Source organism: Muscardinus avellanarius, assembly GCF_963383645.1.
Source record: "Muscardinus avellanarius genome assembly, chromosome: 14".
NCBI lineage: Eukaryota > Metazoa > Chordata > Mammalia > Rodentia > Gliridae > Muscardinus > Muscardinus avellanarius.
In genome coordinates, this window is record NC_137800.1 from 91,011,557 (window position 1) to 91,079,813 (window position 68,257).

Sequence of the window (68,257 nt, forward strand, 5' to 3'; positions counted from 1 at the left end):
GCCCACCCCGGCTGACCACTGCCCCAGGAGCCCAGGGCTCCCTCCCTCCGCTGAGCTTCCTCCTTGACTGCAGTGGGGCCATATTGATGCCCCCCCACCCCCGTGGCCCCAGCTTTGCAGCAGTGGGTGGCCGCGGTGTGAGGCGGGGTCAGGTGTGCACTCGCTTTCCGCCCCTGTGACAAATGCCAGGGGCAACCAACTTAGAGGTGGCTTCCTTTGACGCGGTTTGGGGCTTCGGTCCGTGAGGGCTTGGCCCGTTGCTCGGGTCTGTGGCAGCGTCTCCATGGCCGTTGTGAAAAGGACAGGCCTGCTGGCCGGGCCGGGCGCAGCCGCACACGCTTTTGATCCCGGCACTGGGGAGGCTGAGACAGGAGGAATGCAGGCCCATAGCCAGCCTCTGCTACTTAATGAGATCCTGTTTCAAAATAAAAAACAGTAGGGCTGTGGGTACAGCTCAGAGGTAGCATGTCCCTGGGTTCAATCCTAGCACCACCACAAAATAAGTAAAAGCTGCTCACCTCGAGGCTAGGGGCAGCGAGAGAGAGGTTCGCAGGGACCTCGCGCACGTCTCGCGACCTAAAGGCCTCCCGCCAGGCCCCCTCAGTTCTGCCTCCCCCTCCCCCCACAGCAGCAGCAGGAAGCTGGGGCTCCGGGCACTTTGGTTCTGGCTGTAGCCCTGTGTGCGAGCGCATGGCTGGTCAGGGAGATAGACACTGCCGGGCGGGGAATTTACCCCAAGGACTGTTACGAAAGAATTGAAGATCAAGAGGGGAAACTGAGGACCTCGGGAGAGGAGTGCCCACAGTAGCCTGCCTCACCTCCGGGGCTGGCTGGGGAAATGGCCTCGTCCAGGGAGCGCCAGCTCCAGAGCCTCCTGATGTCGCTGGCCGAACAGACCACAGAAGCGCAGATCCAGAGCGCCAGGGCTACAGTTGCGCGCACAGCACACCCAGGCTGCCAGGCACCCGCGGCCACCACTGCAGCTGCCGGGACCTCCCCCCACCCCGCAAGAAGTCTGATGTGATGGCACATGCCTGCAGACTGGGGAGGCTGAGACATGGGGGCCGCAGATCCAAGACCAACCTCAGCAACTTAGCAAGACCTGTTTCAAAATAAAACTGAGAGCCCAGTGTGGTAGTGCATGCCTGTAATCTCACTACTCGGGAGGCTGAGACCAGAGAATCACTGGTTCAAGGACAGCCTCAGCAAGTAGTGAGACTCTCATAAACCCAGTGAGACCCTGTTTTAGAATTAAAAAATAAAGCTGGGCGTGGTAGCATACGCTTGTAATCCCAGCATTTGGGATGCTGAGACAGGAGGATTGTGGTTCATGGACAGGCTCAACTACTTAGACCTGTTTCAAAATAAAAAATTTTTAAAAAGAGGGCTTAGGAGTGTCACTCAGAGGTAGAATGCCTCTGGGTTCTGTCCTCAATTCTGAAAAAAAAAAAAAAAAATTTTGTGTGTAGTACTGGGATTGAACCCAGAAGCATTCTACCTGTAATCTACACTCCCAACCCTTTAAAGAATTTTTGTTGTTTTGAAACAAGGGCTCACTGTGTTGCTGACAGAGTGCCCGGGGAGTCCTCCACGTGCTCACATGAAGAGCAGAGTTCACTGAGCAGAGAACAAGCCTCCCCAGGCCAGGCCTCCAAGGCCCCTAGCCCTACGGCACATCAGGGCGTCTCCCTCAGAGCCTGCCCATTTCAGCTGGGCCCCCGGGAGGGTGGGGGCGCACGGTGGAGGGGCTCCGTGGGCCCTTCCCATCCTCATCCTCCCTCTGCAGGGCCTCCCTCCCTTCCCTCTGAGGCCCAGCCTGGCCAGAGGTGCAGGGAGGTGAGGATTCGCAAGCAGCCCGATGGAGATTCTCCCTGGCAGGAGCAGCATTTGGCAGCCTCAGAGAAAGAGGGTCCAGGGGCCTCGCGGGCCCAGAAAGGCCAGGGCCTCTGCCCTGGGCCACTTCTTGGCAGCCAGGAAGGGGGAAATTGAGATCTAATATTGTATGACCTTGGGCTCTGCCTAGGTCAGCTGCATCCTTGGGAGGGGGTGTGTGTGTGTGTCGCTGTCCGTGGTGCTGAAGGCCAGGCTCCACGGGAGAAATGCGTGCTGGAGGGCTCCCTGGAGCGCTTTGCTCCTGGGGCCCATGGGTCTTGCTCTGGGTGCTGGAGATAGAACCCATGGAATCTCTTCCTCTGAGCAACACCCCCAGCCTTTATTTTATTTACTTTTTTTTGAAGATTTAAAGAAGTTTATTAGAAAGATAGAAATACAGAAAATAGAAATACAGCTCCATACCAGACTGGCATGGAGGGGTGACTTGAAATGAATACACCCTACTTTTTTGCAGTACTGAGGATGAAACCCAGGGGCACTCTACCTCTGAGCTCCACCTCCTGCCCTATTTTTTCATTCTTTATTTTGAAACAGGGTCTCACTAAGTTGCAGAGGGCCTCACTAAGTAGCTGAGCCTGTCCGCGAACCGCGATCCTCCCGTCTCAGCCTCCGGAATGCTGGGATTACAAGCGTGCACCACCACGCCCGGCAAGCACAGGGATTATGAGCGTGCGCTACCATGACCAGCTAGTCTTTATGTTTTTGAAACAGGGTCTCACTGAGTTGCAGAGGGCCTACTAAGTAGCTGAGGCTGTCCGCAAACTGCGATCCTCTGGTCTCAGCCTCTCGAATGCTGGGATTACGAGCGTGCCCACCACGCCTGACTAGGGGCCTACACCTCTTCCTGCTAAGTTTTTCCACTGAAAAGTTTTTGTTTTAGCCGGGTGTGGTGGCGTATGCTCGTAATTCCAGCATTTGGGAGGCTGAGACCAGAGGATCGCAGTTCGCGGACAGCCTCAGCTATTTAGTGAGGCCCTCTGCAACTCAGTGAGACCCGGTTTCAAAATAAAGGGAAAAAATAGGGCAGGGGGTGTAGCTCAGAGGTCGAATGCCCCTGGGTTCCAGCTCCAGACCCCCACAAAATACGTTTTTGTTCTAATCATAAGATGGTAATCACTGATATCTATTTTACGACCCTGTATGGCACACGTGTGCATTATTACACAAGACTTCTCAAGAGTTCTGAGAGACAGGTGAGCTCTGGGTGTCTCATTTTGCATTACTCGGGAGACTGAGACATCCCCAGTACTGCTAAAAAAAAAAAAAAAAAAAAAAAGGTTGGAGGTGTAGCTCAGAGGTAGACTGCCCCTGTACCAAACCTGGATCACAGGTTCGTGGCCAACCTCAGCTACTTAGTGAGGCCCTGCACAAATTAGTGAGACCCTGTTTCCAAATAAAGAATAAAAAATAGGGTTGGGGATGTAGCTCAGAGGTAGAATGCCCCAGGGTTCAATCCCAGTACTGTAATAATAATAATAATAACAACAACAACAACAATGGCTAGGGGTGTAGCCCCTGGAGTTTAGCCCCCAATAATCCCCCCCAAAAAATTCCTGAAGTTTTACACCTCACCCACAGCCCGGGAGGCTAAATTGTTCTTTTTTTTTTTTTTTTTCTGTACTGGGGATGGAACCCAGGGGCATTCTACCTCCGAGCTACACCCCCAGCCCTATTTTTTATTCTTTGTTTTGAAACAGGGTCTCACTGAGTTGCAAAGGGCCTCACTAAGTAGCTGAGGCTGGCCGCGAACCGTGATCCTCCGGTCTCGGCCTCCCGAATGCTGGGATTACGAGCGTGCCCACCACGCCCGGCTCTGGGAAGCTAAACTGGACACCCAGAGCCCCAGCAGCCCCGCGCAGGAGCGAGGGGCGGGGCCGGCCACGAGCCCCTCCTCCTCGGCCCCGCCCCGCAAGGTGGATAAAAACGCCGGCCGCCAGCCGGGTTCTCACCAGGGGCTGCAGCGGAATGGACCCTGCTGGGGCGGTGCAGGGTGCGCGTGGCGGGGCCAGCCCCGGTGCCCAGCGGCCATGCAGGTAGGGTCTGGGTCTCAGGGGCGCTGGGAAGGCAGGAAAGAATCCTTTGATTTCAGTCTGGCCATTGGAAGCCCAGTCTTTAAGAATTCAGGAGACATGCCTGTAACCCCAGTACTAGGGAAGCTGAGATGGAGGATGGCAGGTTCGCGGCCAACCTCAGCAACTTGACAACATCCTCAGTAACTTAGCAAGATCTGTTTCAAAATAAAAATAAAAAGGTCTGGAGGTGTAGCTGAGAGGTAGAATACCCCTGGGTCTAACCCCTAGTACCACCATTTTAAAAATAAATTGAGGGTATATCTGGGGAGAAGGGGATTCTTTATCTCTTGCCCCAACCTCAAAAGGGTCTACAGCCCAGAGAGGAGACAGGTCACACCAAGAGACTGCCCAGCTGATTCAAGGCCAGTCCAGGGTCTGACCACTGAGGGCAGTAATTAATTCCCCATCTGCCTTTCTATCTGTCTATCTATCTTTCTTTCTTTTTATTTTTTAATTAATTTTTTTTTTTGGTACTGGGGGTGGAACCCAGAGGCTTTCTACCTCCGGCTATACTCCCAGACCTTTTTTATATTTTATTTGGAAACAGGGTCTCACTAAGTTGCTGAAAGCCTCACTAAGTAGCTGAGGCTGGCTTTGAACCTGTGTGATCCTCCTGTCTCAGCCTCCCAAGCGCGGGGATTACAAGTGTGTGCCACCACGCCCAGATTTATTTATTTATTTATTTATTTATTTATTTCTTCTTTCTTTTTCTTTCTTTTATTTTCTTTTATTTTCTTTTTTGGGGATTGAACCCAGAGGCATTCTGCCTCCAAGTTATACCCCCAGCCCAATTTAATTTCTTATTTGGAAACAGGGTCTCACTAAGTAGCTGAGGCTGGCTTTGAACCTGCAGTCTTCCTGTCTCAGCCTCCTGGAATTACAAGCGTGCACCACCGTGGCCAGCCTTTTTTCCCCTCTTCTACCTGACAAAGGTTTCTCGACCCAGACACAGGGTGGGATCTGACCTCCCGGCCATCTCTGGAGCCCCAGCAGGTAGCACGGAGCATGGCGCCAGGTGTTCCTACCTGTCTGGGAGGCAACGCTTCAGGTGGGGCGCCACACCGTTGGAGAGTCACGCCTTTGGCACCAGCTCGCAGTCGAGGCATGCTGGCTGGCAAGGCCTCCCATCGGCCATCCGTGCCCAAGAGCGGGCTCATTTGTCAGCAGCTGGAAGCGATCATCTCTCCCAGATCGGAAGCCGGGGTGGGGAGGGATAACTGTGGAGCCTGGGGTCTCGGTGTGGGCAGGGAAGAAGGGTGGTGGGGCAATACAGGGCGGGGCGGAGAGGAGCAAAGGATGTTTACTAAACACGTTGTCCACTCCTTCCTGAGCAAGTCAGCAAGGTGGCAGCCCGCACTAATTACAACTCAGGGGAGCCAGGTGTGGCGCACACTTGTAATCCCAGCATTCGGGAGGCTGAGACCGGAGGATCGCGGTTTGCCTCTGCTACTACTTAGGCCCTCTGCAACTCAGTGAGACCGTTTCAAAATAAAGAATAAAAAATAGGGCTGGAGCCGGGCGTGGTGGCGCACGCTTGTAATCCTCGCGCTTGGGAGGCGGAGACAGGAGGATCGCTCAGGTTCAAAGCCAGCTGTGCTGGCGTAAGAGACCCTGTTTCCAAACAAAAAAGTATAAAAATAGGTCTGGGAGTGTAGCCCGGAGGTAGAAGGACTTCCAGGAACTCCAGTACCACCAAAAAATAAAAATAAAAAATAGGGCTGGGGGTGGAGCTCGGAGGTAGACTGCTCCTGGGCTCCATCCCCAGTACCGCCAAAAAAAAAAAAAAAAAGGTTGGAGGTATAGCTCAGAGGTAGACTGCCCCTGTACCAACTGGTTCAATCCCCAGTACCAAACCCCCAAAAACAAAAACTCAGGGCTCATTTGGCAGCCCACTTGCCATCCCCGGGGCCATCGCTGCCTCAGTCCCACGGTCCAGTCCTGACCAGGCGCACTCTCCCCGCCCCGTCCTCTACGCCAGCCCCTCCTTGCGCCCCGTCCCCGTCCTCTGCCACCTCCCAGGCCTGGGTCACCAGTGACCTCAGCTAGTCTGTCCCTGCCTTCGGCTTCAGCACTTAGCCTGAGCCATCCCCAACCCAGAAGACCCCACCCTGCGAGCCGGCCTTGGCTAATGAGGAATTACTCCCCTGAGGAAGGGCACCTGGGCACAGTCCCAGCGCAGGCTGCAGGCCGGTCGCCAACTCTGAGCACTGCAGAAGTGTTTTATTGTTTGTTTGATTTGTTTTTTGTAGTACTGGGGATGGAACCCAGGAGCAGTCTACCTCCGAGCTGCACCCCCAGCCCTATTTTTTTATTCTTTATTTTGAAACAGGGTCTCACTGAGTTGCAAAGGGCCTCACTAAGTAGCTGAGGCTGGCGCATGCTTGTAATCCCAGCGTTCGGGAGGCTGAGACCGGAAGGTCACAATTCGTGGACAGCCTCAGCTACTTACAGAGGCCCTCTGCAACTCAGTGAGACCCTGTTTCAAAATAAAGAATAAAGCCAGGCGTGGTGGCGCACGCTTGTAATCCGGCACTTGGGAGGCGGAGACGGGAGGGTCGCGCAGGTTCGAAGCCAGCCGCACTGGCTTAAGAGACCCTGTTTCCAAATTAAAATATAAAAAATACGTCTGGGACTGTAGCTCAGAGGTAGAAGGGCTTCCAGGAACCCCAGTACCACGCACACACAAAAAAAGAATAAAAATTAGGGCAGGGGGTATAGCTCAGAGGTTGAATGCCCCTGGACTCCATCCCCAGACCCGCAAAAAAAATTGTGTGGCCCCACTCCTGGCTAGAACCCAGGGACATCCTATCTCTGAGCTATACCACAGCCTTATTATTTATTTATTTATTTATTTATTTATTTATTTGTTTATTTATTTATAGCACTGGGGATGGAACCCAGGGGGCAGTCTACCTCTGAGCTACATCCCCAGCTCTTGTTTTGAGGGTCAAGTGATCTAATTTGTTAAAGCAATATAATGTGCCTTACAGTGATATTAAGAGATGTTTATCCTGGGCGAGGTGGTGCATGCCTGTAATCCCAGGACTTGGGAGGCTGAGACAGGAGTGCAGGTTCAAGGACAGCCCCAGCAAGTAGTGAAACTCTCATCAACCTAGTGAGACCCTGTTTCAAAAAAAAAGGGCTATGGGTATAGCTCAGAGACAGGATGCCCCAGGGTTGAATCTTCAGTACCACATACACCCACATGCACACACAAAGATGTTTAGTCAGATATTGTGACATGTAAACCCAGTACTTGGGAGACTGAGGGAGCATCACAGGTTCTTGGCTAGCCTCAGCAGTGTACAGAGACCCACAGCAACTTAGCAAGACCCTGCTTCAAAATTACTTTTAGGGCCAGGCGTGGTGGTGCACACTTGTAATCCCAGCATTTGGGAGGCCGAGACAGGGGGATCGCGGTTCATGGCCAGCCTCAGCTACTTAGTGAGGCCCTCCGCAACCAGTGAGACCCCGTTTCCAAATAAAGAATAAAAAATAGCCTTTTGGAAACTTCACTCCAGGGCCTATGGCTGGGGGTGGAGCTGCAGTGCTTTGGACAGACAGGAAGCCCGGGTCTGCAGGTATTTCCAGAAGGGCTTTTGCTTCCGCGGAGACCCATGCAGGTAAGCGCGGGAGCAGGGGACAGGGACACCCCCTGCCCCTCCACTGAGCTCGGGTTCTAGGCTGAGCTCACACCCGCTGGCTCGGAGGCCCCTCCATGTTTCCTCACCCTTCCCTGCAGCTACCAGCACCCGGGGACCCTCAGCCTCCCGGAATGGGGCCACCGCCACTCAGAACCACACGTCGCCCCTTGGGGACCGGGGCTGGGACAGACCAGCCCGAGCTACCAGCCCGCCAGCCTGCCCTGGCCGGTGCTGGGTGTGGCCGGGGCCCCTCCTGGCCTGGTGGGGCTGGCCAGCCTGACCCAGGGACTTGGCAGCAGTTGCTGGGAGTCCCTGTGCCTATCAGGTGAGTCTCCAGGGCCTTGAAGCTGGGCACAGGGGGTGGGGACCAGGGTTCCTGCTCTGCCTCTGAGCGGTGATTTCATTTTCTACCAACCCTCATCCTGCGTCCAGATTCTCTGCTGTAGAGAACATTTCTCTGGCTCCATTGCTGTTATTTATTTATTTATGGTGCTGGAGAGCAAACCCGGGGGCATTCTACCTGCAAGCTACCTCCCCTCCACCAGCCATTTTGATTTTTGTATTTCAGAACAGGATCTTGATAAGTTGCTGAGGGTCCTCCTACGTTGCCAAGGCTGGCCTTGAACCTGAGACCCTCCTGTCTCGGCATCCTTGGGCCTCAATCCCCAGTACAGGGTGGAGAGTGTAATTAGTGAGATGTAGAGCCAGATGTGACACAAACGCTCGTAATCCCAGCGTTCAGGAGGCTGAGACAGGAGGATCGCGGTTCACCGGCAGCCTCAGCTACTACTTAGGCCCTTTGCCACTCAATGAGACCCTGTTTCCAAATAAAGATAAAAAATAGGGCTGGGGTGTGTAGCTCAGACGTAAAATGCCCCTGGGTTCCATCCCCAGTTCTGAAAAAAAAAAGGAAAGAGGAAGAAAGGTAGAGTGTGTGTGCTGTCAGAACCCCATGTGTACCCACACATGTGCACCAACGCGCCTGCCAGGGAGACAGCCCCTTTCATGTGCTCTAAAGCACATGCAGGCAGCGGCACCCACTGGACAGCACAGCTCCAAATGCTTCTATGAGGGCCATGGTGGAGTACATGCACTTGGGAGGCCGAGACAGGAGGACTGCAGATGTCTGAGTGGTCCGGTGTCCCCCACAGCTGCTGGCAGACACCCCCACGGTTCCCGGGGGCCGCAGCCCCAGCCTGGGCCTGCACAGGAGCTCACAGCCCGGCACCTGGACCCTGAGGTACCGCGGGGACAGGGTGGCCGCGGTGGTGCTGGGCCCGGCGGGAAGCCTGACCGGCCGCTGGTGCAGGGGCGGCCGCAGGACAGCCGGGACGTGGTGTGCGGCATCTGCATGGACCGGGTGTGGGACAAGCCCGGGGCCCAGCGCGTCTTCGGCATCCTGCCCAACTGTGCGCATGAGCACTGCCTGGGCTGCCTGCGCGCCTGGAGGAGCAGCCGGCCGGCCTTCCAGCCCCAAGTCATCAAGCAAGTGCGGGGGCCAGGGAGGGGCGGCCTCCGAGCGCACGGCCGGCTCACCTCCTCCTCTGCACAGGGCCTGCCCCCAGTGCCGCGTCTATTCCAGCTACATCATCCCGCACAAGTTCTGGGTGGGCGAGGGGGCCGCCAAGGAGCAGCTCATCCGGAGCTTCCGAGCCCGGACCAGGTGAGCCGGGCCTGCGGGCCCCAGGCCCCGGAGCAGTCAGCGCAGGAGCCCGCGGGTGGGGGGCTGCGAGTGCAGTAGCAGCTGGCTGTGTGTGTGTGTGTGTGTGTGTGTGTGTTTTGCTGGGGCTGGAACCCGGGGCATTCGACCTCCGAGCTACACCCCAGCCCTAGTTTTTATTCTTTATTTTGAAGCCGGGTCTCACTGAGTCGCAGAGGGCCTCACTAAGTAGCTGAGGCTGTCCTCGAACCGCGGTCCTCCGGTCTCAGCCTCCCAGACGCAGGGATAGCCACCACGTCTGTCTAGCTTCCACATCCTAAGGGCACCCCACGACCAGGACATAGCTTAGGGGCGGAGCTTTTGCCTAGCACCGTGAGATGCTGAGTTTAATTCCCAGCACTGCAGAGAGTTCAGTTCCCAGCAGAGAGAGAGAAAAGAAGGGGGGGGAGAGAGAATGAAAAAATGAAAATGTAAATGAATGGCCGGGCGTGGTGGCGCACACTTGTCATCCCAGCATTCGGGAGGCTGAGATGGGAGGATCGCGGTTTGCAGACAGCCTCAGCTACTTAGTGAGGCCCTCTGCAACTCAGTGAGACCCTGTTTCAAAATAAAGAAGAAAAAATTGGGCAGGGGGTGTAGCTCGGAGGTCGAGTGCCCCTGGGTTCCAGCCCCAGACCCGCAAAAAAATAAAAAAATGTAAATGAATGAACGACAAAGGAAAGAAGGAAGAAAAAGAAGTTTCCTAAGGCCACTGCTGGGGGGACTAAGCATTCCAGGAAGGCACCACCCAAGACACTGCGCTGCCATCTGCTGGAAGATAGTGGAATAGACAACGTACTACCTGGATCTCCGCGGGCCTTTGTGGACGGTGCTTCTGTGCTGCCCACAACCTGCCCAACCTTCTGTGCCAGCCTCAAGTGACTCTCGTCCCCAAAAACAGCTTGAAGGTGACAGTCCTCCTCTGCTTCTGCCCCTCAGCCAGACCCGCTGCCGGTTCTTCCTACAGAGGAATGGCCGCTGCCCCTTCCAAGCCGACTGCATCTACCTGCACCAGCTCCCTGCCGCGGCCCGGGCCTCCGGTCCCCCCTGGTCTGGGGGTGTGCAGCTGGCCTCTGGGAGTGAGATGGTACACAAGGCCCTGGGCTGGGGAGGCTCCCGGTCATGGCTGTGGCCAGTGTGTGTGATAAGCGTGAGCCTGTGTGTGCCGGCCCTGACGTGCAGTGCAGGGGTCACAGCTCTGCGTGTGCAGCCTGCCCGGACTCTCCGGCGAGCCCCGAGCCCCGTGCCCGGGGTGCAGCCGATGGGGTGCTCCAAGGTTTCTCTCTCTCGCCAGGTGCTGAGCCCAGCCTCTTTCCTCGCGGCCACCGACTGTGCACTCGCGCTGGCCCGCTGGGGTTCGCAGCTCCTGCTGGATCCCGGCAGCTCTTCCCTGCGCCCCCTGTAGGCAGGACCAGCCTGAGGCGGGGTGGCCTGGCTGCTGGCTGCAGCTTCTTCCCTCTGGGGGTTTTATGGTGGGCAAAAGTGCCAAGCCCCACAGCAGCAGGGACACAGCTGGGGGCCTGGGGCCTGGCCACAGAGGCTCCCAGGATGAGAAGGAAGGGGTCTCGCCTGTGGCCCAGGGCCTTGGCTTTTAACGTTTTTTGTAGCGGGATTTTTTTTAAAGGAAACCAATAAAATGCACCTGAGTGTCCCTGTGGTGTCTGAAGAGTGGTCCGTCCATAGCCAGCCCCCCAGGGAGAGGTGGCTTCTGCGCCCTGTCTGTTGTTCTGTCCCCAGATGCCTGGCTTCCGGAAGACCTCTCCAGATTCCAAGGGCAAATGGCATCTTTTATTTTTATTTTTTGTATTAGGAATTAACCCCAGGGGCATTCTGCCTCCAAGCTACACCCCAGCCCTATTTTTTATTCTTTTTTTGTCTTTGTAGTACTGCATATAGAACCCAGGGGCATTCTACCTCTGAGTTACCCTCACCCCCAGCCTGATTTTTTATTTATTTTGAAACAGGGTCTCAGCTGGTGTGGTGGCGCACGCTTGTAATCCCAGCATTTGGGAGCCTGAGACCGGAGGATCGCAGTTCACAGACAGCCTCAGCTATTCAGTGAGGCCCTCCACAACTTAGTGAGACCCTGTTTCAAAATAAAGAATAAAAAAAAATAGGGCAGGCCGAGCATGGTGGCAATTGCTTGTAATCCCCGCGCTTGGGAGGCGGAGACAGGAGGATCATGCAGGTTTGAAGCTAGCCTCACTGGCTTAAGAGACCCTGTTTCCGAATAAAAAATATAAAAAATGGGTCTGGGAGTGTAGCCCGGAGGTAGAAGGGTTTGAGGAACCCCCGTGCCACCAAAAAAAAAAAAAAAAAAATAGGGCAGGGGGTATAGCTCAGAGGTCAAATGCCCCTGGGTTCCATCCCCAGACCCGCAAAAAAAACACCAAAAAAAAAAAAAAAAAAACAAAAACAGGGTCTTACTGAGTTCCAAAGGCTCTAAGTAGTGAGACTGTTCTCGAACCACAATCCTCCTGTCTCAGCCTCCCAAATGCTGGGATTATAAGCGTGTGCCAGCACACCTGGCCTATTTTTTCTTTACTTTAAAACAGGGTCTCACGATGTTTCAGGGGGCCCCAGTAAGTAGCTGAGACTGTCTTTGAACTTGCCATCCTCCTGTCTCAGCCTCCCAAGTGCTGGGAGTACAGTTGTATGTCAAACTTTGTTTTGTTTTGAAACAGGCTCTCACTAGGTTGCTGAGTCTCACTACACAGCTGAGGCTGTCCTCAAACCTGCAATCCTCCTGTCTCAGTCTCTCAAGTATTGGGATGACAAGGGTATGCCACTGTGCCCAGCTTGCAAATAGCGTCTTTTTGTGTTTTGTTTTTGTACTGGGGATGTAAAGCAGTGACATTCTACCCCCAGCTGCCACCACACCCGGCTATATTTTATTCTTTATTTTGAAACAGGGTCTCACTGAGTTGCAAAGGCAAATAGCTTTTAACACCATGAAAATAGCAATGACATCTGGAGGCTGGAAAGGGTCTCGGGGATCCCTCAGGGACCTCAGATCATACTTAGCACGCGTCCCCTTCTGCCGCCCGGTCTGCAACCTGGCCCAACCCACAAGCGCGCCCCAGGGGCACGCCCCAGCGGTGGCCCCGCCCCGGCCTCGGCGGGTCGTCCTGGTCCCGCCCCTTCCGGCCGCCTGGCCACCTCCTTCCATCGGTCCAACCTGACCCCGCCCAGAAACCAACGGGTGGTCCTGGCCCCGCCCCGCCGGCGCGTCCCAGCCTGGGTGGGGTCATCTGTGGCCCCGCCTCTTCCGCCCTCTGTCCCTCTAACCTGGCCCCGCCCATAAGCGAGCGGTTGGCTCGGGCCCCCTGAGGACACGCCCCATCCCCGCCCCGCCCATCGCCTACCCGTCGCGGCGCCCCGCCCCTTCCGGCGGCCCGCCCATCGCCTACCCGTCGCGGCGCCCCGCCCCTCCCGGCGGCCCCGCCCATCGCCTACCCGTCGCGGCGTCCCGCCCCTTCCGGCGGCCCCGCCCCGCCCCTTCCGGCCGCGCGGGAACTCCGCGGCCCTCCGGCGGCATGGGCGCCCCGGGCGCGCCCGAGCCCTGGGCCGCGCTGGCGGCGCCCGCCCGCCTCCTGCTGCGCACGCTGCAGGCCGGGCCCCAGGGCGCGCGGCGGGGACTCGGGGCGCTGCGGGCGCTCGGCCGCCGCGGCGCGGGGCCCTGGGACTGGGGCCGCTTCCTCGAGGCGCTGTGCCGGGAGGAGCCCGCCGCGCGGGGGCCCGGGGGCCGCCTGGAGCTGTAAGTCGGGCTCGCGAGGCGGGGGGGGCAGAGGCCCCGCCCGTGGGGGCGCCGCGGTGGACACCACTGCGGCCACGCTGGACACCCGGCCTAAGACGCCTCTGCCGGGCGTAAACAAGTCATCAGATGGAGCCCGAGCCAGGCGGTGGCGCCGGCTGGGAAGGTGTCTCGGTACTTGGGAGGCTGAGACGGGAGCATCGCGGGTTCCGGACCAGCCTCAGCTCAAAGCCCTTCACAGCCCTGACCCTGGAAGAGTGTCCCTGGGCTCAGGTCGCAGCCCCCCACACGCACACACAAGGAAACTCGTGCCGGTGCCTCCAGTAGAGGTACACTTAAGTATGAGATGCACACTCGGATTAAACTATGTGCCTAAAGTACACAGAAGTAGGTTCATGTGCTACTGGGGATTGAACCCAGGCGCTTTCGACCCCTGAGCTACACCCTAGCCAATTTTTTTTTTTTTTTTTTTTTGTACCAGGGATAGAACCCAGGGGCATCCTACCTCTGAGCGCCACTCCCAGCCCTGTTTTTTATGCTTTATTTTGAAACGGAGCCTCACTAAGTTAGAGAGCTTCACAAGTTGTTGAGTCTGGCTGCAAACCTAGGATCCTCCCGTCTTAGCCTCCCAAGTATTAGGATTACAAGCGTGCGCCACCACGCCCGGCTTCGTTTATTTTATTTGGGAGACAGAGTCTCACTAAATTGACCAGGCTGGCCTCACACTTCCAATCTTCCTGCCACAGTTTCTGGAGTCGCCGGGATTACAGGCAGAAACATTTAAAGTGGATGTGAACCAAGCACAGTGGCACACGCCTGTAATCCTCACACTTAGGAGGCTGAGACAGGAGGCTCAGAGGCTCAAGATCAGCTGCAGCAGCTGAGATCCTCTGCAACTTAGCAAGACCCTGTTTTAAAAAATAAAACAGCTGGGGGTGTAGCTCAAGGTAGAGAGCCCTGGGTTCTATCCCCAGTAACAAAACAACAAACGGGATAAGGGGTAGACTAGACATCTAATTTGGGTGGCTTTATGTGCAGTTTTTCAAAGTATACTTTAAAGAAAGATCACTTTTTCCTTGAGAATAGTAACTATGAATTTATATTCTAGTGTTCTTAATAACTTCTTGGATGACTTTGAACTTTGTGTGTGTGTGCATGTGTGTGTGCACGTGGCACTGGGAGTTGAACCCAGAAGCATTCTACCTCTGAGCTACACCCTCAGCCCTATTTTGTTTGGAAACAGGACCTTGCTAAATTGCTGAGCCTGGATTTGAACCTGTGATCCTCCTATCTCAGTCTCTCAATTACTGAGATTACAGGCATGGGCCTCCATGCTTACCTTTTTTCTTTTTTGCAGGTCTGGGGATGGAACCCAGGGGCATTTGACCTCCAAGTTACACCCTCTGCCCAATTTTTTATTCTTTATTTTGAAACAGGGTCTCACTCAGTTACGGAGGGCCTCACTAAGTAGCTGAGGCTGTCGGCAAACCGCAATCCGGTCTCAGCCTCCCAAATGCTGGGATTACAAGTGTGCACCACCACGCCCGGCTTTTTTGTTTTTTTGAAACAGTCTCACTAAATTGCCGAGAGCCTCACTATGTTACTGAGGCTGCGCTTGAACCTGCAATCCTCTTGTCTCAGCCTCTGGATTACAAGTATGCACCACCATGCCTGGCTTATTTTTTATTTTGAAACAGGGTCTTGGTAAGGTTTTTGGGGACTCACTGAGCTGCTGAGGGTGGCCTTAAACCTGCAATCCTCCTGTCTCAGCCTCCCAAGTACCAGGCTGACATGCGTGCGCCATTGCACCTGGCTGCAATGTGAATGTTTTCAGCTGAAACAGGAGATGTCCTAGCGGTCACGGAGCAGGCTGGATGTTGGTGGTGACCTTGGGCGAGCCTTGGGCTGTCCTCTCTACCACACTGACTCTTATGGGTGCTGCTTACCGCTGCCCGTGCCCCCTGCGCCCCGTCCCAGGAAGCCCGCCCTGACCACCCTTCCGCAAACCCTCTGACGGCCTGCTCTCCTGCCACCCAGGAAGCCTCTGCTGCTGCGATTGCCTCCTGTGTGCCGGAGGAACCTGATGTCCCTGCTGATGGCTGTCCAGCCCTCGCTGCCTCAAAGCGGGCTCCTCCAGGTGCTGAGGGTCACCCGGCAGGACCCAGTGTCCGCACCGGACGCCTGGCTCCGCTCCCTGGGGGAACTGCTGCGGAGGGACCTGGGGACCGGAGCCTCTGCTGCCGAGGAAGCCTCCCCACTGTCCGCAGACTGCCTGGCCCAGCTCCGAGGCCTGTGTAGGGGGCTCGGCCAGGGGGGGCGGAGATTGAAACTGTCCCAGGCTCCGGGCCCGGCAGAGGAAGAGGAAGAAGAGGACAGGAGCTCCCAGGGCCTGGGGAAACGCAGAAAGGAGCCAGAGGAAGGGCCTGCCAGTCCTGGGGTGGAGAGGGCCCCCAAAAGGTTCCGGGGGCCTGAAAGGGAAGAAGAGGAAAAAGATAATGAGGACAGATCCCTGGAGCCCCTGGCCGAGGCGGGAAGTGCATCACCCACTAAGATCCAGCCCGAGGTGGGAGCGGAGGCCCAGAGCCCGGAGGAGGCCGAGGGCCTGGCCGGGAGCGCAGAGTTGCCCAGAGCCCTGCAGGTACCGTGGCCTTGCTGAGCTGCTGCCCCACCTGGACAGTTCACGGGGGAGGGTGCGGCCTCCCCAGGCCTCCATAGTTCCTGGAGATGGGAGCCCGTCCTGTGAGCCATCACGTGGGGCTGTTAAAGGGGCCGGGTGAGGGAGGGGCGCTGGAGCCATCCTGCAGCCCCCCGACCTGGGAGGCGAATCGCGCCCACATCAGGCCTGCACCCCGGCCGAGCCTCTACAGAGAAGACAAGCCTGAGGTTGCGCTCTACAGACCTGCCTAGTTTTCTTCGGAACTTTGCGAGACACAGGCTTCTTGTGCTTGGCGCTCTGTGTTTTGTAGAGGAGTACTAGGGGGTGAATCCAGGCCATACTGCCTCTGAGCTACACCTCAGCCCTTTTTTTTTACAGTGGTATTGGGGGGTGAACCCAGGGGCTTCTACCTCTGAGCTCCCCCCCCATCCTATATTTTTTATTCTTTATTTTGAAACAGTTGCAAAGGGCCTCACTAAGTAGTAGCTGAGGCTGGTGAGAACCATGATCTTCCTGTCTCAGCCTCCCAAATGCTGGGATTACAAGCCCTGCTCATCCCAGCCCTCTTTATTTTTATAATTTTGAAACAAAGTCCCTAAATTGCTGAGACTGGCCTCCCACCTGCAGTCCTCCTGTCTCAGCCTCCCAAGCACTGGGATCACGGTGTGCGCCAGCGTGCCCAGCTGTGTGCTTGGCTCTCCAGTCGCCCCCACCCCCCGCCGCCCCCGGCTCCCAGGGGCCAGGGCGACCCAGGAGGCTGCGCTGCGGGGGCCGCGACGCGTAGTGACAGGACTCTCCTCTGCAGGACCAGGCGCCCAGGCTGCAGCAGCTGCTGACGGCCCTCGAGAAGGTGATCCTGCCCTGCTCCCTCGGCCCTGACCTCAGCCTGGCCAGGGAGGTCCACACAGGGAGGCCGGGCTGGAGGGAGGCCGGGCTGGGGAAGGCCTGCGGACAGTGGCTGCGGGCTCCATCTCGGGCCAGGCGCAGCCATGCCCTCTAACTGGGCAGGTCTGTCTCCTCTGGTCGCACCAGTTGAAGGCATGGTCCCCAGGGCTTGTCCCCAGGGCTCTGCCAACCTAACGCTGTGGGATCTGCCTCGTCAGGGTCCGGAGGGGTCGGGTGCGCCTCCAGCCGAGCTGCAGCTTCTCCACGAATGCAGCCCCGCCCAGGTGAGGCTGGGGCTGGCCCTCGCCCCGCTTCCTGCCCTGGGCCTCGGTTCCTAACTCGGGCACTTCTCCGGCCTCCCTGCGCTGCCCCTCCCGCTCCCGCCTGCTGGTGATCCCGGGGTACAGGCTGCGATGGGTGTCCTCGCTCCCTGGCAGGTGGGGCTGCTCTGTGCCCAGCTGCAGCTGCCCCGGCTCCCGGACGCCGGCCTCCTGCAGCTCTGCACCTGGCTGCTGGCCCTCTCGCCAGACCTCAGCTTCGGCTCTGCGTCCGTGCTGGCCCGGAGCCTCTTCCTCCAGCGGGTAGGTGCCCTGGGGTGCCGGGGCGATGAGCAGTGGCAGGCTGGGCTCGGGTCCCCAGGCCGGCACCAGCGGCATCCCCACCCTTAGGCCACAGAGGCTGGTGAAGGCCCTCAGGGGCGCGGGAGCTGGGGTCCTTCCACTCTCTGGGTATCTGTGAGCCCGTGAGGCCCAGAGCAAATGACTGTTTTTTGGTGCTGGGGATTGGACCCAGGGGCATTTTACCACCAAACTATACCCCCAGTCCTTTTTATTTTTTATTTTGAAACAGGGTCTTGCTAAGTTGTTGAGGGTTTCACTGAGTTGCCCCCAAGTCCTGGGATTATAGATGTGTACCACTGCACCCCTCTTGTGGCCCCCCCAGTAATATATATTTCAGAAATATGCATCTGGCAAACATTTCCTGGCGGGAAGAGAAGCCAGCTCACGCTTTCTCCCTGTCCACTGCAGATTCTCTCCCTGACCTCCTCAGCCTCCCGGCTGCTCAGAACAGCCCTGGCTGCGTTCTGTGCTAAGTACACCCAGGCCGTCTGCAGAGCCCTCCTCGCGCCCCTGCTCCAGGCCCCAGGCACAGGTAGTACTGGAGCCAGCAGCGGCCTGGCCTGGCAGGAGCTGGGGTCCGGGAGCACGCTCCTCCTGCATCCCGCCCCGTCTCCCCCTGCCTCACCCGCCCTTCGTTCCCTGCCCAGGTCCAGCTCAATCCGAGTTACTGTGCAGCCTCGTGAAGGACGAGTCTTTGGAGCCAGACATGCAGGTCCTGGTGCTGGGGTGAGTGGCGGGCCGCCTTCCCCCACGGCTGCGCTGCTCCTGGCTCTCGGGGAGCCAGCTGGGTACCAGGCCCTGTGCTCAAGACAGATGGTGGCACGGCCAGCCAATCTCTCCGGCCCCCTCCCGTGGGCACGAGCACGCTGCCGTCCACGCCCCTTCCGGAGCACCCGCCAGGCCCAGCAAGGCTGTCTGCCCTGCTCTGCCTCTGGCTCCGGCTGGGCGCCTTGGGGGCGCAGACTGAGGCGGGGCCTGCTCTGGGGGTTCAGCAGCAGCGTGGGTGACCATGCCGCCAGAGCACTGACTCTGGAGCCAGACACACTGGTTCTCAGCCTTCACTTTGTTTTCCTAGTATTAGGGATTGAACCCAGGGCGCTCTACCACTGATCTGTACCTCCATCCCTTTTTTTAAATTTATTTTTAGCTCTGAGACTGAGCCGAACGTGGTAATGTTCGGATTACAGTTGGGATTAACATGGGTTACAAGTGTGTAATCCCAGTACTTGGGAGGCTGAGACTAGAGGATCACAGGTTCAAGGCCAGCCTCAGCAATTTGGTGAGGCCTTTAGCAACTTAGTGAGATTCTACTTCAAAATAAAAAATATAGCCGGGCGTGGTGGCGCACGCTTGTAATCCCCGCGCTTGGGAGGCAGAGACAGGAGGATCGCGCAGGTTCGAAGCCAGCCGCGCGCGCTGGCTTAGGAGACCCTGTTTCCAAATATAAAAATGTAAAAAGAGGTCTGGGAGTGTAGCCCGGAGGTAGAAGGGCTTCCAGGAACCCCAGTACCACCCAAAAAAAATAAATAAAATAAAAAATATAATAGCATTCAGGAGGCTGAGACCGGAGGGTCGCGGTTTGCGGACAACCTCAGCTACTTAGTGAGGCCCTTTGCAACTCAGTGAGACCTGGTTTTAAAATAAAAAATAAAATAATAGGGCTGGGGGTGTAGCTCAGTGGTAGAATGGCCCTGGGTTCCATCCCTAGTACTGCAAAATATATATATATATATATACATACACATACACACACACATATATATTTCAGCCTCTGGGTTCAATGCCCAGTATCCCCCCCTCTAAAAAAAAAGTTTATAGTCTTGCTAAATTGCTGAGGCTGGCCTCGAACTTGCAATCCCCTGGCCTCGGCTGCCCAGTAGCTGGGCTGACAGGCTCATAGCACTGGGTTCAGCCTTGCCTTCTATTGAGATATGTGAAGTCTCATTCTGCCCATTGCATCAAGCCTCAGCTGCCATCCATGCAAGTAAAGGTGATATTCACTTGAGAGCTTTCTTTTTTTTTTATGCAATACTGGGGATGGAACCCAGGGGCATTCTACCTCCAACCTACACCTCCAGCCTTATTTATTATTCTTTAATTTGAAATAGGGCCTCACTAAGTTGCAGAGGGCCTCGCTAAGTAGCTGAGGCTGGCTTTGAACCTGCGACCCTCTGGTCTCAGCCTCCCATGATTATAAGTGTGCGCTACCACGCCCAGCTTTGAGAGCATTTTTTTAAAGCCCTAGCCAGAGGCCTTAGTGGCTCTGAACCCAGTGGCATCCTACCTCAGAGCTACACCCCCAACCCTACTTTATTTTATTATTATTTTGTACTGGGGGTCTTGGCCAGACCTTGGCTTCCCAGGCCTCACCCACGGTGGGGTGCAACAGCAGAGACCCAGGCGTGCCGGGAGACCAGGAGGCCGGGCCTCTCTCACGGGCCCCTCTCTGCAGGCAGATCTTGGAGCTGTCCTGGAGTGAGGACACCTTGCTGGTGCTGCAGGCGCTCCTGGAGCGGCAGGTGAGCAGCAAGCGCCGGGCGCTGCGGAGGCCGCCAGGCTCCTGAGCCCCGAATCCTCCAGTGGGGGCTGCCGCTTGCAAGGCCCGGCAGGGAGCTGCCCGCGGTCCGTCCAGCCCCGCTCCTTTCTAACCATGGGGCCCTGGGGCGGGATTTCCTGAGTGTGTGTAAATCCAGCTGAGTTTTGGAATAGGCAATAGATTCATATGTTCACAATTTTGAAAGCTCTAAAGGATATAGGAAGGAGTATTCCCCGTACATATCTCTTCCAGCCCCTAGAGTCCGCTGTCCAGGACGCGCCTCTGCTACCAGTTCTGGGGAACGTCTGCGAGCGCCGAGCTGTTCATGTATCTCACAGACACACGCACAGTGATCCCAAAAGTTGAAGCTGACTTCTTACTTTTTTCTTTTTTGTGGTGCTAGAGATGGAACGCAGGGAGGCTCTGCCTCTGAGCCACAACCCCAGCCTTTTTTTTTTTTTTTTTTTTTTGGCGGGTCTGGGGATGGAACCCCGGAGGCTTCACCTCCTGCCCTATTCTTTTTTTTTTTTTTTTTTTTTTTTTTTTGGTGGTACTGGGGTTCCTGGAAGCCCCTTCTACCTCCGGGCTACACTCCCAGACCTATTTTTACATTTTTATTTGGAAACAGGGTCTCCTAAGCCAGCGCGCGCGGCTGGCTTCGAACCTGCGCGATCCTCCTGTCTGCCTCCCAAGCGCGGGGATTACAAGCGTGCGCCACCACGCCCGGCATTTTTTATTCTTTATTTTGAAACCGGGTCTCACTAAGTAGCTGAGGCTGTCAGCAAACCGCGATCCTCCTGTCTCAGCCTCCCGAATGCTGGGATGACAAGCGTGCGCCTCCATGCCCGGGTCCCCAGCCCTTTTTATCTTTATTTCAGACAGGGTTTTGCTAGGTTGCTGAGTCTCACCAAATTGTTGAGGCTGGTCTTGAACCTGTGACCCTCCTGTCTCCCCTTCCCAAGTACTGGGAAGGGACCACCGTGCACCAACATGCCCAGCTGGGAAAAGTTGGTAACACGTGAGCCTTTGGGGGACACTCCTGACTCGGGCTCTAGGGCTTGGTCAAGCCACCTGCCTGCCGGTCACCAGCAGGAGATGGCGGGGCAAGGAGTGGAGTCCAGGCCGCGTCATTCTCGTGACGTGGCTGTCCCCCACTGTGCAGGTGGAGCTGGCCCCTGAGCAGTTCAGCAGCTTGATGGAGAGGCTCTGCCAGGAGGCCCTGGCGGCGCCCCGCTCCGTGGCCCACGCCAAGCTCCTGCTGACGGTGATGACCAAGTACCAGGCCAGCGTGAGTGTGGCTGGGGCGGGGGCTGCCGTGAGGGGCTCCAGTCCTCAGGATGGAACTCGTGCCTGCGGGGAGACAGGAGTCAAGCTCAGGGCTGGGACGGGACTGTGTAGGGGTCTCTTCCGCCGGCCGGCACCGCTCTGGGCCCGGGGCTGTGTGGGCACTGTGAAATCAGTAGTGACCACCGTGCGTCCCTCCCCGAGCTGACCTTGTCCTCCAGCCCCTGCTAGTGACGGGGAAAGACATGGTACGCAGGTAACCAAGCGGCGCCGCGAGAGGGCCAGCGAAGCCTGGTCGGCGGCTGCGGTGGGCGGGACTGCCCACGCCCTGGAGGTGAGCCGCACCACGAGCTGGCGTTGCAGGTGAAGGGGCCGTGTGAGCGGGGGGTCTCAGGACCTCCACGCCTAGGCTGGGGCCGTGGCGTGAGGACATGGCGGTGAGGCATGAGCCCACTTACCCCTGTGGAGACCGCTCGGCGTGGGGTGCTAGCTGGCCAGCGCTGTCGGACCTGTGACAGACGCTGAAGAGGAAGGCGTGAGGGGCTCATAGAGCGCTCCGACTCCCAGGGCTCCTGCTGTGCCTGGATGGGGCTCGGCCCTGCCCACAGCTGAGGCTGCTGGCATTTCGAGTCCACGTGCTGCCCCACTGCCAGTGGCTTTCCTTTTGGCGCTGGGAGACCCAGGGGCCTTTCAACCTGGGCTATACTGGATACACTACTTCATGCTCTACTTTACTTTCTTTTGGGGAACAGGGTCTTGCTACATTGCTGAGAGCCTTGCTAAGTTTAGGAGACTGGCTTCGAATCTGCAACTCTCCTGTCTCAGCCTTCCAAGTACTGGGATTACAGGCACCACCACACCCCACCTGGCTTTTTTTTTTTTTTTCTTCTCTTTTGCAACGGGGCCCTGTTATATTGCCCAGGCTGGTCTCAAACTCCTGGGCTGGCCGGGCATGATGGCACATGATAGTAATCCCAGCATTTGGGAGGCCAAGACGGGAGGATTGCGGTTTGTGGACAGCCTCAGCTACTTATGAGGCCCTTTGCAACTCAGTGAGACCTTTTTTCCAAATAAAGAATAAAAAATAGGAGCTGGGCGTGGTGGCTCACACTTGTAATCCCAGCATTTGGGAGGCTGAGACGGGAGGATCGTGGTTTGTGGACAGCGTTAGCTACTTAGTGAGGCCCTCTGCAACTTAGTGAGACCCTGTTTCAAAATAAAGAATAAAAATTAGCTGGACATGGTGGTGCATGCTTGTAATCCCAGTATTCAGGAGGCTGAGACCCAAGGATCTCAGTTCGCAGACAGCCTCAGCTACTTAGTGAGGCCCTCTGCAACTCAGTGAGACTTGGTTTCAAAATAAAGAATAAAAAATAGGGCAGGGGGTGTAGCTCAGAGGTAGAATGCCCCTGGGTTCCATCCCCAGACCCACACACAAAAAAAAAGATCTGGGGGGTTCAGCTCAGAGGCAGAAAGCTCCCTGGGTTCAGTCCCCAGTGGGGGGAAAATAAAGTCCACAGAAAAGAGAATGGAGCAAGCGAGGCTTCGAGGCCCTCCCCACCTGGGAGCTGGGCTCTCGTGCTCCCCAGCACCTGTTCCTGAGCGTTCCAGGGCTGTGCGCCCGGACGTCTAGGGCTCTGGGTTGGGATAGTGAAGCCCCTGCGCCGCCTCCTGGAACCCTGGGCTCCTCACCGCCTGGCCGCTTCTGCCTCCGCCCTTTTCCCCAGGTCTCTGAGGCCCAGAGGCTGGACCTGGCTGCAGCCCTGCAGTCCAACTCCACCTTCCTGAAGAAGTCCCTGCAGGCCGCCCTGCACCGCTTGGCCTGCTGAGTGCCACTTGAGGACCGCCCCGGAGCTGCGAACCAGCTTCCCCGGACACTTCTGGCCTGGCCCCTTCTGCCTGGGCCCCCACCTCAGGGGAGAGGGCAGTGTGCTCGGCCCAGGGACACAGGGGCCATGGCGGCTGCCTGGACCACCCACCTGGACTCTCCGCTATCACTTCTTGGCCGCAGGGACCTTGGAGGCCCACGAGGATGGGTCCATAGACTCGTGGTGTGGTACTCTGGAGACCTGTGTGTGCTCAGCAGTCTCCTGTGCTCAGATGCACACTATGACCTCTGTGTTTTTCTTTTTGACCTGAATAATTTATCAGAAGTGTTTAATAAAAAACAGGTTTACCAGACGTGGTGGCTCAGGCCTGTGATTCCAGTACTTGGGAGGCTGAGACAGGAGGATCGCAGGTTCGAGGACAGCTTCATTAACTTAGGCCCTCAGAAACCTAGTGAGGCCCTGTTTTGAAACAAAAAAGGGCTGGGGTGTGGCTTGGGCATAGAATGCCTCTGGGTTCAATCCCTAGCACCATACGCATGCATACACAAAAGCAGGAGGTTCAATGGTGTCAGACAGACAGACAAGGAATTGAACCCAGGGACATTCGGCCTCTGAGTTTATTTATTTATTTAATTTATTTATGTGTTGCTGGGGGGTGAACCTGGGGGCATTCTATCGCTGAGATATACCCCCAGTTCTGTTTTATTTTACTTTGATCCAGGGCCTCACTAAGTTGCTGAGGCTTCTCTCAAGTCTGGCTGGAGACCCAGGCCATAAATAAGAACCGGAGCAGGGCGGGAAGGCACACGCCAGTAATCCCAGTGCTTGGGAAGCTGAGCTAGGTAGGAGTGATCGCAGGTTCCCGGTCAGCCCCAGCAACTTAGCGAGACCCTATTTCTTTTTTTCTTTTTTTTTTTTTTTTTTTTTTTTTTTTGGTGGTACTAGGGGTGGAACCCAGAGGCTTTCTACCTCCGGGCTATACTCCCAGACCTATTTTATATTTTATTTGGAAACGGTCTCATTAAGTTGCCGAGAGCCTCATTAAGTAGCTGAGGCTGGCTTCGAACCTGCGCGATCCTCCTGTCTCGGCCTCCCAGGCGCGGGGATTACAAGCGTGCGCCACCATGCCCCGCTTGAGACCCTATTTCAAAACTAAAAAATATAATAGGGCTGGGGTGTGGCTCAGAGGTAGAATGCCCCCGGGTTCAATCTCCAGTACTACAAACAAAAAAAAGCAGGCGGCAGATGGGCGAGCAGGGCCCCTCGGGCGGGGCGGGTGGCCACTGCGCAGACTCCAGGCGGCCCCTAGCGCCCTCTAGCGGCGGCGCCCCCGCCGGGCTCGCGAGGAGCAAGGCACTTCTCGCGAGAGCAGGCCCGCTATTTGAGCGCATGCGCCAGCGCCGCCGCCTTCTCTTCCGGTTCCCGCGGCGCCAGGAGCCATGAGGTAGGTGTGCGCCGGGGAGGCATCCGCGTCCATCCGCGCGCCCCGGAGCCGCGCCGCGCGCCCGCCGCCGGCCTCGCCCTGCCCTCGCCCTGTCCCCTCGCCGAGGCTCGGCCTGCGGCCGTCTGCCCGCCGCCATGCTGCCCCGTCGTCCCGCGGGTCGGGCGGCGCCGGGGCCGGCCGGGCTGAGCGCGCTCGCTTCTCTCCCGCAGCAGCAAAGTGTCCCGCGACACCCTGTACGAGGCGGTGCGGGAGGTCCTGCACGGGAACCAGCGCAAGCGCCGCAAGTAAGGGGGCGCCGCAAGTGAGGGGCGCCGCGGCAGGCGGGCGGGCGGGCGGGGGGCGCGAGTAAGGGGCGCCCGGCGGGCGGGGGGCGCGCAGGGCGCTCACGCGGCTCTTCCCCGAGGTTCCTGGAGACCGTGGAGCTGCAGATCAGCCTCAAGAACTACGACCCCCAGAAGGACAAGCGCTTCTCGGGCACCGTCAGGTTGGCAGCGCCCCGCCCAGCCCTCCGTGCCCCGGCCGCCGGCCCCGCGGCTGGATGACCCCCACCCTGGGTCTCAAAACAACAGGGGAGGCGGGAGGCCTCGGCCGAGCCGCCGGCTAGTCTGAGAAGCCAGGCTAGCTGCTGGTGAGTGGACGCCCAGGGTAAGGCTCGAGCCGCCCCGGCCCCTTCGCCCGCCCCGGCCCAACGGCGCCCGGGGCTTGACTTGAAGGTTGTTGAACGCGGAAAGTAGCCTAATGGGCAGCTCAGCTGGCTTAACAGGTATTTATTAGAAAGCCGTAGGAAAGGGAAGGGAAAGCTGCATGCTGGCGTGCAGGCCGAAGAGCCGGAGTGGAACTCTGACCCCCACCCCGTGCCTTTTAACCGGTTTAGTTTCGGTATCTGGGCCTCACCAAGGCAGTGGGCAGGTGGTGCCCCTTGTCCCCTGGCCCGCCTCTGTTGTATTGGGCGGTATTGGCTGCTCACCACCTAGGACGCTTCCGAGGCGCGCATGGAGTTTACCTCATACAGCCAAGCTCCAAAGGCGAGCGGGGAAACATGCGCCTGCGTTTTTAGGGCTGAAGGCTTTGACTCCAAGGCTTCTAGCATAGGTTAGTCATCAGGAGAGGCAGAGAGGGGGGCTCTGCGTTGTAAGGGCGGCCCCTTCCCGCCCAAGCGCCTGCGCAGCACCCAGGCCCTGACTACTTACGTTTTGTAAATTAATACCAAAGCAATTTTCCAATGCGCACAACCCGCCTGTCCTCCGAAACAGGCTTAAGTCCACCCCGCGCCCCAAATTTTCCGTGTGCGTCCTGGGGGACCAGCAGCACTGCGACGAGGCCAAGGCCGTGGACATCCCGCACATGGACATCGAGGCCCTCAAGAAGCTCAACAAGAACAAGAAGCTGGTCAAGAAGCTGGGTGCGCTCGGCGGGGCTGCCGTGCCGGCCGGGCTTCCCCGTGCCTGTGGGGTCGGGCTTGAGGACGAGGGGCCTGGGGGTCCGTGAGGTCGCAGTGGAGAGCGTGCCGGGCCCCGCTGCCGGCCGCTGTGAGCGGGGGCTGTGCACTTAAATCTCCAAGTTCCCGTTCTTAGGCAGTGGCTTTGGACCTGTGGCCGGGGAAGGGAGGTGGGCTTGAACCAAGGCCGTCTTGTGTGGATCGCGTATTGCCTTCGATACGCCCTATAGATTAGGGCTGGGGTTGGCGCTCCGTGGAGTGCCCTTGGGTTCGCTTCCCAGCATGGGGAGGTCCTTGGGTGACCGGCAGCCAGGCGGCGGTGCTAACGCCCGGCCGCCTCCTCTCCAGCCAAGAAGTATGATGCGTTTCTGGCCTCCGAGTCTCTGATCAAGCAGATTCCGCGGATCCTGGGCCCCGGGTTGAACAAGGCTGGCAAGTTTCCTTCCCTGCTGACACACAACGAGAACATGGTGGCCAAGGTGGACGAGGTGAAGTCCACCATCAAGTTCCAGATGAAGAAGGTGAGGCTGCGGGTGCGGACGGGCACTGGCGGGGTCCCTTCTGCTCGGCTGGGCCGGGAGCGCTGAGCTGCCCGCCTCCCCCAGGTGCTGTGTCTGGCCGTGGCCGTGGGCCACGTGAAGATGACGGACGACGAGCTCGTGTACAACATCCACCTGGCCGTCAACTTCCTGGTGTCCCTGCTCAAGAAGAACTGGCAGAACGTCCGGGCTCTGTACATCAAGAGCACCATGGGCAAGCCCCAGCGCCTCTACTAGGCCGCATCTGAATAAATCCCAGTGCTGCCACCCTGTGTGATGAGTCTTCCTGGGTTTGGCCCGCCTCCACACATTGGTCTTAATGTGAGACTGGGCGTGAGGTGCCCGGCAGGCCCTCCCCGCACTGCGGCCTCTAAGTGGACTGTGTGGCTATGCTCGGAGACACCTGGGCTGCTCTGACCTTGGAGAATTTGAACCAGGGGACTCTATCTCAGCCTTAAATTGAGGGAGCTAAGTGGCTAAGGCTAGCCACAAACCTGTGGTCTCTGGTCTCAGCCTCTTGGTTTCTGCTGGGATTGCAAGTGAGTTGCACTCCCCCATCCTGCTCTTGCCGGGCCGTCGTGTGTGGGTAGCAGATGGGATTGAACCTGGGGTGTTGTGCATCTGAGCTGGACATCCAGCTCTATTTTTCTTATTGGGAAAGGTCTAGCCAAGTTGCCACTCAAGTTCCTGAGGCTGTCCATGAACTTGTGATCTAAGTCTCCCGACGGCTCGGTACACCCTGCCTCCACTGCCCGCCCTTTGCAGAGCTGGGGTGGAACCAGGGGCATTCTACCTCCTACTTAGGGTAGGGTCTCACCCAGCTTGCTGCTGGTTTTGCGAGTGCTAGAATGTTGGATCGTGGTTCCTCCATATCTTGTCTCTTGATAGCTCTGTTTTCTCAGCCTCCCAAGTACTGGGATTACAGGGGTGCATCACCACACCCTGCAGTGTCTCCCTAAGTTGCGGAGGGCCCGGGTAGCTGAGGCTGTCTGCAACCGATACACTTGAGTTTCAGCCTCCCAACTGCAAGGATTTCAAGTGTGCCGTCGCGCCGAGCTTTGTCTTCAGCGACAGCCCGATGTAAAGCATTCAGATGAGTGCATTGTGGTTGGCCTTGCTGTGTGGTTATTGGAGGCAGCCACTGCCCAGGCTTGTTGAGGGTGCCCCCTTGAGTGGGGGGGCCGGCTGGGGCTAGGTAGGAGGGGGAGGGCAGGACTGGGGTGGCCTCCCTTGAGCACCCTTCCTCTGTAAATGCCCCAGGGTCTTGTGGGGGCAGTGCTTCCTGAAGGCTGTTGGCACCACTCCACTGATGGTGAAAGAGCTGAGGCATCTGGGCCTGGGCACCCGTGTGCACCCGAGGCCTGCGTGCTGTGGCTTCTCCATGACTGGGCTTCTGCCTCCAGGACGCCCTCGGGGCCCCGGGGCCTTCCTGTCAGCCTGGCTTCCCCTGATGACGTGGTCCCAGGAGTGCTGGTGTTGCCAGGGACCCGCCGACCCCAGAGGAGGGCTCCCCTCCCCCATGCTGTGATGGATTTTAGCAAACCCCAGGGTCTAAGTTGCTGAGGCTGGCCTTGAACCTGGGGTCCGGCCCCGGCCTCCCAAGTGCCAAGGTTCAGCGCCAAGGGAGTGCTGAAGCTCAGTCTGTTTTCCATCTACAAGTCGAGGGCGGCTGGGATGAGCTAGACGGCTGTATTCTACCTGAAATTGCCAGGTTTAGCAAGTAACACAGGGTGTCCAAATCTGAATTCTAGCACACTGCTGGCTTCAAACGTGCGCCACCATGCCCAGCTTAGTGAGGCGCTTTTTTTTTTTTTTTTGGTGGTACTGGGGGTGGAACCCAGAGGCTTTCTACTTCCGGGCTATACTCCCAAACCTTTTTAAAAATATTTTATATGGACACGGTCTCACTAGGTTGCTAAGAGCCTCACTAAGTAGCTGAGGCTGGCTTTGAACCCGTGTGATCCTCCTGTCTCAGTGCGGGGATTACAAGCATGCGCCACCACGCCCGGCTTAGTGAGGCACTTTGAAACTCAGTGAGACCCTGTTTCTAAAATAAAAGGGTTAAAAAAAAAATAGGTCTGGGGGTGGAGCCTGGAGGTAGAATGCCCCTGGGTTCCATCCCCAGTACCAAAAAAAAAAAACTGGGAACTGTCTGGCTAAATCACTGCAAGCTGACTTTGAACCTGCGATTTTCCTCTTAAGACTCCCAGCTATTAGGCTTATGGGCTGGTGCCTGGTGAGAATCCCGTGTTGTGTGTGGGTTTGGGTTGGGTGGGTGGTACCGGGAGTGGAATCCAGCATTCTACCTCCGAACTACACTCTAAGCCTATTTTTTATTCTTTATTTTTTTTGCAGGTCTGGGATGGAACCCAGGGGCATTTGACCTTTGAGCTACATCCCCAGCCTATTTTTTATTCTTTATTTTGAAACCGGGTCTCACTGAGTTGTAGAGGGCCTCACTAAGTAGCTGAGGCTGGCCATGAACCGCGATCCTCTGGTCTCAGCCTCCCAAATGCTGGGATGACAAGCGTGCCCACCACACCCGGCTCTTTTGTTCTTTATTTTTTGTGGTACTGAGGGTGGAACCCAGGAGTTTTTCTACCCTCAGGCTATACTCCCAGACCTATTTTTATACTTTATTTGGAAACAGGGTCTCACTAAGTTTTTGAGAGCCTCACTCAGTAGCTGAGGCTGGCTTCCAGCCTGTGCGACCCTCCTGTCTCAGCCTCTCAAGCGCGGGGGTTACAAGCGTGCCCACCACGCCCGGCTTCGTTACTCCTACCCTATAGTCCCCCCCCCAGTGTGCCCTGCTCGGGCAAATGCCCGGGGCTCCTGTGGCTGGCGAGTCAGTCCTACGATTCACTCAGGGAGAAGGGGCCGGGCCAGCCCGGGGCCTAGCTAGCAGCCCTGGTCTCTGCACACAGGCTTCCTGGGCAGCCCATCAGTGCAGGCTACAGGGCACAGAAGGGCTCGCTGCGTGAGGGGTGGGACGTGTTGGGAGGTGCCAGGGCGTGGGGGCTTCTTTCATACCTGTTTCGAGCGTGGGTAGGCCTGGGATCCCCGCCAGGTGACAGTGAGGCCAGGCCCTGGCAGGAGTGCCCACCTGAAGCTGCCTACTAGCCCAGAGGTCTTCACACGGCTGGTCAGGAATGACCCACAGACAAGTAACTTTTAATTATCTTTTTCAAGCAGGAGGAAGGAGCCAGGCTTTGAGGCCCTTACCCCTGCCCAGAGCCACATTAACAATACAACCTATCACAGCTGGATTTAAAAAGTACACAAAAATATATATAATATATATTAAACACATTATAAAACCTAGGTGGGGTTTGGAGGTGGCCTGAGCAATATACAAACTGTGAGGACCTTCAGGGAGCTCGGGCAAGGTGGGGGCACAGTACTTCATATGAAACTCATAAATACCCAGAGGTGGGGGGACGGGCTGGCCGGGGCCTGGCGAGGGGCAGGAGGGGAAGGGGTAACCTTCAGGCTCAGAACAGGGAGGCTGGAAGCCAACTCACCCCATCGCTGGCTACCAGAGGCTGGGCCTCGGCCCTGGCGCCCTGGCTGGCCTGTGGGCTCCAGGTGCCCGGGGCTGCCCCACTGCCCCTCGGCCTGCCCAGGAGTCGCTCCCTGCGGGGGGACCTGGGAGCAGGGGCTCTGCTCTGCCCACCCCTGTACTTTGTAGGGTCTGAGGACAGCACATGCCACGCAGCGTCAGACCTGGCCGCGGAGGTGTGTGCCAGGAAACGGGCTCTCCTCAGCCAGCCTCGAGGCCTCCCTCCCTGGCCTCTGCGGGTGGCCTCCCCGGGTCTCCTACCCTCACACGTACCAGAGCCCGCGGGTGTCTTCTGTCCCCACCTCTGGGGTCACTCGGGCGGGCGGGCGGGCGGGCAGAGCCGGGATCTGATGGGGTCAGTGCCCCAGGCAGGCTGCCCCACCACCGAGCCCCCCTCCCACAGTGAAAGCACAGAACAGTGGCGGGGAGCGTGTGTGCTGGGGGGCAGGGGGCCTCCCGGGCCTGGGGCTCCCAGGGCGCACGGCAGTCCTTGAGGAGGGTGCGGCGGACGCCCTAGTCTTTGACCAGCTTGTACACGTGGTGCTGGGCCCCGTGCTCGCTGGTGGAGACCTCGAAGACGAAGGCAATGACGAGCAGGGTCTCCTGGGAGTCCCTGCAGGTGACCACCTGGGGCAGGTAGGAAGGCTCAGGCCGGCCCCGGCCCCGCCCCTTCCAGCCCCGGCCCCGCCCCTGCTAGCCCCGGCCCCGCCTTCCCCTCCTTCCCCTCGCTCTGGCCCCGCCCCTCCCTGGCCCCGCCCCGCCCCCACTCGCTCTGGCCCCGCCCTCGGCCCGGCCCCGCCCTCACCCCGCCCGGCCCGCACCTGCAGGATGGTGAAGTTCTCCAGCACGCTGTTCATCATGTACTTCTCGGGCAGGTGCCTCAGCTTGTGGATGAAGTTGACCATGTACTCGCACATGGGCGAGCGGTGGATGCGGTACACGAAGCGCCCGCCCTCCGGCCGCGCGTGCTCGGTCTGCGGGCGACAGCGCTCAGCGCGGCCGCCCCCGCCCCCCCCCCCCCCCCCGCCGCCCCGGCCGCCGCCCGCGCTCACCTCCACCTTCTCCACCACCTGCTTGCCGAAGGAGCACACCTTGGTGGACACGGTGATGGTCATGCTGTCGGCCGAGCTGTACCGCGCGCTGACGCCGTGGAAGGCGCCCGGGCCCTCCTGCGCGCCCCCGCCGAGGTCGGCCTGCGGCGGGCGGGGTTAGTGCGGGGCGCGCGCCGCCCCCCCGCCCCCCGGCCGGGGCTCACCCAGAACTTGACGAGGAAGAAGGCGCCGGGGGGGCCCTGCTCGTACAGCTCCTTGAGGCCGCCCTTCTTCTCCGGGAACTTGTCGTAGATCTGGCGCACGTCCACGGCCTCCAGCGGCGGCGCGGCGCCCGGCGGGCCCAGGTGCACGAACAGGTGCTGGCTGCGCTGTGCGGGCGGTCAGCGGGCCGGCCGCCCGACCAGGACGCCCCCCGCCCACCCGCACGACCAGGACGACCCCCCCCCCCGCCCCGCAGAGCCCCGCCCCGCCCGACCAGGACGCCCCCCGCCCCGCCCGACCAGGACGCCCCCCGCCCCGCACGACCAGGACGCCCCCCGCCCACCCGCACGACCAGGACGACCCCCCCCCGCCCCGCAGAGCCCCGCCCCGCCCGACCAGGACGCCCCCCGCCCCGCACGACCAGGACGCCCCCCGCCCCGCACGACCAGGACGCCCCCCCGCCCCGCCCCGCACGACCAGGACGCCCCCCGCCCACCCGCACGAGCCCCGCGCCCTACCGAGTCGGGCTCGCGCTGCACCTCCACGAAGGCCGAGTACTCCAGCAGCCGCAGCCGGGGGGACGCGATGGCGCGGTCCTGCCACGCGGGCACGGCGGCCGCGGGCAGCGGGGCCGGGGGCTCGTAGCCTGCGGGGGTCGCGCGTGAGCGGGGCCGGGCACACGTGGCGCCCAGGGGAAGGGCGGCCCGGCCTGGCACACGTGGCGCCCACGGGGTGGGGGGAGCGGCCCGGAGCCGCGCCTGGAGGGGTCAGCGCCTGGCCATTCCCTTTGGGAGGCGCGCAGAGGCCCGTGGCCGTGGTGGTCTGCAGTGGGCCGCGCGCGCCCAGTGTCCTGCAGCCCCGCTCCCGCCCGGCCGCGCACGCGGCCACTTACCGCTCGGCGCCGGCGGCAGGGGCGGCTGGACGGGGTAGGCCGGCTGCGTGAAGGGCTTGATGCTGCGGGCGCGGGCGGGTTAGAGGCCGGGCACCTTCGAGCCCTCCCCTGGGGCGGCAGGACGCCGGGGCGGCGCACCCTTCCCGGCCATGCACACACACGCACACACACACGCACCCGCGCACCACGGTAGGAGCCCAGGGACATTCTACCTCCGAGCTCCGCCCTCGGCCCTATTTTCTTATTCATTATTATTATTATTATTATTATTATTATTATTATTATTTTATTATTATTTTGGAGGTACTAGGGGTGGAACCAGGGGCTTTTCTACCTCCGGGCTATACTCCCAGCCCTATTTTATACTTTATTTGGAAACAGGGTCTCACTAAGTTGCTGAGAGCCTCACTAAGTAGCTGAGGCTGGCTTCGAACCTGCGCGATGCTCCTGTCTCAGCCTCCCAAGCGCGGGGATGACAAGCGTGCGCCGCCACGCCCGGCTCTCTTATTCCTTATTTTGAAACAAGGTCTCACTGAGTGGCCAGGGCCTCTAAGGAGCTGAGGATGTCGCGAACCCAGCGCGCACACCAGCCCGGCTTAGCCGTTTATAAACCGGTACTGGGGCCAGAGCCCAGGGTGTTCCTCCACTGAGTTGCCTCCATCCTGCTCCTCCCGCCTCCCAGGTCACTGGGCTCTCAGGGGCGCGCCACTGCCCTCTGGTGGGGAGCCCGGCTTTGCTCTGCGGTGGCTGAGGGTGGCGGGGCCGGGGGCTGGCAGGGGACAGGGCGAGAGACCCGCGGTACTCACTCCTGAGAGGGTCCGGGCTGCTGTCCCAGGAGAGGGGGGCCACTCCAGAACTGCAGAGGGGCAAAACGGGGGCCTCAGCACCCGCCGTCCCGGGCCCCGCCCCACCAGCCCCAGGCCCCGCCCCCAGCCCTAGCCATCCCAGGCCCCGCCCCACCAGCCCCAGGCCCCGCCCCCAGCCCTAGCCATCCCAGGCCCCGCCCCACCAGCCCTAGGCCCCGCCCCAGCCCTAGCCATCCCAGGCCCCGCCCCCCGCCTGCCCCAGGCCCAGTACCCTGGACGAGGAGGAGAAGACGGCCTGTGGCAGCGGGGAGGGCGGGCTGAACTTGCTCTGCAGGACGCTGGCCGACACGATCTGGGCTGAGGACATGGACGCCATGCTCTGCAGGGCTTTATCCTTGGACACCTGGTCCTGGGGTGGAGGGGCCGGTGAGACCCGGATGCAGGCCAGGCTGGGCCCAGCCCGCCTCTGTCCTGGCCTCAGGACCTCTACAACCTGGCCTGGCCTCCTGAGTGGACATGGCCTCCCTAACCACGATACTGCCTTACCCTCCACCCAGGACGGCCCTCACCCAAGGCCTTGCGCACGGGGCCGCAGAGCCTGTGAGCCCTCCTGAGCCATCTCCAGGTTACTTAGGGTACTTAGTGTGGTCCAAGTTCTACCTAAATAAATAGATGTGTGTGTGTGTGTGTGTCTGTGTGTGTGTGTGTGCGCGCGCGTGCACGCACAACCTCGTGCATGTGGTGGTGAGGCTTGAACCCAGGAACATTCTAGCTCTGAGCTACACCCTTAGCTCTATTTTATTTTTATTTCATTTATTTATTTATCTTTATTCATTTTTTTTGGTGGTACTGGGGGTGGAACCCAGAGGCTTTCTACTTCCGGGCTATACTCCCAGACCCATTTTATATTTTATTTGGAAACAGGGTCTCACTAAGTTGCTGAGAGCCTCACTAAGTAGCTGAGGCTGGCTTCGAACCTGCGCCATCCTCCTGTCTCAGCCTCCCAAGCGCGGGGATGACAAGCGTGCGCCACCACGCCTGGCTATTTTTTATTTTATTTTTGCGGTGCTGGGGATGGAGCCAGGGGCATTCTACCTCCAAGCTACATACCCAGCCCTATTTTTTATTCTTTATTTTGAAACAGGGTCTCACTGAGTTGCAGAGGGCCTAAGTAGCTGAGGCTGCTGGCGAACCATGATCCTCCAGTCTCAGCCTCCCGAATACTGGGATTACATGTGTGCGTCACCATGCCCGGCTCTATTTTTTTTTTTTTTTTTTTTTAATTTTGGAACAGGATCTTGCTACGTTGATGAGGCTGGCCTTAAACCTGTGATCCTCCTGTCTCAGCTTCCCAAGTACTGGGATGACAGGCGTGTGCCACCACACCTGGGCCCCTCAGCCCTATTTTATTTTGTTTGGTCTCACTAAGTTGCTGAGGGCCTCCTGATTGCTGGGGCCAGCCTTGAATCTATGGCCCTCCTGCTTCCGCCTCCCAAGTACTAGAGTACTAGGTACACACAAGCACGCAACCCCACCCCTGGCTCATAATTTGACAACTCCATCTTAAGTGCTCTCCCGACCCTCGCTGACGAGGGTTGTGCTACTTACCAGGTTCATGGCCTGTGGAGGAGAGGGAGGTCGGATTAGAGGGAATCGTAGGGAGGCCTGCGAGGGGCCTCTTTCCCCACCCCGCCCCGCGCCCATCTGCCACCAGCTTGGAGCCCAGGGAGCTCAGAGGCGTGTGGTCCTCCCGGTCAGCGTGTCAGCTGGGGGCCCCGGGAGGGAGGGGATGAGGGGGACAGCCCGGGCCCTCCTGGGTCCCCTGGAACCGTGTCACAGCACAGGGGCAGTGCTGGGGGGAGAAGAGCAACGCCAAATGGGACCCCGAGAAGGGTCCACACGAGGGCCCCCGCCACATCCAGGTCCAAGCAGTCAGCCAGCAGCAGACAGAAGGAGAAAGGACAGAGGGGCGACCCCGCAGCTCCTGTCCCCCTGCGGCGCTGTGCCCTGGGGCCACTCGGGTTTCCAGGACCCCATCCCAGCCGCCTCCTGGGCCCGCAACGGGCGGGAGCCCCATACCTTCAACTTGGACTGAATCTCCCGAGATTTCCGCCTGGCTAGAACCTGCAAGTGGCTAGAAACCTGCAGAGAGAGAGAGGGAGAGAGAGAGAAAAAGAGGAAAAGAAGAGAAAGGACAGAAAGAGCCGAGGACAGACTCAGCCAGACAGGAGGCGCAGTGCACAGCCAGGGGGCAGGGCCGGAGGCCGCCGCGCGCCCACCTACCTTGATGCCAGCCTGGTACTCCCGCACCTTCTTCCGAGCTAGAACCTGTATGTGGCTGGACACCTAGGGGCCCGCGCCCCGCCAGAGAGGAAAACGCACGGTGAAGACGCTGGCCAGCCTGGCCATGGGCAGGGGCGCCCAGCCCTTGTCTCTGGGGATAAATGCCGATGGAAGGACCACGTCGCCCCTGCGGGCGCCCCTCTCGGGACCTGCCCTTTCGGCTCCCTTCCCAGCCTGGGATTAAGAGCACACTGTGGCCGGGCGTGGAGGCACACTTGTCATCTAACACTCAGGAGGCTGAGACAGGAGGGTCACAGTTCACGGCCAGCCTCAGCTACTTAGTGAGGCCCTCTGCAACTCAGTGAGACCCTGTTTCAAAATAAAGACTAAAAAAATCGGGTTGGGGGTGTAGCTCGGAGGTAGAATGTCCCTGGGTTCCATCCCCAGTACCACAAAAATATTAATTAATTAATTAATTAAATTCTGTCTAACTTACAGATGAGGAACACAGCACAGAGAAGTTAAGGCGCATGTCCAAGGTCACACAGCTGGCCACCACCAAGCTGTCCTCGCAGGACTCACTGGGACCCCAGGCATGGGGGCCGCCAACCAGAGCCAGCTCCGTGACAGCTGAAAGTCACCCAGGGTTTAATTTAATATATCACTGTTTTGTCAAAAGATATGGCGGCATGGTATCTGCTATTGACTGCTGTATGTATCTTGGGAAAAAAAAAAAAACTAAACTAAAACTGCATTTCTTTGCAAAAAAAAAAAAAAAAAAAAAAAAACTTTCGAAAGACAAGTGCCTTCCTCACAACCGCAGGATGTTCGGGGGAAACCCAAAGTTCTAGCGAAGGGTAATGTGGGAAAGGACCGCGGCCAGGGCTTGTGGATCCGGGCTGGGCTGTGAGCCTCACAGGCGGCCCGGAGCAGAGGATGGAACCCGGGCATCGACCTCGGAGCCACCCCAGCCGATTTTGTATTCTTTGAGACAGGGTCTCGCTGAGCTGCAAAGGGCCTAAGTAGCTGAGACTGTCCGAAAACCACAATCCTCCTGTCTCAGACTCCCAAATGCTAGGATTACACGCGTGCGCCACCACGCCCGGCTCTGTTTTATTTTTTATTTGGGAACAGGGTCTCACTAACTTGCAGAGAACCTCACTAAGTTGCTGAACCTGGCCTACGATCCTCCTTCTCAGCCTCCCAGGTACGGTGACCACAGCCGTGAGCCAGCAGGCCCGGCTCCAGCCCGTGTCTGAAGGCTGGCTCTGAGCTGGGACCCGGGTCTTAACCATCAGGCATGCTTATGTGCCTGTCTGGTGCCGGGACCATAGAAGAACGTCCCGCCGTGAGATAAGCTGGCCCGGGGAGTGGCCAGGACTCCTTGAATCAATGAGGGATGGCCTCCCCTCCCGCGCACAGAAGACACGGAGCCTTCCCCTGAGCCCGACGGGGCAGGCAGGCTCGTTGTGTGCACACCCAGGAAACTCAGGAGGTGGGGGCATGGTCCAAACTCCTCCGCATTGGGAGGGTGGGGAGGCTGAGGGGGAGGCTAGCCTCTACTCCTCTAGTCTGGCCTCACTCCACCCCAACCCACTCCCCCAGGGGTCCTGACACCTCATGCCCTCCCTGTTCCCACCCCCTGCTCCTGCGGCTCCACCTGGGCCTCCCAAGTCCGCTGTCTCGGGGACTGCCTGTTGCTGCCTGGACTCCCATGGCCCCGGCCGCCCTCCACACCACGCTGGCCTGTCCAGGGGTCTGAATCCCAGATCTACCCCTGACCAGCCTGGTGACACCGAAGGAGGTACCTAACTTCCTCGTGCCTCAGTTTCCTCAACTGAAAACCGGGGTGCCCACCTGGTAAGGTGGCTGAGAGCCCTAGATGAGCTGATCTCAAGCAATGGGTTTGTGGGCACAGGCAGGCATCGGTCACTCAGCAACAGGGCGGGCTCTGAGCCCTGCACCATGTGAGTACCACCGGGCCTCCGCTCCGGGGCTGTGTTACTATTTGGAGGTCCAAGCTGCTCAGCCTGGGAGGGTCCCTGCCCTCGGCCTGGCCCTCGCCCGCTTCCCACTGCCTCCAGGAAGCCCCCACCCCTCCTCTCTGCCTAGCCGCGTGGCCATCAGCGCCCTGCACGCCCCATCTCTCTAGGCCATGGGTTCTGTGCTGGACATCTGTCCCCTTGACTGTGATCTGCCTCTCAGGGGCGTGGCGTGACTGTGGCCCAGGACCATAGGCCATGGGCGGGCGGGCGGGCGGCCGGAACGGTGGAGCCATCTCCCCAGGAGAGGGGCGTGGGGCCTGAGGTCACCGCGGGCAGGGGCCGCCGGGCCAGACACGAGCTCTCCCTACCTGCTTCCTGGTCCGCGTCTTCCCCGTCCGCAGTTTAATGTACCGGGCTATCAACTCATTACGACCTAGGTTGGGGTGAGAGAGGAAACTGAGGGGCCGCGGGCGGCGGGGGTGTGTGTGGGGGAGCCTCCCTGCAGGACAGGGGAAGGTGGCCCGGGCAGGGCTGCGAGGGAGGAGGACGCCCCGCAGGTGTCCCTGCAAGACAGATGACAGGCGGGGTGCTTGGGGCCTGCGCTCCCAGCCTGCCCAAAGGCGGAGCGTGTGGGTCTGTGGAGGGTTTCACGGGTGACAGTGCTCCAGTCCCGGGAGGGCACTTGGCACGTGTCCCCGTGAGTGTCCCCTCTCACTCTGTCCTGGTCGGGGGGCCACCCGGAGGAGTCCCTTCCCCTTGGGCAGGGAGGAGCTGACAGCCTAGGAGAGCATGTCCCCCAGCTGTCCCTGCGCCTGCCCTGTCCCTGTCTCTGCTCCCTGAGAGCACCCGCCAGCCCCGAGCGCCTTGTGCAGGCTCTGCTCAGTGAGGGGACCCAGCCCTGGGGGCACCCGGTCACGTGGTGGGAGCGTGGGCACCCTGGGGTGTTCACCTCTACCCTGGAATCCAAGCCTGTCGGACCCCTCGGCCTCCCCAGAAGAGCACATTCTCCACATTCCTGTCTCATGACGGAGCCAGCCTCGGCCCCCCCCCAGCCCCACTGCCTGAGCTTCTAAAAATACCCCGCGGGGCTGCCCCAGCCACGGAGGTGCCAGTGTGGGCAGCCCCTACCCGGGGAAGGCGCCCGGGACACCAGCCGTCCCCAGGAGAGAGACCCAAGTGCCGGGGAGGGGTGACACATCGTCCCAGGAGGGGGGCTGGGTCCTGGATGCTGGGGGCGGCGGGGCCTGCTCACTTGGCCACAGGCTGCTGGGTCGCGCTGGGGGCAGCTGGCCGGGAACCAGGCCCAGAGGGCCAGGTATCCCAGACACGCAGAGCCCGGAGAGCTCTCGCTGGACAAGAGGGGCCGCGCCCTCCCGGAGGTAGACAAGATGGCAGAAGGGACCAGAAAAACAGCAGAGCCGGGGGAGGGGCCGACCAGGAGCAGACAGGCCCCAGTCCCTGGCTGGGCCAGCACAGGCCCAGGGGGCACCAGCCTCCCCTGTACTGCGGCCTCTCCCGCAGGCAGGCCTCTTCCCACATCCTCGGGGCAGGACCCTCTCCTGGCCTGGCCAGGAGCAGACCGGACTGACCCAGTTTCTGGGCCCACTGAGTCACCGTGGGCTCCAGGCCCGCCAGCCCAGCCGGGGAGAGGGGGAGGCGGGCAGGCCAGGAGAGGTGTGGGCTGGGCAGGGGCCGGCAGTCTGCAGAGGCCTGCAGGCCTGGACTCGCGCCTGGGGCCTCCAGCACCTCCCCGACTGGTCGGGCGGGCCTGGCGAGGGCCGGGCGGGGCTGTGCACTCACCGTACATCTTGCCCTCGTCCGACAGGATGATTTTGCGGCGGCCACAGGGCGGGTAGATGGCCAGGGCCTCCTGGAAGCTCTGCTCGATGTCCGGGCTCCACACGCCCTCCGCATCGTTGTCCAGCCCCTTGTCCAGGCCCTTGTGCCCATCCTCCCGGGCCTCCCCGGGGCTGCTGCTGGAGTTCCAGCTGTTGGACGCTATGGTGCTGGTTACTCTGGGCTCTGGGCCTGAGCCCACCACGCAGCCTGAGCCTGGGGACAGAGGCAGAGGGTCAGCGCCCGGGCGCCCCAACATGGCAGGCCCCCGCCCGGAGCCACTTGCCCGGGCTCCTGCCCTGGCCCAGCCCGGCCCCACCCAGGGGCAGGGATTTGCGGGCACTCCTGGGCAGGAGGGATGGAGGCAAGCAGAGCTGTGTGTCCTTGGGTCAGCCATGGTACCCCTCTGAGCCAGGGAGGGTAAAAATGTAAAGAAGGTCGCCAGGTGTGGTGGCACAGGCCTGTCAGTACAGTCTTTGGGAGGCTGAGATAGAAGGATCACAGACTTGAGGCTAGCCTACCATCTTAGGGAGATACTCTTTCTTTCTTTCTTCCTTTCTTCCTTTCTTTTTTGGATTGAATGCAGGGGCATCCTGCCTCTGAGCTACACCTTCAGCCCTGGGTTTTTTTTTTTTTTTTTTTTTTTCAGTATTGGGGATGGAGCCAGGGGCATTCTACCTCTGAGCTATTCCCCAACTTTATTTTTTATTCTTTATTTTGAAACAGAGTCTCACTGACTTGCAAAGGGCCTCACTATGGAGCTGAGGCTGGCAGCAAACCATGATATTTCTGTCTCAGCCTCCTAAATGCTGGGATTACAAGCGTGTGCCACCACACCTGGCTTCCATGTATTTTTATTATTATTATTATTATTATTTTATTTTTATTTTTTTTGGTGGTACTGGGGTTCCTGGAAGCCCTTCTACCTCCGGGCTACACTCCCAGACCTATTTTTACATTTTTATTTGGAAACAGGGTCTCCTAAGCCAGCGCGCGCGGCTGGCTTCGAACCTGCGCGATCCTGTCTCCGCCTCCCAAGCGCGGGGATGACAAGCGTGCCCACCGCGCCCGGTCTATTACTATTATTTTAAAAGCATCTCACTAAGTTGCTGAGGTTTGCTGCGAACCTGTGATCCTCTTGTCCCAGGCTTCCAGGTACTGGGATTACAAGTGTGTGCCACGATGTTTTGCTGAGATCCTGTTTCAAAATAAAAAATAAATAAAATAAAAAGGGAGCTGGGGGTATAGGACACACACCCGCCACCCCAGTCCTGGGGAGGCTGAGGTGGTAGGATCTCAGGTTTGAGGCCAGCCTCAGCAACTTAGCAAGAACATGTTTCAAAAGTAATAAATAGAAGCCAGGCGTGGTGGCACACACTTGTAATCCCAGGATTTGGGAGGCTGAGACAGGATTCTGGTTGAGGAACAGCCTCAGCTAGTGAGGCCCTTTGCAACTTAGTAGGACCTTGTTTCAAAAGTGAAGAGTAAAAACCCGGAGTGGTGGGCACGCTTATAATCCCAGCATTGGGGAGGCTGAGACGGGAGGATCGCGGTTCATGGACAGCCTCAGCTACTTAGCGAGGCCCTTTGCAACTCAGTGAGACCCTGTTTCAAAATAAAGAATAAAAAATAGGACTAGGGGGCCGGGCGTGGTGGCGCACGCTTGTAATCCCCGCGCTTGGGAGGCAGAGACAGGAGGATCGCGCAGGTTCGAAGCCAGCCGTGCGCGCTGGCTTAGGAGACCCTGTTTCCAAATATAAAAAAAATGTAAAAAGAGGTCTGGGAATGTAGCCCGGAGGTAGAAGGGCTTCCAGGAACCCCAGTACCACCAAAAAAAAAAAAAAAATAGGACTAGGGAGTGTAGCTCGGAGGTCGAATGCCCCTGGCTTCCATCCCAGTACCCCACACAAGAGCCAGGGGTGTAGCTCAGCAGTAGAGCCCCCTGTTCAGTCCTCCAATACGAAACAGCGGCCAGACGCGTGTGCCCCCACAAGACTTTTTTTTTTTTTTTGCAGTATTGGGGATGGAACTCAGGGGCATTGGACCTCTGAGCTACACCCCCTGCCCTATTTTTTATTCTTTATTTTGAAACCGGGTCTCACTGAGTTGCAGAGGGTCTCACTAAGTAGCTGAGGCTGTCCGCGAACCGCGATCCTCCCGTCTCAGCCTCCCAAATGCTGGGATTACAAGCGTGCCCACCACGCCCGGCTCCCACAAGACATTTTTGTGGGGAAAGTGCTTTCCTGTTCATCAACACAACTAAGGCAGGAATAAAGCAAGGCGGTGGCCCCCTCCTCAGAGGCAGAGGCGTCGTCCAGGGGCCCTGCGGCTTCAGCCCTGGCCCCAGGCTGAGGTCCAGGTGGCCCTCCCTACACGGCTAACTCGGGAGAAGCCAGCCCCAGCCTTACCAGGGGCGGCCCCCAGCGCACCTGTCCACGCTCCCCCATCCGGCCTGCTTCCAGGCCCCACGCTGCCCAGGTCCCGGACACCCCATAAAGCACCGCGCGCCACCGGCTCCCGTGTCCCTGCTCACTCGGCCTTCTGCACACAGCTCCTGTGGCCAGGCTGGCTTCTTAGGGCAGAGCGTCCCCGGCCACTGCCCCAACACACCGGCCCCTCTGCGGAGCGTAGGGCAGTGCTTGCAGGACACTGGAGAGGACCCGCGGGGGCCCCACTAGAGGCCACAGACCCCAGAACCCACACAGGCACAGCAGAGTCCCCGACACGCAGAGCACGGCCCCTGGGTTCTAGGGCAGAGCTTGGGGGACCTGGCTAGAAGGCCCTGAACTCCCGCCCTCTGCATATGGGGGTGGGCTGCTATGTGGACCTGTCTGCTCGGGAGGCCTGCGGGGTCACTGGCGGCCCGGTGGGCCCGAGTGTCGGTAGACAGAGCTTGGACTTATGCGGTTGCTGACAGCTGCCCCCGCTAATGCCGGGCATGGTCCTGGGCCTTTACACACTCCACGTGCTGACTCCTCACCACAGTCCTCCAGAGGAATTATGACGGTTATTCCTGCTTTATAGAGGAAACGTAGAGCGGCCAGGTTCCCCAACTTGCTCAAGGAAACAGCGAATGCTAAAGCTAAAGCTCTGTTCTGAACCAGGAGAGCCGGCTCCGGTCCCTGGCCCCAGCAGAGCAGGCGAGGGCTGGGACGCCCACCCGCCATCCGGCCGCCCGCGGGGGCCCTCAGCCCCAGGTCCCTGCAGCAAAATCGAGGACCTTTTTTTTTTTTTTTGCTTTTGGTACTGGGGATGGAACTTAGGAGCATTGTGCCTCGCTACAGCCCCTGCCCTATTTTTTTAGTCTTTTTATTGTTGAAACAGGGTCCTACTGAGCTGTGTGGGGCCTCGCTAAGTAGCTGAAGCTGGCCGCAAACCGCCATCCTCCAGTTGCAGCCTCCCAAAAGCTGGGATTACAAGCGTGCGCCATCACGCCGTCTAGGGGGGCCTTTCTGTAAAACCTACAAGACCACCAGTGGGTGGCAGTGGGTCCCCACCCCCAGCATGTTCCCCACCCCAGGAACATCTAGACCCTAGCCCTCAAGGAGCATGCAGGACAGGATCGAGGACACACGCATGCACATGTATGACACACGCACACTCACGCATGCACGCGCACACTCAGCAGCCACTGGGGGACCTCTGGACTCCGGGCCAGTCTCCCCCAGGCATCAGCCTGGCACCCCACAGGCGTCCACGACCCCTTCCTAGCGAGTCCCCAGGCCTCCCTCAGAGCCGGGCCCAGCGCTTGGGGGGCCCTGGCAGCCCCAGACTTCGGAGGCCACTTGCCCGTCTCCCCGTCCTGCAGGCTGCGCCCCCTCGCGGTGATGTCAGCCCCGCCCCGCCCCCCGCGGGAGCACTGTGGCCAAATATGGCCAACTGAGCAGGCCCGGAGCGGGGACAGACAGGGGCGGGGCGGCAGAGCTGGGACCGCCGGCAGCTGGGGAGGGGGAGGGGCTGGGGGCCCAAAGGACGCCAGGAGAGAACCGGGGTCCCGGCCAGCCCCGCGGGCTCCTGGGCACCTGCGGTCAACTCTCCAGGAACGCCCCCAGGGGGTCCAGAAATGCCCAGACAGGAGCCCATAGGTGGCACCCCAAAACACAGCCCGACAGCACGTGTGTGCAGGCCTGCACACCCGGCGGGGCCACACTCCCTGCAGTCACAGCGGGCAGCTGGGGGCTGGCGGGGTCTCATAGGACAGCCGGCAGCCAGTGCCCACCCCCGCCCCCAAGTCCCTGGGATCGACCCTGCCAAGCTGGGGCCCCTGAGTGGTGTAGGGAGCACTCGGGGCAGGGGGCAGAGGGGCTGGGGGCTGCCTGGCTCACAGCCTGGCCGGAGAGAGAGGGGAGAACCCGTGAGGGACGGGGAGGCAGGGACCCAGACACACGGACAGAAACACAGACACCTGGAGAGCCGACCGTGGAGAGAGGAAGCTCCAGAGGAGACTCTGGGAGGCCCGGAGCGCTGGAGAGACGGACGGACGGACAGGGCCGGCGGGAGGAGGGTGAGGACAGTGTGTGGTCACACCACTAAAGCAGAGATCCTGAGACAGACCCGCAGCAGAGGGGTCAAGGGGTCAAGGGGGAAAGGGCAGCAACTCCGATAAGACAGGCGTGGGGGGGGCAGTCACAGGGAGCCGCCCAGCCCCCCTCGTGGTGCCCTCCCCCTCCCGACCAGCCCTCACCGGCTCTGGGGGGGGCGCGGGGCACCGCTGCCCACCCTGAGGCCAGCCCTGCCGGCAGAACTGGCCAGGCAGCTCCTGCCAGGCCGGGGCCCCTGCCCGAGGCCCGCGGCTCCATGGGGTGGGGCTGCCTGGAGGAGCACCAGGCCACAGGGAGCCGGCAGGTGGCCCTCCCCCCTGGCCGCATCTGCCCACAGACACGGGAGCTCCCGGCCCTGCAAGGACCCCAGCCCCCCGCGTGCCCTCCGTGCAAGTGTGGGAAGAGGTGGACGCGGACCACCCGCCCTCACCCCGCTGGCAGAGCGTGAGGAGGCCCCAGCCTCTCAGCTCGGCCTCCCCTCGTGGGCCAGCTGTTCTCCAGCTGCTGTCGGCTGGGGGAGGAGTAGGCCGCGCTTGCCACCCCACCTCCAGCCCAAAGACCCCGCAGGGACCCCGCAAGCGAGCGGCCACACCCTGCCAGGCTGCGGGAGGGGGACCCTCTCCCTGGAGCCGACTGGACTCTTCCAGGAGGAAGCAATTTGCAGGGCGCAGGGGGAGGTGGGCCGGCCTCTCCCCAAATCCTAATGTGCTTCCAATTTGAGGAGCCGCCACCCTCCTCCCTCATCCTGGGGCGGGGCTTTGCAGGAGCCGTGGGGGGCAAGACAGCCTCCTCCCTTCTCAGAAGCGCCCCTCCCCAGAGCTGCCCGGCCGACTCCCACCTCCGGCTGTCCGGTGGGGACGGACGAGGGAGCACGGGACGTATCTCAGTTCCCAGTGGACACGCTGGGCAGTGCCCTGGGCCAGTCAGGAGAGTTGTGGTCTCTCACAGCGCGTCCCCCGCTCCCCACAGGTCTCTCTGTCCTGGTATTTTTTAAAAAGTGTGTATTGTATAATCCCAGCATTCAGGAGCTGAGACAGGAGGATCGCAGTTCGCAGACAGCCTCAGCTACTTGGTGAGGCCCTTTGCAACTCAGTGAGACCTGTTTCAAAATCAAGAATAAAAAATAGGGCTGGGGGTGTAGCTCAGAGGTAGACTGCCTCTGGTTCCATCCCCAGTGCTGCAAACAAAAATTTTCTTATTTTAAATTTAAAAACAATGTGTACCGGTCAGCAGTGTGGTGGCACACGCCTGTAATCCTAGTACTTGGGAGGCTGGGACAGGAGGGTCAGAGGTTAGAGACCAGCCTCAGAAACTCAGTGAGAACCTGCCTCAAAATAAAAAGGGTGGGGGTTGGGGGTGTGGCTCAGAGGTAGAACACCCCTGGGTTCAATCCTCAGGACAAAACTTTTTTTTGTATTTGTGTTGTAGTAAAATATGTATAACATAAAATTTACCATTTTCACATGGACACCTGAGTGGCATTAAATCCAGTCCTTCTTTTAGGGTTGTTTGTGTGTGTGGTACTGAGGATTAAACCTCCAGCCTTATTTTATTTTTATTTTGTTTCTTTTTTATTCTTAGTGATACTGGGGGTGGAACCCAGGGGCTTTTCTCAGACCTATTTTATATTTTATTAGAAACAGGGTCTCACTGAGTTGCTGAGAGCCTCCCTAAGTAGCTGAGGCTGGCTTCGAACCTGCGCGATCCTCCTGTCTCAGCCTCCCAAGCGTGGGGATGACAAGCGTGCCCACCACGCCCGGCTTATTTTCATTTTGAAACAGGGTCTCATTGGGTTGCTGAGAGCCTCGCTAGCTACTTGCTAAGGCTGGCTGCAAACCGCGGTCCTCCTGTCTCAGCCTCCCAAGTCCTGGGCTTACAGGAGTATGCCACCACACCTGGCTTTTTTTTTTTTTTTTTTTAGTTTTTAATGGTAGTTATTTTATTTTGTTTTTTTTTTTCGGTACTGGGGATGGAACTTAAAGGCATTCTACCTCTGAGCTACACCCTGGTCCTGTTTTTTATTCTTTTTTATTTTTTATTTTTTATATATTTATTTATTTATTTTGCGGGTCTGGGGATGGAACTCAGGAGCATTCAACTTCCGAGATACACCCCCTGCCCTATTTTTTATTCTTTACTTTGAAACGGGGTCTCACTGAGTTGCAGAGGGCCTCACTAAGTAGCTGAGGCTGTCCGTGAACCGCGATCCTCCCGGTCTCAGCCTCCCGAGTGCTGGGATGACAAGCGTGCCCACCACGCCCTACTTGGTAGTTATCATTTTGTATGTGTGGGCTGCGAGGGATTGACCCGAAGGGCGCTCTGCCTCTGAACTACACCCCTTGCCCTACTGTAATTTTTATTTGGAAACAGGTTCTTGCTAAGTGGCTGAGGCCGGCCTGGAGCCTGCGTCCTCCTGTCTCAGCCTCCCGAGAACTGGCATTACCAGCGTGCGCGCGCCACCACGCCAGGCTTGATAATGATGTTTCTCGGTCTTCCTTGTAGGTGCCACATGCTTTTGGGGTCGCCGGCCGCACACACCGCCCCGCCGGGCACGGCGATCGCAGCTAGTGACCGCCCACAGGCACGCCGGAGCCCCTGTCACGCTCGGGCCAACACGCGGTGTTCACACTCCGCTCCTGGTCACCGCTGCTCAGCACACTCCCGGAGGTGGCCGCACACCGTCACACTGGCCGGTCCTGTTGTCCCACCCCCACGGCACGCAAACACAACCTCAGGAGCAGTCACCGCCGCACCCCGGCTCTCTCTCTCACACACACACGCACAGCTTCTCAGCAGCGCTCCACGCGTGACACTCGTGCAGACGGCCCAGCAGCCCCGCATGGCCTTGTCCAGTGCGCCGGCCGCACGCCCGCCGGCGTCGGATGCAGGCGCCCAGTGCGCGCTGAGACTCCATCGTGGTCTTGGCCTAAGAACACAGAGGACGGCAGAGGCCTCGCACGGCAAATGCCCCGGCCGCAGCTTCGCTTTTTTGGGGGGTGGGTATTGGGGTTCCTGGAAACCCTTCTACCTCTGGCTACACTCCCAGACATACATACATACATACATACATACATACATACATACATATATATATATATATATATATATATATTTTTTTTTTTTTTTTTTAACTTGGAAACAGGGTCTCTCGAACCTGCGCCATCCTTCTGTCTCCACCTCCCAAGCGCGGGGATGACGAGCGTGTCGCCATCCTTCTGTCTCCACCTCCCAAGCGCGGGGATGACGAGCGTGTGCCACTACACCTGGCAGCTTCTCTTTTTTTATTTTTTCAGTACTGGGGATGGAACCCAGAGGCATTTGACCTCCGAGCTACACCCCCAGCCCTATGTTTTATTCTTTATTTTGAAACAGGGCCTCACTGAGTTGCAGAGGGCCTAAGCAGTAGCGAGGCTGTCCGTGAATCGCCGCGATCCCCCGTCAGCCTCCCGATTGCTGGGGTTACGAGCGTGCGTCACTACACCCGGCTCAGCCTCTCCCTCTTTTTATTTTTATTTTGGTGGTATTGGAGATGGAATCCAGGGCATTCTACCTCTGAGCTATACCCCAGACATATTTTATCTTCTTTTTAAAATGTGTGTGTGTGGTGCTGGGGATGGAACCCAGGGCTTTCTACCTCTGGGCTACACTCCCAGACCTATTTTATATTTCATTTGGAAACAAGGTCTCATTAAATTGCCAAAAGCCTCACTCAGTACCTGAGGCTGGCTTCAAACCTGCGCGACCCTCCTGTCTCAGCCTCCCAAGGACTGGGATTACAAGCGTGCGCCACCACGCCCGGCTTATTTTATCTTTTGTGTGTGTGTGAGTGTGGTACTGGGCTGGAAGCCAGGGGCATTCTACCCCCGAACTACACCTCATGCTTTTTTTTTTAATTTTGAAGCAGGGTCTCACTGCGTGGCTGAGGCTGGCCTCGAGCCTGTCATCCTCCTGCCTCAGCCTCTTCTCTCCCCTTTCCGTCTGGCGGCACACAGGTCACGGCGTGTGTGCCAGGCCCTCTCCCACGTGCCTCCCCCACACGGAGCCCTGCTCCACACGCGGCTGCCTCTCCCTCGATCCATCACTCTCGTCCCCCTTCGCTTCCTGTCCCCCCAAGCCTGGCAGGAAGCACAGGAAATAATCTGCACTCTAGGAAACCCCAAGGACTGGGCTTCTCGGGAGCTGCAGGGGGTGAAACTCTCCAGTCCGCCCGTGGGGGTCCCAGTAATGAGCTTCCCCTGGGACGGCTGAGTGAGGCTCCTGCCTTGGCCCCAGGCTGCGCGGGGTTCTCAAGGCCACCTCGCAGCCCACTTTCTGCTACTCCATGTGAGAAGGACGCTGGGACCTCCACACACCCCTCATGGCCCCCTGGGGCCAGGTGCCAGCCAGCTTCCCTCTCCCTCCCCACACAGTGGGACCCCGGGGACCCCAGGGGCTGAACACCCACACCCCATCCGACCTGCTGGACCCCACTCCCGCACCCTGGGCTTCGGCCTGGCTTGGCTGCCCTCCTCCCTGCAGGTCCTCCCCTTCTTCCTTGCACCTTGGGGGTCACCGCCCCTCTCCCCCAGAGCAGGCCCACTGGAGGGAGAAGGCAGGCGGAGGGGGACCTGGACTCAGTGCCCCTGAGAAGCCATTTATTCCAGGTGGGGAATGGCGGCGCGGTGAGTGAGGGTCTGCACCTGAGGGCCAGGGCGGCAGCTGCTTTTGCATACCTACGCGCACACTCGTGGCACCTCCTGCCACCACTGGCCTCTGGGCCGCTGGGCCCAGCACAGGTGTGCTAATTAGCATTAATTATGGTTGCCTCTCCCAGGGGGTGGGGGAGCCCGAGCGCTGGACCACTGGCTACTGGCCACTCCCTGAGGACCAGGCCCCAAGTCACCCTTCCCAAAGGCCTGTCCCGGAAGATCCATCTGTCCATCCACTGCCCACAGGGTGAGCAGGGACCCAGAAGGCCGGCCGTGTGGGGGAGAGGTCCGGGGAAGGCTGCGGGAGTCCGGAGGGACCGGGCCAGGCCCCCCTGGGTCTCCACCTGTCCGGAGGGACGGGGCCAGCCCCCCTGGGTCTCCACCTGTGGGCCGCGCTCACGCCGCGCTGCCCCCGCCCCGCAGGCACCGCACCTGCCCTGGGCTGTCCACCCACCCCGCCTCCGAGCCGCGCAAGTCCAGGCCTGACCCGGTTCTGCCCCTGCCCGGGGGGAGAGCGATGGGAGGCCAGGCCCTCTCCTCTCCTGCGGGCCTCGGCCGGGGCCACGCCCCACCCGCGCGGCCGGCTCCCGGCGGCGGCCGGCGCCCCCTCCCCGGCTGTGCGGGGCCGGCGGCCGGCGGGGTCCACCGGGCGCGGGGCGCCCCAGGGCGGCGGGCGGGGCCTGGGCGCCCCTCCCTCCGGGCCGGCTCGGGGCGCGGGCTTACCTGCCGAGCGGGCCGGGGTCTGCGGCGGGGCGGCGGGGAGCGGAGCGGGCGCGCGGGCCGGCGACGGAAAGTTTGTGGCGGAGCCGGGGGGCGGGGGGGCGGGGCCTGGGCGTGGAAGGGGCGGGGCCTGGGCGTGGAAGGGGCGGGGCTGGGCGGGGCCGGGGAGGGGCGGGGCCGCGAGGACCGCCCGCGCCCGGGCTGGGGGGGCGGAGGACGGAGAGTGGACGGTGGAGGACCGAGGACGCAGGGTGGAGGACGGATCGTGGAGGACGGAGGACCGGGGGCGGGGGACGGAGGGCGCTGCCCGCGGCTGTCCTCCCTGCCGTCCGGCGCCCCGCCCCCCGCCCGGACCCGGTTTGTCTGGTTCTCCCCAGCGGCTGCTTCCCGGACTCCGCCCTCTCCCCCTGCGCGGCCTCCGCGGCCTCCGCGGCCTCCCTGCCTCCCTGCCTCCCTCCGCCCGCCAGCCCGCCCCGCCTCGCGCCGACTGGGGTGGGGGCCGGGACCACCCGCGGCGCCCAGGAACCACACTGCTCTCGACTGCAGCTTAAGCGGCTTTACTGCAGACGCCCCCCGCCCCGCGGCCCCTCGCCGCGGTCACTCGCGGTCACTCGCAGGCCAGCTTCCCGTCGAAGCTCGACAGCGCGATGGCGAAGGCCTGCAGGGCGCACAGCGGGTAGCGGTAGTCCAGGGTGAAGGCGTCCTCCGCCACGCGGCCGAACTGCATCACGATGTAGTCGGCTGTGGACGCAGGAGGCTGCCGAGGGGCTCGGGCCTGGCGGCCACCCCGCCCACCCCGCCGCGCGGCCTGCCGGCCCACTCCTCCCTTGTCTTCAGGCCCCAGCCCGCGAGGACCCAGCCAGACCACGGACTCGGTCCTCCTGATGCCCTGGCCCTTGCCCCAAGCCGCCCTGACTCCCAGCCCCAGACTCAGCATCCCCAGCACCGCCGGGAAGCCGCTAAAATACCCCCAACTCTGGTCTGGTTACAGAGCAGGCTTCACCAGAAAGGTGATCCAGAGAGCTGTTCTGGGGCCCATCTCCCGGGGGAGAGCTCCTGGAGGTGCCCTCCCATCCCCCAGCTCCCTGCCCCCTGGGGACGCCCACCCAGGCCTGTGGCAGGCCTTCCAGCTACACCTTGTTTCCCTCCCTCCTCGAGGCAGAGAGTAGCTACTCAGAAGGGCTTCACTGTAAATAGGGCTTGTAGTTTCCGCACTTGGGAGGCTAAGACCGGAGGATCGCAGTTCGCAGCCAGCCTCAGCTACTCAGTGAGGCCCTCTGGAACTTAGTGAGACTCTGTTTCAAAAAAATAAAGAACAAGGCAGGGCAAGGTGGTGCACACTTGTAATCCCAGCACTCAGGAGGCTGAGACCGGAGGATTGCAGTTCATGGCCAACCTCAGCTACTTAGGCCCTCTGCAACTCAGTGAGAGAGACACTGTTTCAAAATAAAGAATAAAAAATAGGGCTGGGGGTGTAGCTCCGAGGTAGAATGCCCCTGGGTTCCATCCCAGTACCGCAAAAAAAAAAAAAAAAAAAAAAAAAAAAAAATCCGTGAGCTAGGTTTCGAGGGCAGTGTAACTTCAGGAGTAGTATGCTGGGCTCTCGGAGGTTTCCAGACCCTGGCAGACACTTTCCTTTCAGCCCAGTCGGCCCGGACCCCCCAGCGCTCTGGCCAGGACACTTGCTGGAGCACCTGCGGCTCCCAGGAGCACCGCGGCCACAGGACAGGGCCTGGCTGGGGGTCCCACCCCGGGGAGAAGGCTGGGGCCCGGCTGGAGAGGTGGGTCCTGGGGACGGCGCACTCACGGTCGTCGGCGTGGACGATCTGGAAGTTCTTCACGGAGGCCTGGGTGACGCGGCCCTGGAAGTTGAGGGTGTAGGAGCCGCTGTCCTCGTTCCACACCGGCGGCTTGTTGTGCAGCTCAATGAGGCTCTCCAGCGTCTTGTTCTGCCAGCGTGCCAGCAGCCCGTCGCGGGCCTGGCGGCCCGGCGTGGAACACGGGGAGAGGACAGTTAGACGTGGTGGGGACAGCGGGCTGAGGGGAAGGGGCCCTGCGCAGGCCTCAGAGTGCGGCCTGGACACGCAAGTCCCCTGGGGGTCTTTGAGCCTGCGCCCAGCAGCAGGGGTCCCAGCCGCACACCCCTGAGAAGGGGCTCCTGGGGGCAGGGCAGAGGGGATGCCAAAGCAGAGAATCAGAAACCAGGAAAGGGCCCCGGCACGCTGCAAGAGTCCGAGGGGGAGGCCACACACTGGAACCCGTTAGAGGGATGGGCGGCATGATCTAGGGCCTGCAAGGACCTCCAAGCCGCGTCCCAGCCCTTTATTACTATTATAATTATTCATTTCGAAACAGGTCTCACTAAGTTGCTGAGGCTGGCCTCGAACCTGCGACCCTCCTGTCTCAGACTCCCAAGTACAGGGATTATAGGCCCGCGCTACTGTGCCTGGTGAGCGCCTGGTTCTTTTTCTGTTTGGTTGGTTTCTTTTATGGTACTGGGATGGAACCCAGGGGCATTCTACCTCCAAGCTATACCCCCAGTCCTATTTTATTTTGTTTTAAAACAGAGCCTCAGAGCCGGGTGTGGTGGCCTCACTTGTAATTCCCAGTACTTGAGAGGCCAAGACAGCAGAATTGTAGGTTTCCGGCCAGCCTCAGCAACTTAGTTAGTGAGACCCTGCTTCAAAATAAAGAATAAAAAATAAGGATGGGAGCCGGGCGTGGTGGCGCACACTTGAGATCCCAGCATTTGGGAGGCTGAGACAGGAGGATCCCGGCTCGTGGCCAGCCTTGGCGACTACTTAGTGAGGAGGCCCTCTGCAACTCAGTGAGAACCTGTTTCAAAATAGAGAATACGGGAGGCTGAGATCAGAGGATCGCGGTTCGCGGCCAGCCTCAGCTACCTAGTGAGGCCCATCGCAACTCAGTGAGACCCTGTTTCAAAAATAAAGAATAAAAAATAGGGCAGGGGATGTAGCTCAGAGGTCAAATGCCCCTGGGTTTCATCTCCAGACCCGCAAGATAAATAAAGAAAGAAAGAATAGAAAATAAGACTAGGGCTGTAGCTTGGAGGTACCTGGAATCAATCCCTGGTAACACACACACACACACACACACACACACACACACACACGGATGAGTTTCCATCACTGTGAGGAAACACCGAGACTGCTAACATGGATGCAGGGACCACCCGAATCCCCCTCATGGTTGCCAGGAGTCTGTGCTGGCCGCAGTGCGCAGGCCCGGGGGTTGAGTACTGGGTAAACTGAGTCCCGCTCCCCGTTCCCCCCAGTGGGTCCCGTAGGGCGCCAGACCCTCGGGCCGGGCCGGGCCGGGAGGTGCAGGGCTCACGTTCCGGGGCCGGATGGGGACCCTCTCGTTGTCCACGCTCATGCCCGGGATGATGACCGTCATGCGTCGCGGGCCGCGGAAGCCCAGCACGTTGGTCTCCTGCAAGGGAGACGCCCGTTAGGCCGGCCGGGGCAGCGGCCCCCCGGGACAGCCGGTCCTCACGTAGATGACGGCGGCCAGCTCCTGCCGGAGGCTCCCCACGTCCGCGCCGCTCCCGCCGCGCTGCGGGTTCCGCCCGTTGTCGAAGACGGTGAAGCGGTTCCCCAGGAGGTTGGACCTGCAAGGGGCCGGGGCTGGGCTGGGCCGGGCCATGCCGCCCCCTGCCCCAGAGACCCTGCCTCCCGGCCAGGCCGGGAGAGAAGTGGGCGTCGAGGCCCGAGCAGTTCACTCCCAGGCTCCCAACAGGGAGATCTTTTTCTTTTGGTACTAGAGATGGACCCCAAGGGCACCCTACCCAGGAGCCACGTCCCCAGCCCTATTTTGCGGTACTGGGGGAGGAACCCCGGGGTCTTCTACCTCCGGGCTACACTCCCAGACCTATTTTACACTTTATTTGGAAACAGGGTCTCACTGAGTTGCAGGGCCTCACTAAGGAGCCGAGGCTGTGGGCAAACCGCCATCCTCCCGTCTCAGCCCCCCGAGGGCTGGGATGACAAGCGCGCCCACCGCGCCCGGCAGGGGAGCCGTTCTGACAGGACCCCAGTGAGCTGTGCGCACAAGGGTGGACGCCCTGGGCTGGGGGCCGCTGCCAGGGTCTCGGCCTGCGCGCGGGGCTGGGGACCCACCTCAGCTTGCCGAGGAAATCGTCCCCTCCTCGGGACAGGTTGGTGGGGTCGCTGGAGATGAGGTAATTGGCCGTCTTGCTTCTCTTCCGCTTCCTGCCAGCCAGGAGGAAGACCTGGGTGGGGGCGGCAGGTGAGAGGGGTTCCGGGCGCCCCGGGCGCCCCGGCCCGCCCGCCGCGCGCACCTTCTTCTCGGCGTCCAGGTGCAGGAAGTAGGAGGGGTACAGGCCCCTGTCCACCCCTTTCTTGTCGCGGGTCAGCCGGCAGCGCACGGCGCGGCCCTGGGGCGCGGGGCGCAGGACGAAGGCCGGGAGGTCGTCCACCTCGGGGGGCGGCGACAGGGCCCTCTCCTCCTTCTGGGCGGGCAGAGGGCGGTCAGTCGGGGCACACTCACCCGCTCTGAGCAGCGGCCCGCGCGGCCGTCGGGGCTCAAGTCCCCCGCGCCGCGGACACCCTGGCACGTTGGTGGCTGGTCTTGCTTATTCATATCAAAGGTGGAACGTGCCAGCCTCGTGGCAGGGTTTGAGGCAGCGGGCTCAGGGCGGGGGCGACCCAGCCGCCCGGGGCCTTGCTGGCTCTCGTTTGGGGTTCCTGCTACTGGAGATTGAACCCGGGGGCGGCACCTTTCCACCTCCAGCCACATCCCCAGCCACACTTTTTTTTTTCTGTTCTGAAGCAGGGTCTAATTAAGTTGCTGAGGATGGCCAGGGTCCTCCTGTCTCAGCCTCCCAGGTACAAGGATGATAGGTGTGCACCCATGCCTGGCCTTTATTATCATTATCATTATTATTATTATTATTATTATTATCATTATTATTTGTGTGTGTGTGTGGAGGCAGGCACTGGGGATTGAACCCATGGATGTTCTACCTCTGAGCTACACTCCCAGCCTTTATTTATTTATTTATTTATTTTTATTTTGAATCAGGGTCTAAGTGGCTGGAGAGTCTCACTACTTGGTGAGGCTACCCTCGAACCTAGGATCCTCCCATCTCAGCCTCCCAAGCATTGGGATGACAGGTGTGCACCACCAGGCCCCAGATCTTTGTTAAGTTTTAACAAAGAGTGAGTTGATTTTTTTTTATCTGCAAAATAGATGCGATGGGTGGATACCTGAGATAGGCCTAATTTATATATTTAACATATGTTCTTATAAATTCTATCAATGTGCCATAGTTCTAAGCACTTCCCAAATATTAACTTTTTGGGGTACTGAGGATTGAACCCAGGGATATTCTATCTCCAAGCTATACCTGGCCTTTATTATTATTATTATTATTATTATTATTATTATTATTATTAATTTGGGGGGGTCTAGGGATGGAACCCAGAGGCATTTGAGACACGGTCTTGCTAAGCTGCTGAGGCTGTCCTGGAGCTTGTAATCCTCCTGTCTCCACCTCCCAAGTACTGGGCTCGCAGAGGCGTACCACCATGCCCAGCTAAATACTAACTTTTTGGTGTGTGTGTGGTGGGGAGTTACTGGGGATCGAAGCCAGGGGCATTCTGCCTCTAAGCTCCATCCCCCATCCCTATTTTAGTTTTTATTTTGAATCAGGGCTTTGCTAAGTTGCCAAGGCTGGCCTCGAACCTGTGATCCTCCTGCCTCAGCCTCCCATGTACTGAGACTGCAAGTGTGCACCACCGGCCTGGCTTCAAAAACTGACTTTTCACCCTCGTGCTAATCCTGGGCAGCCGGTCCCACAGTGCCCCCTGAGTACAGATAAAGGGGCCGAGGCCTGAAGAGGCCGACTGACTGCTCCAGCTCTGAGCCGCAGCCTGTCCACCCAGAGCCTCTGGAGAGACTGCCCCTCGCCTGGACCGTGTCCGAGGGGGACTGGGGCTGAGCAGGCGCGGGGAGCACCTTCATAGGAGCCCAGAGTCAACACGGAGCGCGCGTGGCCTCCAACATGCCAGGCGCACCCAGCGCCGCGCCTCCTGGCACCAAGGCCTCTGCCGTCACCACGGAGTGTCAGGCTTGGTCTTTACGAAGAAATGGCGGCGGATGGCTTGCATCCGGGTCATAAGAGATGCTGCCTGACTAGCTGCTGGGCTCCAGGAGAAACTGGCTGCCATGTCCCGAGAGCACTAGCAGCCCCAAGGGAGGGCCACTGGCCAGAAACAGAGGCCTCGGGCAACCCCACGGCGGGGAGCGTGTGGAAGTGGACCCGCTTTCGGTGACCGTGGCCCCCACTGACGTCCTGACCACAGCCTCATGGGGCATCCTGCCCGGAGCTGGCTCATGCTCAGAAACTGTGTAAGAAATCCTTGTTTTCTGAAGATGCTACATTCTGGGGGTCCATTTGTTACCCAGCCATAGGTAGCGGATACACGTGTGCGTGACTCAGCACACTTTGCTGAGGAACTCCTAACAAGTTGGTTACAGAAGGCCCTGGGGTGGCGTGCTGGACCCCGCCGGCCTCTCTGTTCTCAGGGACCTGTGCCCTTGGTCCTCGTGTTCTACGCCCCACAGGAGAGGGAGCAAGGCTCCAAGCCGTCCCTGCGGTTCCGGAAGTCCAGGAGAGTGAGCCAGCAGCCTGGTGTGTGCGCTTGAGTGGGGGCTCAGTAAGTTGCAGAGGCCTCGCTAAGTAGCCGAGGCTGTCCGCAAACCACGATCCTCCTGTCTCAGCCTCCCGAATGCTGGGATGACAAGCGTGCCCACCACGCCCGGCTTATTTCACATTTTGAAACCGGGTCTCGCTAAGTTGCTGAGGGCCTCGCTGGGCTGCTGGGGCTGGCCTCCAGCCTGCGAGCCTCCCGCCTCAGCCTCCGAGCCCGGGCACCCAGCCGACCCTCACCTTCCTGCCTTTTGCCTTTGCTTTGCTCCTCTGGTTGCTGTTCTTGGTCCCTGGGGCGGCTGCCACCTCTGCCGCCTCCTCCTCCTCCTCCTCCTCCTCCTCCTCCTCCTGCTCCTCCTTCTCCTCTCCGGGGCCTTTGGGTGGGCCTGGGCGGGGAGCAGGAGAAGAGGCTGGGGACCCCTCACTCCGGGCGCCGGGGCTCCCATCCCAGGCCTCACACAGACCCCGCGGCCCCAGGGGTCCCCGGTTATTACCAGACTCAGGAAGCCCGAGACTGCACAGGACACCCCGCCGGGGGGCGGTCGAGGCCGCCCTCTGGCTCTCAAAGCCCAGTTTTCCTGCCCTGCGGCGGGGCGGGCACCCACCTTTCTTCTTCAGCGTTCTCTCAGCCGGGCTACCGTCCCCCACCAGGAACATGGCTGCCGGGACCTTCTTCTTCCCGGAGGCCGGGCTCTGCGAGGCCTCCTGGCCGGCATCCCCGGAGCCTGCACACGGGGGAGGTCAGGAAGGTCAGGACCACCACAGCCAGAGCCTGGGCCTCCTTCCTCCGTCCCTCTCTCTGTCCCTCTCTCTGTCCCTCTCTCTGTCCCTCTCTCTGTCCCTCTCTCTGTCCCTCTCTCTGTCCCTCTCTCTGTCCCTCGCTCTCTCCCTCCCTCCTTCCCTCTCTCTCTCTTAGGGATCAAGCCCAGAAGCAGTCATTCTACCGCTGAGCTCTATTCTTCCGTCTCACTGAGTTGTGGAGGGCCTCATCAAGTAGCCGAGGCTGGCCATGAACCATGATCCTCCTGTCTCAGCCCCCCAAGTACTGAGATTACAAGCCTGTTCCGCCATGCCTGGCTCCAGCCCTTTTTATTTTATTTTATTTTATTTTATTTATTTATTTATTTATTTATTTATTTATGTATTTATTTATTGTGGTCCTGGGGATGGAGCCCAGGGCCATTCTACCTCCGAGCTACACCCCCATCCCTATTTTTTATTCTTTATTTGGAAACAGGGTCTCACCGAGTTGGAAAGGGCCTCACTAAGGTGCTGAGGCTGTCCGCGAACTGCGGTCCTCCGGTCTCAGCCTCCCAAGCGCGGGGATTACAAGAGTGCCCACCACGCCCGGCCATTTTTATATTTTAAAACAGGGTCTTGCTAAGTTGGTGAGGGCCTCGCTGAGTTGCGGAGGCTGGCCTCGCCTGCGAGCCTCCTGTCTCAGCCTCCCAGGTACTAGGATACCAGGTGCACTCCATGCGCCCGGCAGACTCACCTTTCTTCTTTGCCTTTTTTGTCTTGGCCCCATCCCCCGCTTCCTTCTTAATGCGAAGAGGTTTCCGAGGGGGGCCAGGGCTTCCGGGGTCCCCTGGAGATGGAGGATGGGATAGGCAAGGAGCCTCCTGGGCTGAGGCTCCCTTCCAGAGCCTCTGCCTCCCTCCAGCCCCGGGAGCTGAGGGGGGTGGGGTTACAGGCCCCTGCAGCCTCCTCCTCTTGGTGCTGGGGATGGAGCCCAGGGGCATTCATCTCCGAGCTACACCCCAGCACTATTTTTTTCCAGGCCTATTTTTTATTCTTTATTTGGAAACAGGGTCTCACTGAGTTGCAGAGGCCTCACTAAGTAGCTGAGCCATGAACCGCGACCCTCCTGTCTCAGCCTCCAGAATGCTGGGATTACAAGCGTGCGCCACCGCGCCGGGCTTTATTTTGAAAGGTCTCACTAAGTTGCTGAAGGTCTAATGGCTGAGGCTGGCCTCTGACAGGTGATCCTCGGCCTCAGCCTCCCGAGTACTGGCGTACTGGCGTTATGGGGCGTGCCTCCCCGCCTGGCTGTTCCACCTGCCCTGCCCCCCTAAAACCACTGGACAAAATCAGGCACTTCAGGAGCCACGACCTGGGACCGAGTGCCCCGGGCTCTGTCCTGCACTGCAGACCCAGCCTCCTGTCAGGAAGCGGCCACTGCCAGGCTGAGGTGGGCCCGCACCCTACACCCACCCTGCGGGCCCTGGGCCTTGGCCTTCCTCTCCCTCCTGTCTGCAGAGGGCTTCTCCCGAGCCGGCTTCTTGGCAGCCGGAGCGGTCTTCTCGTTCTTGTCCTGCCCCTCGCCCTCCCGGTCCTCCTCGTCGTCCTCCTCGTCGTCCTCCTCGTCGACCTCTGTGGGTGGAAGCTCGTCACGTGGGGGCTCAGCGGCCTCTTGTCTGGGCCTCCGCGGGGAGGGCGGGCTGGGTGCTGGGCGGGGTCGGCCCCTCCCCGCTGCCCCCCAGCCCTCCGGGCCCCTAAGTAGCTGAGGGCCAACCCTCCACCCTCTGGCCTCGGTTTCCCCATCTGTAAACTGGGAAAGTCAACGAGACGGCCAGCCTTCGAGGCTGGGGACCCCCGCCCCGCCCCGCCCCGGCTCTCACCGGCCCCGGCGCCTGGGGCCCGGGCGACCAGAAAGTTCTCCCGGGGATCTCGCTTCTTGGCCTCAGGGTCCCGGAGGAACTTGGCGTAGTCGGTGTGTGGCCCCGGGGCCTCCTCTGGGCCGGCCTCGTCCCTGCGCCTGGTCCTCCGCCCTGCTGGGCCGAGAGGGAGGTGAGCGGCGGCCTCCTCGGCCTCGGCCTCGCCGTCCCGCCCGCCGGCCCGGCGCACCTGCCGGCCTCCGTGGCTTGGACGCGGTGGCGCCGGGGGACGCGGGGGTCTCCGCCTTCTTTTTCCTCAGCTTCTGTCCGGGGGTGGGCCGCTGAAGAACGGGGGTCAGGCGGAGGGGGGCAAGGAAAGGGGGGCCCGGGGCTGCCGGCACCCCCTAATCCCCTGAGCCGCCAGGAATAACTGCGGATTATCCCCAGGCGCTGAGGCCCTTCCTGGGCCGAGGAAGGACGACCGTCCATGCATCATGGCCACCGCCAAGACCCCGGCCCCCAAGTCCTCCCGGGCACCCCAGACCCTTAAATACCCTTCCTCCCCGCCCCTCGCACCCCGGCCCGCAACCCCCCGTCTCCCTCCCGAGCGGGCACGCACCTGCCTGGGGCGCCGCGGGGCCTCGGGGCTCCGGCCTTCCTCCTCCTGCCCGCTGAGGGACAGCGCAGTCAGGGCCCCTCCCTCCCTGCCACCTTCCCTCTGGGGTCCGGGCGCAGAGGGGCTGGGGTCCCACCTGTCGGAGGCCCACACCTCCCGGAGGGCGTCGTCCTGCAGAGGCATGGTCCCCGCCTGTGGCCGGCTCCTGTGCCCGCCGCAGCCTCACTCCCCGGATAATCTGGGCTGAGCTCACCCTCCTCACCCCTGGCTCTGGCGGCAGCCTGTGTCCTGCGGGAGGCGCCCGCGCCCTCGCTCTCCCGCCCGCAGCCGAAAGCGGGGGGCCGCCCCCCCCCCGGAGCTCTGGGCTAGAGGTGCCGGTTTGCAATTGGTCAGGGACCCATGGGGCGTTCAGGACAACATTACCCCACCCTGTGTTTATCACTATTAACCATAAAAAAGTAGCCGCCAGGAGCGGTGGTCGCGCTTGTCATCCCAGCATTCGGGAGGCTGAGACAGGAGGACCGCGGTTCGTGGGCAGCCTCAGCTCCTTAGTGAGGCCCTCTGCAACTCAGTGAGACCCTGTTTCAAAGTAAAGAATAAAAAATGGGACTGGGAGTGTAGCTCAGAGGTAGAATGCCCCTGGGTTCCATCCCCAGTACTGCAAAAATAAATAAATAAATAAATAGCCAAGCTTCATGGCCCACATCTATAATTGTGGAGGCGGAGACAGAAGGATCTCAGGTTTGCGGTCAGCCTTAGTAACTAAGCAAGATCCTGTTTCCAAATAAAAAGTAAAAAGGGTTAAAAGTATAGCTCAGATGTAGAACGCCCGTGTTCAGTCCCCCAAAATAAGTATTGGCCCTTGTGCCCCTTGCCAGGGTGCCCCCTGAGTTGCGGGGCCTCGCTAAGCAGCTGGGGCCGCGGTCCTCTGGGGTGACAAGCGCGCCCACCACGCCCGGCTGGCAATTTTATTTTGAGACAGTCTCACTCAGCAGCTCAGGCTGGCCTCAAAGGCGATCCTCCTGCCTTGGCCTCCAGAGCAGCCGGGATTGCGGGCGCGTCGCCGTGCCCAGCCGGGGCCGGCAGCGGAGACCTTGACCCCCTCGGGACAACATCCCGGGGACCAGTCCCGTGGCGCCCCACGCAAGCGTGTTAAGGTGGCTGTCCTTTATCTGCGGATTCATTTTCTAAAGGGAAAATTCCAGAAACAAGCCTTTTAAATCGCACTTTGCTCTGAGTGAGGAAATCGTGGCCCGTCCCACCTGTGACGTGGCTCAGCCCCCGCCCAGGCAGCCACGGGGCTGTCAGGCTGGCTTTTCTTTTCTTTTCACTTTTTGTTGGTACTGGGGATTGAACCCAAGGCCACTTTACTCCCAAGCTACACCCCAGCCCTATTTTTTAGTTTTATTTAGAAACAGAGTCTTGCTAGGCCAGTGAGAGTCTCACTACTTGCTGAGGCTGTCCTCAAACCTGCGATCCTCCTGTCTCAGCCTCCCTAGTACTGGAATTACAAGTGTGTGCCACCATACCTGGCTTACAGATAATTTTAATTTTCAAAATTTTAAATGTTAGCCAGGTGTGGTGGTGCACACCTATAATCCCAGTACTTAGGAGACTGAGACGGCAGGATCGCAGGATCAAAGCCAGTCTCGGCAACTTAGTGAGACCCTCTCTCAAAAATAAAAAATACTTGGGAGGCTGAGACAGGAGGATCATCGCACAGGTTCGAAGCCAGCCTCAGCTACCTGGTTAGTGAGGCTCTCAGCAACTCAGTGAGACCCTGTTTCCAAATAAAATATAAAATAGCCTGGCGGTAGAAAGCCCCTGGATCTCCCCCCCCATACCACCAAAAAATAAATAAATAAATAAATAAATAAATAAATAAAATAAAAATAACAAATACAGTAGAGCTGAGGGAGTAGCTTGGAGGTGGAATGCCCTGGGCTCACTCCCAGCACCAAAAGGCAAGCACGGAAAGCCCGCGGCCGGCGAAAAGCGGAGGAGGCCCGCGGGGCGGGATGGAGGAGAGGCCCGCGGGGCGGGATGGAGACCCGGCAGCAGAGGTGCTGGGATTTGGGTCGGGGGTGATGTTAGAGCTAGGAATCTGGTGCGCAGGAGAGTTCCGCTGGGGGACGGGATTCGGATGAGGAACACAGATAGCCCCCAGGGCCGTTTGATCTGGGCTTATACTCGGCTTCAAGGAAAGCAGGCCCGAGGCGCTGTACTCACACCTTGTTTTGGAAAAATGACATTTCTCAACCTGATCATTAGTCAGCAGACTCAAATCCACCGGGTAGTTCTTTCTTTTCTTTTCCCTCCTGTATGGCGCAAGGATGGACCCCAGGGGCATTTCTACCTCTAAGCTACACCTCCAGCCCTTTTTATCTCTTATTTGGAAACAGCCTCCCTAAATGACGGCCCACCAGCCTCAAACCTGTGATCCTCCTGTCTCGCCCTCCCAAGTACTGTGATGATAAGTGTATACTTCCATGTCTGGCTCTCCGCATGAATTTTAGCAGTTTTCTAAAATTCAATTCCCGAGCTGGGTGTGGTGGCGCCTGCTTGTCATCCCAGGACTCGGGAGGCCGAGTTAGGAGGATCTCAGGTTCGAGGACAGCCTCAGCAAGTGGTGAGACTCATCAACCTAGTGAAACCTTGTTTCAAAATAAAAATAAAAAATAGGGCTGTGGGGAGTGTAGCTTGGAGGTAGAATGCCCTCGGGTTCAATCCCCAGTACCACCACCAAAAAAGTTCAACGTACTTTAAGAGTATGACTGTTGTTACCCTACATCAAGATGCTGCAGATGAATCACGATTCCTACAGCAGCTGACGCGGGGTCCGGGCCCCCCGCACACTCAGAGGAGTTAAGTAACTGAGCCGAGGTCACGCGGCAACCACGGCTGCTGACGCGCTGCCAGGCGCCTGCTGCTCGCCATTCCCGGGCCCGCCACGCTGAGAGGCCGCACCTCCCCTCCCCTGCCTGTGTCTGTGGCCTGCGAAGGACCTAACTCGCCCCAAGTCCTTGCGAGCCCTGGGCGCGGAGAGGCAGGAGCGCTGGGCGGAGCCGGGGCCCGCGCTGGTGGCTCGGTGGGACCTGAGGCCCGAGGACTGTGAGGACGTGGGGCGGGTCCCACGGCGGCATCTGGGTTGGCGGAGCCCACGGCCCGGCCGCTCCCTGCAGCTTCCGCTCTCTCAGCAGCTTTCTCTTCTTTATCTCTCTTTCTTTCTTTCTTTCTTTCTTTCTTTCTTTCTTTCTTTCTTTCTTTCTTTCTTTCTGTAGTACTAGGGATTGAAACCAGTGGAATTTGACCTCCAAGATAGACCACCAGCCCTAGTTTTTATTCTTTATTTTCAAACGGTCTCACTGAGTTGCGGAGGCCTCACTAGTAGCTGAGGCTGGCCATGAACCCGGATCCTCCTGTCTCAGCCTCCCGAATGCTGGGATGACAGCCTGCGCTACCGCGCCCGGCTCTGAAGGGCAGTGTTTCAATCTGGCCAAAGTCTCTTGCACCTGGAAGGACGCTGAGGGCTGCTCCAACAACCCTGGCGAGGCCAGCTTCGCCCAGATAAGGGACAGGTCCCAGCGTGAAGCCGCAGGTCTCTGCGGGCTGCCTCTGTTCAGAGGTTGCCCCAAAGCAAGCTTCCTCGGGTGGACGCGGTGCTGCACGCCTGCAGTCCCAGCACTCGGGAGGCCGAGACAGGAGGATCCCAGGCTGGAGGCCAGCTCAGCAAGTAGTGAAACGCTCATCAGCCTAGGGAGACCCTGTTTCCAAATAAAAATAAAATGGGCTGGGTGTGTAGCTGGAGGTAGAATGCCACTGGGTTCCATCTCCAGTACAAGTAAATAAATTTTAAAAAACAAAAAATAAAAAATAGAAGGTGGGCACGGTGGACACGCTTGTCATCCCAGCATTTGGGAGGCTGAGACCTTGTGGTTCGCCGCCAGCCTCAGCTCCTTAGTGAGGCCCTCGCAACTCAGTGAGACCCGGTTTCCAAATAAAGAAGAAAAACTACCCTGGGTTCCACTCCCAGTACTGTGCGCACGCGCTCTCTCTCTTTTTCTCTTTCTCTTTTTCTCTTTCTCTTTTTCTCTTTCTCTTTTTCTCTTTCTCTTTTTCTCTTTCTCTTTTTCTCTTTCTCTTTTTCTCTTTCTCTTTTTCTCTTTCTCTTTTTCTCTTTCTCTTTTTCTCTTTCTCTTTTTCTCTTTCTCTTTTTCTCTTTCTCTTTTTCTCTTTCTCTTTTTCTCTTTCTCTCCCTCTCCCGTGTCTCCCTCCCTCCCTCCCTCTCTCTCTCTCTCTCTCTCTCTCTCTCACACACACACACACACACACAGAGAGAGAGAAAGAAAAGAAAGTAAAAGAAAAGAATTTGGGCGTGGGCCGCGGTGGAGATTCCGGGTGTTGCAGGTAGAGGCGGTCACAGGGAGCTGGGGAGGAGGGAGGCCGAGCTGCGCCCAGATGTGGAAATCGCCAGATCAGCGAGCGATGTCAATGTGTCGGGAGGAGCAGGGGCGAGAGCTTCCAAGGGCAGCTGGCTCTGGCTCTGATAAGGCTCAGAAGGAGGCCCCGGAGAGGCCGTGGAGGGAGGCTGGGCTGGAAGCATCTACGGGGCCCCATTCGGGCTTAGAATTAAAATCCTGCTTTGGAGCGGGGCATGGAGGTGCCTGCCCACCATCCCAGTACTTGGGAGGCTGAGACAGGAGGATCACAGGTTTGAGGCCAGCCTCAGCAATTTAGTGAGACCCTGTTTCAACATATAAAAATTTAAGCTGGGCCTGGTGGCACATGCTTGTAATTCCAGCATTTGAGAGTCTGAGACAGGATAATCTGGGTTTGTGGCCAGCCTCAGCTACTTAGAGAGGCCCTTTGCAACTCAGTGAGACCCTGTTTCAAAAATAAAGAATACGGTGCTGGGGCCAGTGAGGCTGGGATCGGAGCCTGCTGTGAGGCAAGGCCGGTGCTGGGGCCTTTGAAGCCAGGATCGGAGCCTGGAGAGGGGTTAGGCCGGTGCCAGGGCCAACGGCCAGCATCGGAGCCTTCTGTGAGGCAAGGCTGCTACTGAGGCCTCTGAGGCCGGGATCGGAGCCTGCCGAGGGGTTAGGCCAGTGCTGGGGCCTGCAAGGCCAGGATCGGAGCCTGCCGAGGGGTTAGGCCAATGCCGGGGCCAACGGCTGGCATTGGAGCCTGCCGTGAGGCAAGGCCACTACTGGGGCCTCTGAGGCCGGGATCGGAGCCTGCCGAGGGGTTAGGCCGGTGCTGGGGCCAGCAAGGCCGGGATTGGAGCCTACTGTGAGGCAAGGCCAGTGCTGGGACATCCGAGGCTAGGATTGGAGCCTGCCGAGGGGTTAGGCCAGTGCCTGGGCCAACGGCCAGCATCGGAGCCTTCTGTGAGGCAAGGCCACTACTGGGGCCTCTGAGGCCGGGATCAGAGCCTGCCGAGGGGTTAGGCCGGTGCTGGGGCCAGCGAGGCCGAGATCGGAGCCTGCCGTGAGGCAAGGCTGTTGCTGGGGCCTCCGAGGCTGAAATCGGAGCCTGCCGTGAGGCAAGGCCGGTGCTGGGACCTCCAACGCCGGGATCGGAGCCTGCCAAGGGGTTAGGCCGGTGCCGGGGCCAGCAAGGCTGGGATCGGAGCCTGCCGTGAGGCAAGGCCATTGCTGGGGTCTCCAAGGCCGGGATTGGAGCCTGCTGAGGGGTTAGGCCAGTGCCGGGGCCAATGGCCAGGATCGGAGCCTGCCATGAGGCAAGGCCGCTACTGAGGCCTCTGAGGCCGGGATCGGAGCCTGTTGAGGGGTTAGGCTGGTGCTGGGGCGAGCGAGGCTGGGATTGGAGCCTGCCGTGAGGCAAGGCTGGTGCTGGGACCTTGGAGGCTGGGATTGGAGCCTGCCGAGGGGTTAGGCCAGTGCCGGGGCCAATGGCCGGGATCGGAGCCTGCCATGAGGCAAGACCGTTACTGGGGCCTCCAAGGCCGGGATCAGAGCCTGCCGAGGGGTTAGGCGGGTGCCAGGGCCAGCAAGACCGGGATTGGAGCCTGCCGAGGGGTTAGGCCAGTGCTGGGGCCAACGGCCGGGATCGGAGCCTGCCATGAGGCAAGGCCGCTACTGAGGCCTCTGAGGCCGGGATCGGAGCCTGTTGAGGGGTTAGGCTGGTGCTGGGGCCAGCGAGGCTGGGATTGGAGCCTGCCATGAGCCAAGGCCGGTGCTGGGGCCTCCGAGGCCGGGATTGGAGCCTGCCGAGGGGTTAGGCTGGTGCTGGGGCCAGCAAGGCTGGGATCGGAGCCTGCCATGAGGCAAGGCCGTTACTGGGGCCTCCAAGGCCAGGATCAGAGCCTGCCGATGGGTTAGGCGGGTGCCCGCGCCAACAAGACCGGGATCGGAGCATGCCGAGGGGTTAGGCCAGTGCCTGGGCCAACGGCCGGCATCGGAGCCTGCTGTGAGGCAAGGCTGCTACTGGGGCCTCTGAGGCCGCAATTGGAGCCTGCTGAGGGGTTAGGCCGATGCTGGGGCCAGCGGCCAGCATCAGAGCCTGCCATGAGGCAAGGCCGTTGCTGGGGCCTCTGAGGCCGGGATCGGAGCCTGCCGAGGGGTTAGGCCGGTGCTGGGGCCAGCGAGGCCGGGATCGGAGCCTGCCGTGAGGCAAGGCCACTACTGGGGCCTCTGAGGCCGGGATCGGAGCCTGCCGAGGGGTTAGGCTGATGCTGGGGCCAGCAAGGCCGGGATTGGAGCCTACCGTGAGGCAAGGCCAGTGCTGGGACATCCGAGGCTAGGATTGGAGCCTGCTGAGGGGTTAGGCCAGTGCCTGGGCCAACGGCCGGCATCGGAGCCTTCTGTGAGGCAAGGCCACTACTGGGGCCTCTGAGGCCGGGATCAGAGCCTGCCGAGGGGTTAGGCCGGTGCTGGGGCCAGCGAGGCCGAGATCGGAGCCTGCCGTGAGGCAAGGCTGTTGCTGGGGCCTCCGAGGCTGAAATCGGAGCCTGCCGTGAGGCAAGGCCGGTGCTGGGACCTCCAACGCCGGGATCGGAGCCTGCCGAGGGGTTAGGCCGGTGCCGGGGCCAGCAAGGCTGGGATCGGAGCCTGCCGTGAGGCAAGGCCATTGCTGGGGCCTCCAAGGCCGGGATTGGAGCCTGCTGAGGGGTTAGGCTGATGCTGGGGCCAGCGGCCAGCATTGGAGCCTGCCATGAGGCAAGGCCGTTGCTGGGGCCTCTGAGGCTGGGATCGGAGCCTGCCGAGGGGTTAGGCCGGTGCTGGGGCCAGCGAGGCCGGGATTGGAGCCTGCCGTGAGGCAAGGCCGGTGCGGGGACCTCGGAGGCTGGGATCAGAGCCTGCCAAGGGGTTAGGCCAGTGCCCGGGCCAACGGCCGGCATTGGAGCCAGCCGTGAGGCAAGGCTGCTATTGGGGCCTCCGAGACCGGGATCAGAGCCTGCCGAGGGGTTAGGCCGGTGCCGGGGTCAGCGAGGCCAGGATCGGAGCCTGCCGAGGGGTTAGGCCAGTGCTGGGGCCAACAGCCGGGATTGGAGCTTGCCGTGAGGCAAAGCCGCTATTGGGGCTTCCGAGGCCAAGATCAGAGCCTGCCGAGGGGTTAGGCCAGTGCCGGGGCCAACGGTCGGCATTGGAGCCTGCCGTGAGGAAGGCCGGTGCTGGAGCCTCCAAGGCCGGGATCAGAGCCTGCCGAGGGGTTAGGCTGGTGCCGAGGCCAGCGAGGCCAGGATTGGAGCCAGCCAAGGGGTTAGGCTGGTGTGGAGGCCAGTGAGACCAGAACTGGGGCCTCCCATGAGGCAAGGCTGCTGCTTGAGCCAGCGAGGTCTGATCAGTCCACTGGGTAGCCAGGCCACTACTGGGGCCGTCAAGAGTGGGATCGGTACTTGCAACGCGGCATGCACAGAGAAATATCGCAGAAAATATAAATCAGATGCTTCCCCTAATCAGCAATAACTAGGAGGAAAGGGGCAACAGGAAGTGGCCGAGCTTTAGAAAGGGCCCTGTAGTGAAGCAATTAAGGTGACCAATCAGAGGGTATGGAATAGGGGAGGATGGAGCCTCTTTAAAAAGCAGGAGGTACATAAACAAATGTATCAAAGTTAATCACCAAACAAGCATGGGATGGGGGGGGGAGGGAATGGGATGGGGGCTGGATGAGGGCTGATTGGATGATGTGTGCTTGTGTATCCTCTCAAGTCTGGTATTCCAATGTGATGTATGATTACAATGCACCAATAAAAATAAATAAAAAAATAAAGAATTAAAAATTGGGCTGGGGGCGGAGCTCAGAGGTAGAATCACCTGGATTCCATCCCCAGTACTGCAAAAATAGAAAATAAAAAATAAAGGACTGGGGTGTGTGTGTGTGTGTGTGTGTGTAGCTTGGAGGTAAATGCCTTTGGGCTCAATCCCCCAAAGAAAAAAAAAATACAAAAAACCCAACTGCTATTGTTTGTTTTTTGGTGGTGCTGAGATTGGACGCAGAGGCATTCTACGTTCAAGCTATTCCTCAGCCTGATTTTATTTTTATTTGGAGACAGGCTCTCGCTAGGTTGATGAGAGTCTCACTACTTGCTGAGGCCGGCCTCCAGCCTGCCATCCTCCCGCCTCCGCCTCCTGCGTACTGGATTGCAGGCGGGCGCCCAGCTCGAACTGTGCCTTGTAACTAAGCAGAGACATTCAGAAAAAAGCCCTTTCCCAGCTCTCTTGCCGCCGTGTGGCCACATGGCTGGCTTCGGCGCTGAGACTCCGTCACGGCATCCATTACAGGGCGGGAGTCTTGCTTGCTTTGCTCTTCTCCCCGACTGGCAGGACATCCTAATGCCTGGCGCCCTTGCAGCCATATTGGGCCATGAAGCAGTTTCAGGAGCGTGAGCTGCGCCACACTACAGCGACCACTTGGAAGCCTGCCTTTGAGAGAAAGAAAAGAGAAAGCAAGCAAACCCATCGTAAAGAATCAAAAGGGCTGAAGGTGTAGCTCAGGGGTTGACGCCCTGGGTTCCATCCCCAGTAGCACACGCGCGCGCGCGCACACACACACACAGGCGCGCACACACACGCACACGCGTACACACATGCACACACACGCACACACACATGCACGCACACACGCGCTCCCGGCCGCTCTCCCCTCCCAAGCCGGTCTGGCGCGGGCTCCCACTCCCCCCGGAGCCCGCGATCGCGCCTTCTGTTGTTTTCTTGTGTTTTGTCGCGGTGCTGGATGCTGGGTGCTGGGTGCTGGGTGCTGAACTGAAGGCGCTCGACCTGAGTTACAACCCTCCCCTGTGTTAAAAAAATGTTTTGTTTTGAAACAGGGTCTCACTAGGTTGCTGAGTCTCCTGGAACCTTTGATCCTCCGGTCTCAGCCTCCAGCCGCCCGCGCAGGCCTGCACCCGATAGGCCAGCGAGGCCTGTGCCCGCCCGCGCAGGCCTGCACCCGATTGGCCAGCCAGGCCTGTGCCCGCCCGCGCAGGCCTGCACCCGATAGGCCAGCGAGGCCTGTGCCCGCCCGCGCAGGCC

The 68,257-nt window shown here is 59.6% G+C and overlaps 4 protein-coding genes across 4 annotated transcripts; 2 read left to right on the top strand and 2 right to left on the bottom strand.

The window, feature by feature from the left end:
• Window positions 1–12,844: 12,844 nt before the first annotated feature.
• FANCE (FA complementation group E) lies at window positions 12,845–22,872 on the top strand (the record flags this gene model as incomplete). The annotated part of the gene is made up of 12 exons (XM_080710412.1): window positions 12,845–13,065; window positions 15,100–15,700; window positions 15,829–15,945; window positions 16,524–16,616; window positions 16,822–16,887; window positions 17,041–17,184; window positions 17,632–17,755; window positions 17,871–17,949; window positions 19,676–19,742; window positions 20,922–21,047; window positions 21,300–21,377; window positions 22,771–22,872. 12 exons carry the CDS (start codon window positions 12,845–12,847, stop codon window positions 22,870–22,872), a joined length of 1,818 nt encoding a protein of 605 aa, XP_080566538.1.
• A 1,429-nt stretch (window positions 22,873–24,301) lies between these two features.
• On the top strand, window positions 24,302–26,530 carry RPL10A (ribosomal protein L10a; the record flags this gene model as incomplete). The annotated part of the gene is made up of 6 exons (XM_080710663.1): window positions 24,302–24,316; window positions 24,526–24,600; window positions 24,720–24,800; window positions 25,570–25,718; window positions 26,103–26,275; window positions 26,360–26,530. The coding sequence occupies exons 1-6, from the start codon at window positions 24,312–24,314 to the stop codon at window positions 26,528–26,530; spliced, it is 654 nt and encodes a 217-aa protein (XP_080566789.1). The 5' UTR covers window positions 24,302–24,311.
• Window positions 26,531–30,365: 3,835 nt separating this feature from the next.
• On the bottom strand, window positions 30,366–39,021 carry TEAD3 (TEA domain transcription factor 3; the record flags this gene model as incomplete). Its single annotated transcript, XM_080710475.1, has 13 exons — window positions 30,366–30,479; window positions 30,674–30,826; window positions 30,905–31,045; window positions 31,108–31,272; window positions 31,624–31,751; window positions 31,998–32,059; window positions 32,804–32,853; window positions 33,075–33,212; window positions 34,412–34,423; window positions 34,883–34,945; window positions 35,087–35,149; window positions 37,440–37,504; window positions 38,877–39,021. The coding sequence occupies 13 exons, from the start codon at window positions 39,019–39,021 to the stop codon at window positions 30,366–30,368; spliced, it is 1,299 nt and encodes a 432-aa protein (XP_080566601.1).
• A 10,442-nt stretch (window positions 39,022–49,463) lies between these two features.
• Window positions 49,464–58,946, bottom strand: TULP1 (TUB like protein 1; the record flags this gene model as incomplete). Its single annotated transcript, XM_080710413.1, has 16 exons — window positions 49,464–49,597; window positions 50,664–50,835; window positions 52,211–52,309; window positions 52,373–52,487; window positions 52,996–53,108; window positions 53,178–53,345; window positions 53,387–53,501; window positions 54,956–55,080; window positions 56,009–56,064; window positions 56,156–56,275; window positions 57,046–57,138; window positions 57,765–57,923; window positions 58,172–58,321; window positions 58,398–58,488; window positions 58,767–58,818; window positions 58,900–58,946. 16 exons carry the CDS (start codon window positions 58,944–58,946, stop codon window positions 49,464–49,466), a joined length of 1,809 nt encoding a protein of 602 aa, XP_080566539.1.
• Window positions 58,947–68,257: the final 9,311 nt, after the last annotated feature.